Source organism: Pelophylax lessonae, assembly GCF_965119305.1.
Source record: "Pelophylax lessonae genome assembly, contig: HAP1_SCAFFOLD_570, whole genome shotgun sequence".
NCBI lineage: Eukaryota > Metazoa > Chordata > Amphibia > Anura > Ranidae > Pelophylax > Pelophylax lessonae.
The window spans coordinates 16269-83000 of NW_028119775.1; the positions used below are offsets into that span (position 1 = coordinate 16269).

A 66732-nucleotide genomic window follows, 5' to 3' on the forward strand; every position below is an offset into this window, starting at 1 on the left:
GTTGGCGAGACTCCAAGAGCAGGGTCTAAAAGTGAACTTGGCGAAATGCCAATTCATGGTACCTAAATTGGAGTTTTGTGGCCACCTTGTGGATGCAGAGGGTATACAAGCTGCAGCCCCAACCAACGTCCAACAGCTGCGATCATACCTGGACTTGCTGAACTATTACCACAAATTCCTGCCAGATCTAGCACACACTTTGTTCCTGTTGAACAAGCTTTTGGAGAAACACTCCAGATGGAACTGGTCGGCTGCATGCCAACGTGCTTTTGAAATTTCTAAGCGAAAGCTGTTGGCGTCACGCATGCTCGTGCACTATGACCTCCAAAGGCCTCTCACCTTGGCTTGTGATGCCTCACCCTATGGTCTAGGGACTGTGCTATCTCACTTTTTACCAGATGGGTCGGAGAAACCAGTGGCATTCGCCTCCAGGTCCTTGACAAAAGCAGAAAGCAACTACTCTCACATTGACAAAGAGGCTCTAGCGCTCATATGGGCAATTAAGAAGTTTAATCTTTACCTGTATGGTAGGGAATTCACCATACTGACTGATCATAAACCACTCCTTCAGATCTTTAGCCCTGACAAAGGCATCTCCCAGACGACTGCGGCCTGTCTTCAACGCTATGCCCTATTCTTGGGAGCATATAGCTACAAAATCCAGTATCGCAGCCATGATGCCAAAGCTAATGTGGACGCCATGTCCCGTCTGACAAGGACATTTTCTCCACCAGTCAAGAGTTGTCGTTACACCAGCCTGTCCTTTCTGTCTTCTGGGGAAGTAGCAGCCCATACAGCCAAGGATAATTTCCTTAAGACAATACTCTCCTGGGTACGGTACGGTTGGCCTGCAACTGTCACATAGGATCATGATAGAGATATATACTCCAATAGGTGTATATCCCTCGCGCCTATGGAGGTCCTAACTGGGGATGAGTGGGTTAAATAAATAAAAGTGGGTGAAGGGTGATGGTAGCAGCTGCTATATGATAAATAGTGAGTAAAAAATTGAAAACCCCAGAATAGTGAGATTAATATAGCGCTTGCTAGTATTATTCAGGGGTGAACAATTACTTGTTCATACCCTGGATAGTAAAATTGGCAATCAAGTGGTAAAAATTATTAAATATAAATAAATAAATTTTTGTGTCGATCACACAGCTATGTGGTAGTAGGCCAGTGATATTCACAATTGATATGCATAAATAAATCACAATAAACATCAACCTTAAATAAATAAATATGGAGCTCCATATTTGCCCCTAGATACACAAATGCCTTTTACAGAACCATTGATAGAAATTGTATCGTGACGACGGTAACCCACATCCAGGATTTCGATCAGTTGGGTACTATCTATAATCCCACAAGGACCTGGAGGATCGGTTTTATCCAAGGGAGCGATCCTGGACCACAGGGAACTATAAGGCCCAGCAGTTACCTCCCAGGCTCAGGAAGCCACAAGCTTTGAAGTCTTTTTATCGTAAGGTATTTAAGACCCACTACCTCTGGTGAGTGCATACCCCCACTATTCCAAGTCACGCCCAATTACCAGCAGTTGGACTACTGGAGGACCCAGCACTAAGCACTTGCACTTTCCCTTACCTGGCACTGAAAATTTTATCCATGCACTAAGTCACCTATGAACTGTTTATTTGGACATTTTTTGGCACCAATCTTGGCACTAATCCTGCACTTTATGTTAACCAAATTATTTATTTAAGGTTGATGTTTATTGTGATTTATTTATGCATATCAATTGTGAATATCACTGGCCTACTACCACATAGCTGTGTGATCGACACAAAAAACTATTTATTTATATTTAATAATTTTTACCACTTGATTGCCAATTTTACTATCCAAGGTATGAACAAGTAATTGTTCACCCCGGAATAATACTAGCAAGCGCTATATTAATCCCACTATTCTGGGGTTTTCAATTTTTTACACAGGATTATGAACCTTACTTCCGTAGGCGTCTGGAATTAACTACGGCTGGCAACTGTGTTTTATGGGGAGACCGAGTGATCGTTCCACAGACCCTCCGGAGACACATTCTGGACTTGCTACATACTGGTCATCCCGGGGGCACACGTATGAAATAAAAGGCCCGAGGCTATGTGTGGTGGCCGAACCTAGACTCAGATATCACGACATATGTGAATGCGTGTGCTGGATGTGCACAAACTGCAAGAGACCCTCCTCGAGGGTGTGTCCAGCCCTGGACTTGGCCCACGGTTCCCTGGTTTCGCCTACACTTGGACTTTGCAGGCCCGATCAGAGGACACACCTTTTTGATCATTCAAAGTGGCCTGAGGTCATTCCTGTTACCCAGCTGACGACTAAGGCGACAATTTCCATACTGTTACATTTCGCTGCTACGTTTGGATACCCCAGAGAAGTTGTCACAGACAACGGTGCACAATTCACAAGCCAGGAGTTTCAGAGTTTCCTGACTGCCCACAACATCAAACACAAGTTGACCGCACCTTACCACCCGGCTACAAATGGTCAAGCAGAAAGGTTTGTACAGACCTTCAAACGCTATTTCAAAGCTACTGTGGCTACAAGTAAACAACAGTCCCTGTCACCCCAGCAGCTGGACTCCTTCCTTTCTGCTTACAGAAAACACACCACATGTAACCACTGGGAAAACTCCAGCTGAACTTCTTTTGGGTCGGCAGCCATGGACTGTTTTGGACATGCTCTGCCCTCAAACGGTCCAGGAAGTTGTATGGCAGTCCCAAGACAAGAGGGTCGAACACAACGAGATTCCCCGGTTTACAGCCCAGCAAAAGGTATGGGCTCGATACTATGGCGCTTCCAACACTCGTTGGCTTCCTGCTATCGTCGCAGAGATTTTGGGTTCCAAAATGTATAGGGTCTGCCTTGAAGATGGTTCCATTTGCAGACGGCATGTGGACCAATTGCGTCCTCGTTCTCAGCTGCCCGAATCCCTGACATCGGCTGCACCTCCAGTGTCTCAAGGATCTGCTCCTACCGGATCAGGATGCATTGAGACTGATGCTTGGGGGGACTCTGAACTTTTGAACTCAGCTCCAACAGAGCCCTCCAGCCCTGGTCCAGAGGTCTGTTCACCCTCTGAGCTAGGGGATCCCCTCTTGGCCCCACCGGTGTCCATTCCGGCCAGCCCTGCTTCCTCCGGCCCGAGTCGCTGGGTGCCCGTCCTCAACGACACTGTCGCCCTCCTGACCGGTTTCAGCTGCAAGACCGGTTACGAGACTTTCGACCGGCCCGCCGAAAGTGATCCGCTGCCAAGTTCTCCCCGTAGCATCCCTGGAAGTTGTTCTCACATCTGGACGCGGAAGAAGCCATGTAAATCTCCTGAGTTGGAGGACTGTATGGGACAATTATTAGTTACTGTTTTATGCCTGTTCTCGTTTTGTTGCGTTTTTTTTTGTTGTTGTTTTTTTTTTTAGGGATGGATGGAAGGTGTTATACCTGAAGGGTTTCACATGTACTGTCACTTTAAGGCTGGCTCCACCCAGGAGTGATGACAAGGGTCAAGGGGCAGAGTGGCCATCTTAGAGACATGTAAGGGATGCATTGATATACCGAGCTGTCCTGTAATGCATGTTGGAGTGTACAGTGAGTCCTGAATAAACATCCGTTGTTCCAGATCAGAGTCCTGTGTCTCTCACAACACGGATAACATAACAGTGAGTACAAAGGATCTTTCCCAGGGGTCTGCCCAGGAAGGGGACCACTTCAGGAGTATAGTCAGTGGACGGGTGTCAGCAAGTGCATAGAAAGGGGGTACTGGGGGGAGTACCCTGAAGAGAAACACAAATAGGAACACCTACCTCAGCTTCAGTCAAGTGGCAGGATGAAGTAGCGGCCTTGCCGCATTCTCAAGCTAGAAGTCCTCTGAATTGTGAATAGTTCAACAGTTGGAGTATCCCACTCATCCCTTCTCCTATCCCAATATGAAATAAAACCACAAAAACAACTACCCCTAGACTGATCATTGACTAAACCAAGAACAAAGTGTTAAGATTTCTGCAAGCAGTTGCTACGGGTAAACCAGGGGAATCCTTAAAGTGTAAAAATCCAGCAGTCCTCTAGGGGGCAGTGCTACATTTGGGGGCTCGTCCGGGATATCGTCCTGAGTTATCGGAATGGTTGCTAATGGCAACAGCTGAAAATTTTTGCCTAAGAGCGTTATCCTTCCTCAAGAAATGTGCTGGAGTGCCAGAGAGGAGAGTGAGGCCTGCTCTACAGGAGTAAGGGAGAGTGGGATGAAGAGTCAAGTTCAAGGTGGTGGTTGCCAGCGGCAACGGATGGACTTTTGTTGGGACTGTAGTCTGTTCTCTCAAGAAATGTGCAGGAGAGTTAGAGAAGGAGAGTTGCATCACGCTGTACAAAAGGACTGTGTCTGCTTAACAGTGAATGGTGCAAGTGTAGTGTGGACGGAGAAAATGACGGCCCAGGGCACGTGGATCGGTGTGACGGGGGCCATGTTTGTGCCATTGCTATACAGAAAAATGTTGACCATGCAACTAATGACAGCGGGACACTTTTCCAAGATAGTGGCCAGGAGGATGCTGTAGAGAATTGTTGACTGTGCAGCTAAAGACAGCAGGACACTTTTCCAAGACAGTATGGCGAGAGTTGTCTGTACAAATGCTATGAAGAAGAATGTCGGCCATGCAATGTCTGACAGCGGGACAATTTTTCTAAATAGCAAAGGGGGTTAGTTGGCCTGGAGAGATGGAGGTGCAACTGAGGCCCAGGTACAGACAAGGTTGGCGGATGCATGCGGATTGAAGACCACGATCTGCTTCACAAAGACTTTCATCCTGGCTGAGCTGAGTTGGAGCGGCAATGAAAAGGTTACTGTACCACGCTGGAAAGCGTGCGCTGGAGAGATCTGCCTATCAGGAGGAGCCACCACCAAAGAATCAGCTAATTTGGAGTTGTAGACGGAGACACCGCCCACACGCAGCCAATCCGGAAAGAGGAAGGGAGCCTATAAATTACATCCGCTTTTGGGTGGGGCTGAGAGGGAGACACGTGTGTGGAGAAGCAAGATGGCGAGTGAGCTGGAGCGCGGAGGCTATCCCACGTGTTGGCGGAGATCCTGCGGAGCAGACCGGAATGCTGACATCGACCCTGTGGGACACTGGGGTGCGATTAGTGCCTGATGGAAGACTGGCGTTGTGTACCGGAGCAGGCGTGGAGCATTTGGACCTGGCATGTAGTCAATGCCTGAATGTTACCATGCGGATGCAAGTGTGGGGCCAGTGCAGGCACTGTGGCAATCTGCTGCAGCGGGCGGAGAAGAGTGAAGGTCAGCCCAGGAGACTGAATGTGACATGGGAGACCGGGGTCACTCGTGCTCTGTTGGCCTCTGAATCGGGACTCTTTGTGGGCAGAGGAAGAGGAGTGTTCAGGGTGCTGATGGAACTGGGCTCAGTAACATCTGCCATCGCTACAGAGTGCCACATGAGAGAAACCTGTACTTCCGAGGCTGTGTGCATGCAGGTAGTGAGGGCCGGGGAGGGGCCACCTGATGTACAGAAGACTGCAGTGGCAGACACCAGGTCAGCTCCAACAAAGGCAAAGGGGAGTAGTTGGCCTGCGGTGACCAGGGCTGTGAGTCTGAGCAGCGAGGAAGAGGCCGGGGTCATTTATGTGGGGTCTCCTAGTTTCCAGCATCACTATGGATCCTCGGAGGAGGGGGATCGATGTCTGGAAATCAGAGGAAGAAACCGAGTGGGACTGGGGGTTGAATGAACGGAGCAGTTCGGCCAATCCAAGTGTTCCCGATGAGGAGACTAGAAATTCTGTGATACGTGGACAGTGTGCTAAGAATCTGGGGTTCTGTGAGGCCTACTCTAACCGGGTCCCAGATCTATCCCTCCTCGGACCTATGCCCGGGCTTGGGAACAAAATGAGGCCTATGCGTCTCTCATCATTAAGGAGAAGACCCTGTATTCCCCACCTGGGAGAGGCAACAGACAAACCCTCCCCAGGTTCTCCAGACTACAACGGCTGATACAGAGGAAGGTGGCCTTAGAATATGGATATGATTATCCTTATGCTCCAAGGGAGATTGAGGCCAGGAGAGAGTCTTGGTGTGACGAGGCTGTGTGGGACTTCCTTTATATCCCAAAACCCTACCGCAACCAGTCAAAGCCGGAGTTATGGAAAACCTTCCAATCTGTAAAGGCTAATTGGAACTTCGGGCGGGCCATCAATATATACGGAGTGGAGGTCCACTGCCCAGATGGATCTGGCCAGGCATGGTCCATCTGTGTAAAAGACTCAGAGGGGAAAGTTGTGCGAATCCCACATCCTGAATACTATTGCTAAGGACACAGGATGCTGAGTTTAGTGAGGCTGGCTAGCCTGAGTTTGCTTACTTGCTTACAGAAGAAGAGGGACCTGAGAGCCCGAATGTAAAGTGTACAGTGATGTTTCAAGTTTCACCTTTGTTGCTAGGGCCCAAGCCCTATTTCCAATACCCCTTTCCCTTCTATCCTTGCAAAAGGGATTGGGAAATCTACAATTACCACTGCTGAGTGATTCCACCAAAGAGGGCCAACCCTCCAACTTTAAAGAAGAAAAGACCCTTACTAAAGGAGGACTCTAATTAAACTATAAATGTGCTAAAAAGGAGATCCTTTGGGCCATCGGGCCAGGATCATGTAACACCTCAAGATAAAAGGAGTAGTTAGGTCATCGGGCTGAAGAGGAGAATTCTTTGCAAAGAGACTCTTTTTACAAAGATGCCTTGTGAAGATTCTATTGGGCCAACGGGCCAGTAATGGAACTTTGTTGGGTTTCTACCTAGGGAGAATGGGTAGTGGCATGAGGTCTCTTCGGTGGGGGGTGCCCTAGTGCCAGGGGCCCCTGAAGAGACTGTTTACACCCACAAGTCGGACAGGTTGCTCAGGCTCCAGCAAATACCTTATCCTTAAGAAGACATGTAGCCTCGGTGCTACAGGTGTGAGGGACACTGTGACCATCAGTCGGATGGACTCCACATGTCTTGGAGAACTTGTGGGCGTGGCTGAAATGGAAGAAGAGTCAGTGCCCGGGTGCTAAAGGGACTGTGTCTGTTTCAGTCACTCATTGTGGCTAGAAGGTAGATAGTTAGCTTGACAGGGTTTGGTTGTCACCTGTACAGGAGTGGTGCTGAACGCCTAGTCAAGCCTACCGGAAGTGATATCTGCCAGGATGTGTAGCTAGGGATCTTGGGTGAGAAGGTCGCCTCTGAGGAGAGGGCATTCTCACTACATTAGGTAGAATGTTATTAATATGCAAATGTTGGAAGTGCTAACCTTTAATTCTTCCTTTGCAGGCTTGCACGGAATGTCCGGGTCTGGGAAGGCCCTCCATTTGTGAAAAGTGAATATTATAGTTAGCTAGTTAGTCAGGTTGACGTGTTACTCACTCAAGCAGAGTTTTGTTCGATGGGGGGTGCATTACGTTGTTTTGTGAATATTTGTACAGCATATCTATATTTTTCTACATAATCAATTATATGTACATTTGTTATTTCCCTTTTCCAGGTTTGTGGGATACTCCGTTTATTGTTGAAGGAAATTTTTGTAGGGGGCGGCTACCCCAGAGCCAGTGAGGACATGGCTCGTTTGGTGGGGGGTGGATTTAGCACCCTCCTAGTCAGGTGCTAGAGAGTGAGTATAGTTTTGGTTCTGTCTGCCTATCAGAGGAGCAGCAGGTAAATTCTATATTGCACTCTGCTTATCAGGGAGCAGGATCTGTGAGTTAGGTCTGCTCAGTGTGCCCAGTGTGTGATTCATCTGGTCTAAGGGAGTGTCCCCAGCTGATCCAATAGGGAGGCACATTGGATGCTGGAGGAAACCTGGCCAATAACACACAGGCTTTTGATACAGCCCCAAGGATTGGCACAGATAGGTTGTCTCTGTGAATTGTGCGGCAGGGTACAAAAAGCCAACGGCACATGAGGTAGAGGTCTTTTGGTGGGAAGCAAAGTCCCAGAAGGAGGGTGGTGGCTGCCTCCTCTTCTGCAGCAGTTGGTGATGGTCACAGACAGTTGGCCTGATGAACCAGTGGAGAGGAGCTGAACCCAGAGGTCCAGGAGAGCTGACTGGAGGAGTTGGGGCACTGCGAGAATCTGGAAAAACTGTATTGTGAGTACAGAGGATCTTGCCCAGGGGTCTGCCCAGGAAGGGGACCTCTCCAGAGTTTATAGTCAGTGGATGGGTGTCAGCTAGTACAGAGAAAGGGGGTACTGGGGGAGTACCCTGAAGAGAAACACAAATAGGAACACTTACCTCAGCTTCATTCAAGTGGCAGGATGAAGTAGTGGCCTTGCCGCATTCTCAAGCTAGAAGTCCACTGAATTGTGAATAGTTCAACAGTTGGGAGTATCCCACTCATTCCTTCTCCCATCCCAATATAAGATAAAACCACAAAAACAACTACCCCTAGACTGATCATTGACTGAGCCAAGAACATAAAGTGTTAAGATTTCTGCAAGTTCTGCAAGCAGTTGCTACGGGTAACCCAAGGGAATCCTTACAGTGTGAAAATTCAGCAGCCCTCTATGGAGCAGTGCTACACCTTATATACCTTTCATTTATTAAAGAAGGCTGCCAGGCCGGGGGGGGGGGGGGGGAAATCGGGGGCCCGTCCCTTGGCTCTTTCCAACCACAACCCCACATAGGCACACGCTCATTCATCCGGCTCCTTGCTGGTGAGTGTCTTAGCATTTTTTTGCTATCTCTTAGTAAATTGAGGCCTCTCTCTGTGGGATTTCCCCCTTCTCTTTCACTCTCTCATATTCTTTGCTTGCCTAACTTTCCTTTCTTCCTCTCTCATACCATCTTTGCCTCCCCTCCTTATCTCCATTCTATTCATACCCCCCCCCGCCCCCTACTACTTAGGGCAACACCATGCTAAATTGGATCTCTATTCTGCTATTCTGGATCTCTATTCTATCTATTCTGCCCCTGTCGCCCAGGTTAAGGTGACCGGTATCTTATCGGACTACTTCACAATTACGAGTGGGACAAGATAGGGGTGTCCCCTGTCACCCTTACTCTTCGTATTATCACTAGAAACCTTTTTATGTAGAATACGCCTTCACCTGGATATCTCAGGCATGACTGTTGGGGTGACCCTGCAGAAAATATCAGCGTATCCAGACGACATGTTATTTTCCCTCATAAATCCCATAATTTCTCTACCGAATCTTCTTCACGAGTTTGAGGCATGTGGCACTCTGTCCAATCTAAAAATCAACTTTACTAAATCTGAAGCTATGGGAGTAGGCTTATCAAACCCCCTCCTCCACCAACTGGGATTTAATTTTAGCCTAAAATGGACGAACTCAGCGCTGAAATACCTGGGCACTCTCATACCACCCAAATTTTCACCCATCTTCACGCTCAACTTTCTCCCCTCCTAAACAAAGTCCACATTCTATAAGATAAATTGAATTCTGGCCTCCATTCATGGTTTGGAAGATGAAACGTTATTAAAATGTGCATACTCCCTAAGTTCCTATACCTCTTTCAAGCACTTCCGATATTCATCCCTTCACAATACTTTAAACAAGATGACACTCTACTAGAGATGTCCCGAACTATTCGCCGGCGAACATCGCTTGTTCGCGTCCGCCGCTGCGGGCGAACATATGCGATGTTCGGTCCGCCCCCTATACTTCATCATTGAGGCAAACTTTGACCCTGAACATCACAGTCAGCAGACACATTCCAGCCAATCAGCATACCCTCCCTCCCACCTCCTATAAAAAAGAAAGGGCAGCATCCATCTTAGATCATTCTGAAGCAGTGTGTTAGTGAGAGCAGGGAGAGCTGCTGCTGTTAATAGGGACAGTTGTTAGATAGTGTTCTCGGTCCACTCCTGCTGTAAGGACAGCATCCTGACAGCACCCCAAAAAGCCCTTTTAAGGGCTGGTATTTCAGTCAATTTTTTTTTGAGATATATATAGATATAGATATCTATATATATCTATTGTGCAGTTGCCTGCCCGCCTTGTGTGAGAGGCCACAGACCCACCACAGACTGTACTGAGTGCACACCACACTCATATCGGGTGGCACAGTACCTTGCAGTTTAAAAAAAAATTTTTTTTTCCTCTGTCATAATTGCAGTTGCCTGCCGGGTGCCAGTGAGTGTCAGGTCCACAGAGTGTACTGTGCCCACTGCAGTGCCCACCACTCATATATATGGTGGCACAGCACCTTGCAAATTAAAAAAATATATATTTTTTATAGTTGCCTGCCAGTGAGTGTCAGGTCCACAGACTGTACTGTACCCACTGCAAATGGACTGTTTGCGGTTGTTTGCGGTGTGTTAAACGGGGAGTTTGGTCTGTCAGTGTTTGGTCTGTCACTGTGAAGCGGGCGTAACCCTTACACTACCTGATTGATACAGCATCATACCTGATCGTATACACACACACTGGATGTTTTAAAGCACGTTATTCCAAACAATTTAGGAATGTTAGGTGATTTATGCCCTTTATGGATTAAAACCCGACTCTGCGTCAACTACGTAATTTTCCATGGCAGTTTTGCCATGGATCCCCCTCCGGCATGCCACAGTCCAGGTGTTAGTCCCCTTGAAACAACTTTTCCATCACTATTGTGGCCAGAAAGAGTCCCTGTGGGTTTTAAAATTTGCCTGCCTATTGAAGTCTATGGCGGTTCGCCCGTTCGCAAACATTTCCGGAGGTTCGCGTTCGCCGTTCGCGAACGGCAAATTTTAGGTTTGTGACATCTCTACACCCTACTAGTGGATTTTATCTGGGCACATAAGCGACCTAGGCTATATAGGAGACTACTCCTTCCTAAACGACTAGGTGGACTGGCAGTGCCGGACTTATGCAAGTACTATCAGGCTACACAATTGGGGAGACTCAGACTGGTGTCATCATGGTGAAGCGAAGCTTTGGCCCAGACTAGAACAGGCCCAATGCGACATACCCCTCCATAGAGCTCCACCTTGCCACCATTCACTACCAGACTCCATAAGACGCCATCCCCTCATAGGTCACATGATAAGAACCTGCTCTAAATTATTCACACAACTTCCACTTTCACCAACGCACTCACCACTGACACCCATACTGGGGAATCCCCAGTTTACCCCGGGCTACCAAGATAAAACATTCAGGACCTCAATGGAGTCAGGCTATTTCCAAGCCTCCCATTTTTCAACATCATCTAGTTGGCCTGCACTCAAAGACCTCATGGACTCCTCGGGACCCTACTGTCTAGATTTCTGGAGGGCATCGCAACTCCATAATTTCTTAAACTCATTGCCACCTCCCAGTGAACGCAACACACAACTTACACCCTTCGAAGAACATTGCTCTCAAGACAGAATACTGACACAGGTATTATCCATGACCTATGCATTACTGATCACACCCCAGGGGACTTACCAACCCCCATTCTTAGCTAAGAGGCATAGGATTTAGACTGTAACTTTAATCCAGACCAACAAAAATCACATCATTCCATTTACATTTACATCATCCATCTGCATGTAAATACAACAAACCAACTTCAAACTCCATACAAGGTGGTACCGCACGCCGTCAAGGTTGAGCAGATTCTTCCCCACACTCACTGATCAGTGCTGGAGATGCCAGGAAGGGCCGGGGGACACTCCTACATGATTTTTGGTTGTGTCCTAAACTAGCGGAGTTCTGGAAGACAGTACATGAAATGTCTCAGAGGTTTATAAACCGACCGCTCCCCAATGACCCTGCTCTCTTCCTTCTCCATGCTTCTAACATCCCGGCCCAGACCTATAAAAATTCTGTAATTTGTCACCTTCTAAATGCTTCTAAAATGTGCATCCTTCTTAAATGGAAAAACACACAGGCCCTGACTGTTGGCATGTGGCTCAAATAAATAAATAGAATGGAAAACCTTGTTCTCTCGACACGTCCCCAACACGAACGATATACCAAAACCTGGGGTCAATGGAATATATTTGTCCTCTCTGATGAAGGCTGCTCTTTAATTAAGGGTGGCAATACTAAAGAGACCTCATGTTGAGTTTGGGGGAGCTCTAAAATATTGGTGGAAAGTATTGCTGATGTAGGGCCAGAGCTTTACCAATGCTAACCCTCCTACACCCCCCCCCCCTTCCACACCTCCTTACCCCTTCCCCCCTCATCCCACCTACTTATCCTCTTCTGCCTCTCTCTAGGTTTCTTTTACTTCCCTCTCTCTTTCCACTACTTATTCGCTTTACTTCTTCCTTCTTCTTCTATACGTTATGCGAAACTGGAACAAACAACTCCGGGTACTTTCTAGTCCTGCATAACTCCTCCCATTAGAGGAATTGTAGAACACCTCTTATTCTACGACCGATGTAGATCTCAACCTTATGACTGAATTGTCTTCAGTGTTGTAATACACTGTCTCAGCATATGTTCTATAAGGAATATTACTGTTTATTATGCCTGGAAGTTGTCTTTTATATAAATAAAAGAATTGAAAAAACAAAAGATCTGACATGGATCAATGATACAACCTTACCGAACCAAACATCACTAAGTAATAATGCTATTGAAATGATAACAATTTTATTGTTGGGAAAATGACGTTATATTGAGGATTGGAGATGGACCTTTCATATGGTGTACAGCATCTCCTCCTCATTTGTTTGGAACAAGACATTAGACTCAGGCATGGGGCAGAAGACCCAAAACTCATAACCTAGGTGCCTATATCATGCACATTTTTTTTACCAGCCGAATCCCACAATCTCCATAAATCCAGTCTAGAGACATAAATTGTGTCTACAGCACAGAGAAGGAAGATTATCTGAGAGAAATACAGGAATACAGGACGGGAAACACAGCTCAGGAAAGTGACCAGGGTATTACAGGCTGATATCACCCAGTCCCCGCCCTACTCTGGACCAATCAGTGAGCAGTATGGGTGGAGGAATGTATTTAGTGTTAATGACCCACCTGTGCTGATCTCTGTAGGAGTGTCCTCCTCTATAAATGTCCCCGTTATTCCATCCTCCTCCATAGACTGCTGATCATCCCTCACATACCTCTCTTCTTCTTCCGCTTTAACCTCAAATTCTATATCGATTGGATCTCCACTCTAAATCAAGAAAATGAAAGAATATCATCTGTAAAATATAAGCTTTATTATTGTGACATCACATAAAAATACACACATTGTCTCCATGAGTCGGTGTTTTATAATCTCTGTCTCACCAACCTTATAACAGTGAGGGACGGTGTGACCTTCCTGTGTGGAATCCTGGGAATACAGAGGACGGGGACATCTCTCTGGTGGGTTCCTGGTATTAGGTGGCTCCATCATATCCTTGTGTCCTTCTGAAAACTCCTCCATCACTCCATACTCCTCATCCTCCTCTTTATACTCTTCTTTAACATCAATATTATCATCCCCGAGGTTTCCACTCTGAATAAATAATAAAACATTTCTTGTAACAAATATACTGTATATAAATCAGAACTACCAATCATTGACAATCATCTACCTGATGATGGTGGGGGATGGTGTGACCTTCCTGTGTGGAATCCCGGGAATACAGAGGACGGGGACATCTCTCTGGTGGGTTTCTGTAGCTGGATGACTCCACCATGGTGTCCTGGTACAGATCTTTGTCTTCCTTTAGAAACTCTGACTCCTCCATCACCCCCTCCTCATCATCCTCCTCTTTTATCTCTTCTTTAACCTCAACTTTAGAATCTCTCAGGTTTCCACTCTGAATATATAATAAAAATGACATCAATGGTAACAATGCAGATAATGTACAGATCCTAATGATACTATCAGTGATTGTTCCTCATCTACCTGATGATGGTGAGGGATGGTGTGACCTTCCTGTGTGGAATCCCGGGAATACAGAGGACGGGGACATCTCTCTGGTGGGTTCCCATTACTGGATCCATCTGTAGGAAACACACACACTGACTGAATACATTGTTTCTATGTGTTTATCAGATGATGGGGGATCTAGGTGGAGCCTCCGTACTGCTCTCTCCTTTACAATAAAGTCTCCTCTTACCCGGTGATGTGAGGGGCGGCTGATTCTCCATCATGACGTCCTTGTAGAGATCCTTGTGTCCTTCTAAATACTCCCACTCCTCCATGGAGAAATAGACAGTGACATCCTGACACCTTATAGGAACCTGACACACACAATGATACAGTCACCATCCAGACACATCCCTTGTCTGTTACTGGATAATGTCCCAGAATTCCCAGCACCGCTCACCTCTCCTCAATGATCTCTCTGGTGACTTCTAGAATCTTCTTTGTATTTCTCTATTCTATCAGGGAGGGAGGTGGAGGCAATGTGATGGTCATATGATCTCCAGACTTCACAGGAGGAAAACTCTAGATCTGAACACAAATAGTAAAATCAGATTAAATTCCCAGAATCCTCCTCACCTCACCATTCAGGTTTCCATTTGATTAAAGCCCCACCTCAGACTGAGGTATAATTTACCCACACAGGACCCCCACACTGTGCAGGGTAAAAGCTTGTTGCAGGCATTCTGACATCATTACATACAACACAGGACCAATAGACCCACTTTGCTTGTGAGGATGGAAAGGGTCCGCCCACATCCTAAGAGCATGAGAAAAAAAAAAGCCACATGGAGGGAAATTGAACAGGGGGGGGGGGGATGTGACATCAGAGTAATATCATCGGACATATATACTCTAGATGGATGGACATTTGGATGGGAATATTTGAGGGGCCCTCTATACGAGGATCCTGTACAAACCAAATCATTGTACCTGGGTGCCTCCCACTTCTCCTAAACTGAAGAGTGAACTTTGACCTTTACCATACAGAAATCTGTCAGGAATGTGTGAAAGTAATCTCTCATGTGATCAGGTGACGTGCGGAGGAACGGAGTGTAAATAGCAGACAATTTTCTCCGGAGCTCCTAATGGTGGGGATGGATTTTGCTGCATGCTATTCACCCCCCAGTGTGGAGAAAAGCTGTGTAAGAGGATATGGAGGAGAGATGAGGAGGAGATCCAGGAATCAGGATAAAGTTTAGGGAAAGCAACAGACGAGCGCATCCAAGAGATGAGGCCGGGGTCACTACACAGAAAATCAATCCAAGGAAACAACAGGCAGGACGAGGAATAGCAAGAAGGAGCTCAGAGACAAATGAGAATATTGCTCAGCCAATGGGAGATTATCTCAGCATGACTTACATAATGAAGGAGATGAGGGGGAGGGGAGGTGACCATAGATACATGGAAATTCAGCTGGTTCAGCAGGGATCGGTCACATTTCCATCCATGTATGGTCACTGCCAGATAAAAGTCACTCCATCAGCGACTGCAGCCAATAGCTTCATCACTGATCTGTGTATTCTGAGAGCGGAGGAGCGCCCCCCATTGTCAGAATACAATAGTGCAGTGGGGAGGATTCCCCCATCCCCCTCCAATGTGTGGATTGGGGAATTGCCTGTTTTTTTCCTCTTAGTCCGTTGGCTGAACGATAAACTGAACCATGTATGGTCAGCTTTATGTAGCAAGATATAGGAATCATTAACTGATCCCCCTAAAGGGGTTAATCTACGTACCTCCTCTGCCGCCAGATCCTGCTTTGTCTTCTCTCTACGTCTACTAAATGGAACGTCCTGCCTGTACTTGACATCACTTCCTGTCTGTATTCCATAGAGACTTCCTGTCTGGGTAGAAGTGAGATCACCACCTTGTGGAGCTCAGAGGAACTGCAGCCCTGAGAACCGTCTGGTAGTGTGAACACGGCCTTGTGCTGTGTGTGTATGTACTGTATATCCTTCCCCTTTCTCTCCTCCCTGAGTGTGTATGAAGAGGCGGAGCTCCTGCTGGAACAGCGGTCGGAGGAGGAAGCCGAGTCTAGGAGGGAGACTGACAGAAAGCGCAGCAGACTTGCAGGAGTGAGCGAGGAGGATCCAGTTCCTTTGCCATCGGAGGTGAGGAGAGTGTGAAGGATGTTTGTGACTCTGGTAGCTGAAAAGCTGGGAGTCATATTGCTCTGGTGAGTGGGGAAGCACTACTAAGGGGGCGCCCTCACCATCACGTGTGTAAGAGGTGGAAGAAGGTGTGGCTACACTACAGCTGGCACAGTTTGGAGCACGGAGAACTTTCACACCTTATCAACTTTTCATTCATTTGTGGACATTTATTTTGAGCAACAGAATTTAATTGAAGTAGATGCAAAGTGTAAGCAGTGGACTTGCAGAGAACACTATATTGAGCAAAAAATATTGTATGATTACATGAATTTTCACAGGTTTTTACTTTATTTATTATAGCAACAAATATTATAAGATTAATGAAATAGGTGCAAAGTGGAAGCAGTGGATCTGCAGGGAACAGCATCTTGAGCACAAAGCACTTTATGTTGTATATGAATTTGCACATGGATCAGTTGACAACATTCATTGATCAACACCATAAGATAAATGAAGTAGGTGTAAAGTGGAAGCCGTAGATCTGCAGAGAATATTATTTTGAGCCCCTAGCACTTTATATATGAATGTATCCACATATTTTAGTGTATTTGTGATAATTTATGTGCACACACAATAGGACAGCGCTGTGACACATAATGCTCTTCTAGTTGATAAAGGGAATACTTACCTTTGTTACAGCAGCAGTCCGGTAGAAGTTATTTTTGTAGGTATTTGAGTTGTTACACATAGCGCGGGTTTTTTCCATTTATATTGGTGACATAATTGCCCAAATCTGGGGATCAGAAGCCATTTCCACCCTTTACTCTCGGCTGGGGTTCTTTGTATCCATATAACAGATGTTCTACATGACTAAATCTGCAATCAATTTTACTGCAAAATCAAAGGTGCCAAAATGTCTCCCCCCGAGAAGTAATATTGTAAATTTCTCTCCCCCCTGGTGGGAGTGGAGATGACCCATCTATAAGGATATACAGTACATACACACACAGCACAAGGCCGTGTTCACACTACCAGACGTTTCTCAGGGCTGCAGTTCCTCTGAGCTCCACAAGGTGGTCACCTCACATCTGCCTATACAGGAAGTCTCTATGGAAGACAGGAAGTGATGTCAGATACAGACAGGAAGTTCCGGGTGAGAGGTGACTCGGGAGGAAGGAGAGAGAAGACGTTGCTGGAAGTGGCAACAGAGGAGGTAATAAGATCTTATTTTCTATTTACATCCAGTAACCCCCCCTCATGTCCGTCCTCTTCCTCCATAGTCACTGTGACGTCTTTTATCTCCAGCAGATGATGATAGACACATATATAGTGTGGAAATGTAGAATAATCCGTATATTACAATGAGGGAATTTATGGTCTGTACCACGAGGGGAGTTATTGGGGTCAGTAAATGCCGGTTCCAGACATTGTATGTGGGGGGAATGAAATGATAAAGGTTGGGATTAGGGAAGATTTCTGTAAGATTTTACACGGGAATGATCAGCGCCCCCTCCAGAGACACTATGACCAGTCTCACAATAGGAGTCTGAAAGGGACTGGATTTTGGGGGGATGGGATGGTGATCCCGGATTGAGGGGCAATTTTATCAAAGAGATGTCCAGATGGGAATCAAAATAGATTTTTCAGCTTGACCAACAGTTACCACACTAAAGCCCCGTACACACGTACCGATGGTCGGCTTACAAATGTTCCTCTTTTCTCCCCGGGATGTCGGTGTCTGCTGAAAAGTGCAAAGACAGCACAAGGACAGCACAAGAATTTTGTCCGCCGACTGCAGAAGTGATGTCATGTAATGGTTAACTTTCCCTGTGTTTTCTATTTTCTGAGCATGCCCAGTCTTGCAAATCTGCGGTCTGTCGGCCGAATTGTGTACTGACAGGCGAACAATCGTCCGTTCTGGTGTCGGCATACAAATATTTTCATGTTTGCACGAAAGACTTTTGTCCGCGGATTGTGCGCAGACATCTGTCGGAGGCACCATACTAACACGCGTACAATCGGCAGATCCTTCGTCCACCGACGTTTGTATGCCGACGATCGGTACGTGTGTACGGGCCTTAAAAACAAGTACAACATATCAATATCAGATATAAACCTATGAGAGATAGTCCATATAAAGTCTTCATTTACACTGAGGGCTGCTCTGACGACAAGTAAGAAGAACCTTGAAGGCAGCTGGAAAAGGAACACAGGCACCACTCGAAGTGTAATAAGAAGGTTTAATATGAATAAAAATCTCATACACCAGAATACTCACAAACGAGCGTATGTAAAAAGCATGTGGTATAAATCATAGTTGTCCGTCTGTCCGGTAGAGCAGTTCAGGATGAGATTTTTATTCATATTAAACCTTCTCATTACACTTAGAGTGGTGCCTGTGTTCCTTTTACATACAGTAGTAACCCTACTTATTCACCAGAAAATAAGTTACATTTAGTAAAATCACACACAGCCAGTTTTTGACAAGTCCTTTATTCAACCCCCTTCCCATCCAAAAAAAAAATAAAATGTCTTCCTGAAGTAGATCCAACCTCAATCACGAAAATGCGGAAAATCCGCCCCAAAAAAAAAAAAACCTGACTCACACTGACACTTGAAGGAAATCATTGGGTGACCCGGCCCTTTTATGACATCACTGACAAGCATGCCACAGTCAAGAGGGCTTAGAATGGATTGGGGACCCTGTGCTGTTTTCTTTCCTAATTTTTAAATGCTGGCAATTCTTTTGTTTATAATTTGCTCTCAGTGGGGAATCCCACTGACAGCAGACGATTCATAGTTGTTAAAAATATGGCAGCCACCCAATCATTAACAACCTTGACAGTTACTGGTTGTTAAAGCGGAGTTCCACCCTGGATTTTTTATTATTTTTTTAAATACCCCCGGGACAGTCAGGGCTAGTGCATTCCACAATGGCTAGCCTCTGATCTGTCCCGGGTTGCACTTACCTGTTAGGACAAATACTTACCATGAAAACGTCTTGTCCAGCGCTGCCATCTCAGATGTGGGCAGCTTGAAGCCAGCGAGATCCCCTTCGGCGTCTTCTTCCGCCTTCTTCGGTCCCACGACGCCCTGCGCTGGCCCCGCCGTCACTTCCGGTGCGCGCGCGTCATCCCTCCACAGCTTCTGGGCATGCCCAGAAGCTGTTTAGAAGGGGATGACGCGCGCGACCCGGAACTGACGTCGGGGCCGGTGCAGGCGCAATGATTCCTGGGAGCGATGACGTTCAGCTCCCAGGAATCATTGCAGAGCCAGGAAGTGACGACGGGCCGTGGCCGAGGAAGAAGGAAGTAAGGTAAGTATATTTTCTTCGCTACGAGGTAAGTGAAAAAAAAAAAAAATATGCGATTATCCATTTCTTTTTCAGGTGACCCGGAGCGAGAAGATGGAGGTAAGTATTAAATTAGGGTGGAACTCCACTTTAAGGACGCCGATGGCTGCCCACTCATTAACAACAAGTGCTTTACTGCTTGTTAAGGACGCTGGCTATCACCAGCGTTAAAGTACCACAAGCTGTAACTACTAAATTACTTCATCACCTAATAAAATAGCTCATGCTGTATTTTAGTTGCATTTTTTTAGTGAATTGCAAAATAAAATGAAAAACGCTAAGCGGTATTTTATACCGCTTAGTGAAATGAGCCCAATGTCTGGTATATAATCAGTTCAGACAGTGAAAAAGTCTCATACATGTGGTATCGCCATACTCAGAAGGAGTAGCAGAATGTGTTTTGGGGTGTAATTCTCAGTATGCCCATGCTGTGTGTAAGAAATATCTCATATAACTGACAAGTTTGTGTAAAAAAAATACATTTTCATTTTCTTTTCTGCATTTTCCAAAACCTTCTGGCAAAAAAAATGAATTTTTTTAAAAACTCACTATGCCTTTCAGAAAATATCTGGGGGTGTTTACTTTCCAAAGTGAGGTCATTTTGTTGGTGTTTCCATTGTCCTGTTGCTCCAGGGCCTCAAAAATGTGATGGGTAGTCAGGAAATTCGATAGATAAATTGTGCTCCTTGAATGCCCAAAGGTGCTCCTTGGATTTTGGGACCCTCTATGCATCTAGGCATATATGTGGTGCCCTCATATTTGGGAGGCATAGCAGAATGTGTTTTAGGGTGTAATTCTAAGTATGCCCATGCTGTGTGTGAGAAATAACGTGTTAAATAGAAACCTTTTGAAAAAATAAATAATTTCTTCATTTAAAAAAAAAAAATTGTGACAAAAAATTACAGCTTCAAAAAACTCATCATACCTCATGTTAACAAACTTGGACTGTCTACTTTCCAAAAAGGGGTAATTTTCGGAGGTATTTGTACTGCTCTGGCATTTCACTTTCCAGAATCAACATTTTCTATGGGACATTATACTGCAAAATACTCCCACAAATGCGGTCCATTGATTGCAACCAAGATTTGTTAATTTGCACACAAAAAAAGTATTTTTCCTAACATATTCATTCAAGACCATGTTGCAAAAATGAATACACCCCAATGAAAGTCTTATGGGCCATACACACTATAAGATTTTCTGAAGACTTTTTCCTTTAGATTTACCAAAACCAGATAATATGAGGTCAAACCTAAACACTTTCAATTTGTATGCAATCTGGCCGGCCCTTGCACTACATAGAAAAGGTAAATCTGAAGGAAAAAGTCTTCAGAAAATCATATATTGTGTATGGCCCTTTAAGAGCAAAGCTAAATTGTACACAATAAAATCCTAATTAAGAAGAATTCACCTATAGGTGAGTGTAATTGTATATTAAACAGGTGTCCAGCCGACAGTTGATTATAAAAGGGCGTATACAAAGAAAACCCCTCCCATTTCATGGTGTCAGCAATGGCACCACATGGAAGAGAAATGTCAGAAGACCTGAGAAAGAAAATCATTTCTTTACACAAGAAAGGTGAAGGCTACAAGAAGATCATCAAAGCTTTACTTATCAGTCAGAATTATGTAGCAAAAGCGATACAAAAATGGAACTGCAACCATCTCACAGAGACATCCAGGCTGTCCATGGAAGTTATCACCTCCAAAGGAGCGTCTTCTGATGAGTAGGGTTGGAGAAAATGGCCATGCAAGTTCATTGCAGTTAGATAAAGAAGTAGAAACCAAACTGGGGTGATTGTTTCCCATGACACAATACAGCATACTCTGCAGAGGAATGGCATGAATGGGTGTCGCCCATGAAGGAAGCATGGGCTTTAGCCCACCTTAAAATTTTCCAGGGTGAAAAATAAGAAGACTACCGGGACTGTGTACTCCGGAGTGATGAGACCAAGATAAATGTTTTTGGAACTGATGGCTTCAAAACTGTATGGCGTTCCAAAGGTGAGGAGTACAAAGAAAAATGCATGGTGTCTAGAGTGAAACATGGTGGTGGCAGTGTCCTTCTGTGAGGCTGCATGAGTGCTGCTGGTGTCGGGGAGCTGCATTTCATTAATAGTGTCACGAACATGAATTCATAGATGTACTGCTCTATATTGAAAGAGAAGATGCTACCATCACTCCGTGCCCTTGGTTGTCACACACTTTTCCAACACGACAATGATCCAAAACACACATCTAAGGTCATTGTTGCATTTCTGAAGAAGAACCGGGAGAAAGTGATTCAGTGGCCAAGTAAGTCTCCTGATCTGAACCCAATCGGGGAACACCTATGGGGAATTCAAGAGAGATGAACATCGCTCTCCATCCAGCATCCAGGCTCTAAAACAGGTCGTTCTTGAAGAATGGAAAAAGATTGATGTTGAAATATGTGGCCATTCATTCCATGCCTAGAAGACTTGGTGCTGTCTTTACAAATCATGGAGGTCATACAAAATACTAGATGGGGGGGTTTTTGTTGTGGGGTGTGTTCATTTTTGCATCAACTAATTTGAGCAAAACTAAATATATTGTGTAATCTAAGTTATATTATTACTTTCATGTAATGGGCCAAACAAATGTTCTATAGAACTCAGTTTTATCACAATGTTGGAAATTGTTCTTGTGTTCATTGAGATATTGATTCAAAAAGGGTGTACTCATTTATGCTGAGCACTGTATATCCCATGGTTTGTGGACTCTAATTTTCCTACAGACTAAATATAAATGGATTTGGGTTATTTTTACCTAAGAAGTGGAGCAGAATACAGTTTTTCCCTAAAATTTATGAAGAAGATTTTTTATTTGCAACATTTTATAACAGACAAAAAATTTTTTTTTAAATAAAAAACGATACAAATTACATTTGGGTACAGTGTTGCATGACTAAGTAACTGTCATTCGAGAGCGCTGAAAGCTGAAAATTGGTCTGGGCAGGAAGGGGGTTAAAGTGTCCGGTATTGAGGTGGTTAAATGTACAGCAATCCTCCTATTACCCCCCCCCCCCCCCCCCACATTTCCACACCATCTACATCCTATTATTGTGTGACCAATACCATCCAAATAATTCTTACTTTCATTTCCCAAAGTTATCCGTCTACAAGGAGACCTGTATAGATCAAATGATGGCACCAATGAGGATGGAGGAGGTCCGGAGTCACATGACTGAGAAGATACTAAACCTCACCCTGGAGATCATCTACCTGCTGACCGGAGAGGTGAGGAGGATTCTGGGAGGTCACATGACATCACTCTTATCTCTATTAATAAAACACAGAGCTGACGGGAGAGGTGAGGAGGATTCTGGGAGGTCACATGACATCACTCTTATCTCTATTAATAAAACACAGACCTGACCGGAGAGGTGAGGAGGAATCTGGGAGGTCACATGACATCACTCTTATCTCTATTAATAAAACACGGACCTGACCAGAGAGGTGAGGAGGATTCTGGGAGCTCACATGACATCACTCTTATCTCTATTAATAAAACACAGACCTGACCGGAGAGGTGAGGAGGATTCTGGGATTCTAACATGATATTCCTATTGGTTCCTCAATACAGAGATTTCCTCTTCTGAAGTCAGGTGATCGAATGACCATCACAGTGCCTCCATGTGACTCCCTAAAACCTGAGAGACACAACATGCAGAAGATTCTAGAAGTCACCAAGAAGATGATGGAGCTGCTAACAGGAGAGGTGAGCGGTGCCGGGAATTCTGGGACATTATCCAGTAACACACAAGGGATGTGTCTAGAACATGGGACTCATGGAGGCAGTGAGTGGATTTTTTTATTTTTTACAATATCTGATATCACAAGATTAACCCTTTTCACAAATTATCTTTTGTATAATTTCCTTGGTTTAGGGTGAAGATCTGATAGCTATAAAAGTTGAGGTTAAAGCAGAAGAAGAAGAGAGGTATGTGAGGGATGATCAGCAGTCTATGGAGGAGGATGGAATAACGGGGACATTTATAGAGGAGGACACTCCTACAGAGATCAGCACAGGTGGGTCATTAACACTAAATACATTCCTCCACCCATACTGCTCACTGATTGGTCCAGAGTAGGGCGGGGACTGGGTGATATCAGCCTGTAATACCCTGGTCACTTTCCTGAGCTGTGTTCCCCGTCCTGTATTCCTGTATTTCTCTCGGATAATCTTCCTTCTCTGTGCTGCAGACACAATTTATGTCTCTAGACTGGATTTATGGAGATTCTGGGGTTCAGCTGGCAGCAAAATGTTCATTTTCACCATAGACGTTACTAGACCTAGGCACCTGAGGTATGTGCATTGGGTCTTCTGCCTCATACTCGGGTCTAGTAAGGTCTCTGCCAAAACAATTCTCCCGGGGTTACTTGCTCTATTATCTGCTGGGTGTGCCGGGTGGAGGGATATGTCTGTATAGTCTCAGACCCAAGTCACTGAGTGCAGTCTCAGGAGATGGGAGGCAGTGGTGTGGGACCTCTGCAACTTGTCTCATGTAAACATTTAGGCTTCCACTGATTATGGGTCTCTTCCCGACAACCCTAGGCTGTGGTTGTCAGGGTCTGCAGGTGGGGGCTTATTGTCACTTGGTGGCTCTACCACCTGACGTCACTAACTGGTGTATGCTGGCCATGTGATGTCAGAAGGGGCGATGTCACTGGATGACAAAGCCATATGACCCCGCCTCTTGCCTTTAAAAGGAATGTCAAAGCAGGCAGATGGCGGGAGGCCTCCCAGGAGGCAAGAACATTTTTCATTTTCGGGTCCAGCGAGCATCATGATTGACGATGGATTTACATCGAGGGAAACTATTTATTTTTTTGATTTTTAATAAAGAATGGGTCAAAAACTGTCTCTTGTGTTTATTACTTTTTTTGACACTATTATGGTGAATGGGTAGTACTATGTACCTGATACCCATTTACATAGGGGGGCCAGGATCTGGAGGCCCCCTTGTTAAAGGGGGCATCCAAATTACGATAAGCCCCCCGCCTGCAGACCCTGACAACCACAGCCCAGGGTTGTTGGAAAGAGGCCCTTGTTTCTATCAACATGGGGACAAAGTGCTTTGTTTGGCTCCCATGGACTTCAGTGGGGTTTTCAGTTTGGGTTAGAACATTTCCCCTGTTCAGGAGTTCTGCTGTGAACTAAACAGGGGTGTTTGGCCCATTCCTAGTCCTGACTCCTACATTATATACTCTGTGTTGTACATTACATGGTTCTGATACTGTACAGATATAACTGTTGTATCTTATACTGTATAATAAGTTGTACATTACATAGGCCTTATTTCTTTTGCTCCTATTTTCTACCAGCTGGACATTTTATATCTGATGATTTGATTGGAGGACAGACTTTTACATGTTAATAATAATGTGATAACATCCTCAAACTTTGGAACCTTAAACAGAAAGTGATAATGAGGGAGGAGTCAAAAACTGAATGATGACTGTCTTCAAGAGGAAGTAAACCCTCCTCTGTAACTTGTACCTATAGGTGATCCTATGATAAGGCTTACCTATATGTACTGTAAATATCTCCTAAACATGTACCGTTTAGGAGATATTTACCCTACATGCAGCCAGTGATGTCACTGGTGCATGCGCTATGAAGGAACGGCCGCTCGTGCCGTTCCTTCAGAGCTCCGTGCCATGACCGTCGGCTCCCGCGCATGTGCGCGGGAGTGATGTCACCGCGGCTCCGGCCAATCAGATGGCTGGATGCCGCGATCCTGGAAGACGAGCGACTGGAAATGTCGTCATACAGGTAAGCAGGCAGCATGGCGGGGGCTCGTTCTGAGGTAAGTATTTCATAATGAGCTAGTATGCGATGCATACTAGCTCATTATGTGTTTGTCTTGCAGGTTGCAAAAAGAAAAAGAAACATTTTGGGGGGTTTACAACCTCTTTAAGGATCAGTCCGGTCTTCATCTTGGTTGTTCTCCCCCCATTCTCACTCTCTGACCTCTGGTGGGGCTCAGCCCCGCTGTTATTCCTGACTACATCATGGACTAAATAAGGAAGTGCGGGACTTCTTGTGTTGGGAAGATGGCAATGAGTGATAGAGGGGGTGGGGACACTCGTCCCCTCATCACTGTCACTCCTATAAAAGACAGTTCTCGTTGTTTCCTCACTCTCTCACTAAGGTCCATGAATAAAGAAATTAACTGGTAGGAGATCAGAGGACCCATTTACTAGTTATATTGAGGGGGAATAGTAAGATCCTCAGAGACAAAGCTGCCTGATGTGGGCGGAGTCCTGGTTTAGGGGAACCAATCTGCTGATGTCTAGTAATACTCTTTTTATCTCTATTTTAGTACATGGACGTGAGATGAGGAAAACCTCAGAGGATTGTCTCACTTTGTCTCCAGAATGTAAAGTAGAAGATGAGGACATCAAACAGTATAGTCCAGGAGAAAACCCGGCTACCTCAAATGTCCATCCGGCACCACACAGTGTCGATGGACCATCGTATTCCTCTTATCCTGAGGAACCTCAGACTGTGAGGGACGGTGCCGGACCATCGTATTCCTCTTATCCTGAGGAACCTCAGACTGTGAGGGACAGTGCCGGACCATCGTATTCCTCTTATCCTGAGGAATCTCAGACTGTGAGGGACGGTGCCGGACCATCGTATTCCTCTTATCCTGAGGAACCTCAGACTCTGAGGGATGATGCCGTCCTTCTAACAGATAAGAGGTTTTCCTGTACCGAGTGCGAGAAGTGTTTTTTAGAAAAATCAGAACTTGTAAAACATAAACAATCTCACACAAAAGAAAAACCATATTCCTGTTCTGAATGCGGGAAATGTTTTTCACAAAAAGCCAATCTTTACACACATCAGAAATCTCACACGGGGGAGAAGCCGTATTCCTGTCCTGAGTGTGGGAAGTGTTTCCATTTTAAATGTGAACTTAATGTCCATAAAAGATCTCACACAGGTGAGAAGCCGTATTCTTGTCCAGAGTGCAGGAAATGTTTTTCATTGAAGTCCAATCTTCACAGACATCAGAGGTTTCACAGAGGAGAGAAGCCATATTCCTGTCCTGAGTGTGGGAAGTGTTTTTCAGAGAAGTCCAGGCTTTACAGTCATCAGATGTTTCACACAGGGGAAAAGCTGAATTCCTGTCCTGAGTGCGGGAAATGTTTTTCACAGAAGTCTGATCTTTACACACATCAGAGATCTCACACGGGGGAGAAGCCCTATTCCTATTACATCACTTGGGGAAGGCACGTGTGCAGGGGGGGCACGTTTGCTCTCGGGGGGCTCTCTTCTCGAAGTAGGGGCGATTTCGCTAAGTGGGACACACTTCTGAATCTGCATAGATCATCTCAATGTGTCATCTGAAAACCTTCTTCTGTCTCTTCACAGGTATGTCCATCTAGGATTGCAACCCAAACTGAATATTCCTGTACCCTGCGTTTTCTATACAGTTTATGTGGTATGTCCATCTAGGATTGCAACCCAAACTGAATATTCCTGTACCCTGAGTTTTCTATACAGTTTATGTGGTATGTCCATCTAGGATTGCAACCCAAACTGAATATTCCTGTACCCTGCGTTTTCTATACAGTTTATGTGGTATGTCCATCTAGGATTGCAACCCAAACTGAATATTCCTGTACCCTGCGTTTTCTATACAGTTTATGTGGTATGTCCATCTAGGATTGCAACCCAAACTGAATATTCCTGTACCCTGCGTTTTCTATACAGTTTATGTGGTATGTCCATCTAGGATTGCAACCCAAACTGAATATTCCTGTACCCTGCGTTTTCTATACAGTTTATGTGGTATGCTTACTTGCTTATCCATCCGTAGCCTATCCCTCCTATGTTTTCTTACCTTAAATTTACAACCATTATAGCCTTTAACCTTTAGGGGTATCTGCCAGTTATCTTTAAATCTTTGTGAAGTGAAACTGCAGTATATGTCCAGCCCTAATTTATCAATTCCTGATTACTAATTGGATAAGCCCCCACCCCAGGTCTAATAGTATAAAATCAGCACATCACTTGGGGAAGGCACGTGTGCAGGGGGGGCACGTTTGCTCTCGGGGGGCTCTCTTCTCGAAGTAGGGGCGATTTCGCTAAGTGGGACACACTTCTGAATCTGCATAGATCATCTCAATGTGTCATCTGAAAACCTTCTTCTGTCTCTTCACAGGTATGTCCATCTAGGATTGCAACCCAAACTGAATATTCCTGTACCCTGCGTTTTCTATACAGTTTATGTGGTATGTCCATCTAGGATTGCAACCCAAACTGAATATTCCTGTACCCTGCGTTTTCTATACAGTTTATGTGGTATGCTTACTTGCTTATCCATCCGTAGCCTATCCCTCCTATGTTTTCTTACCTTAAATTTACAACCATTATAGCCTTTAACCTTTAGGGGTATCTGCCAGTTATCTTTAAATCTTTGTGAAGTGAAACTGCAGTATATGTCCAGCCCTAATTTATCAATTCCTGATTACTAATTGGATAAGCCCCCACCCCAGGTCTAATAGTATAAAATCAGCACATCACTTGGGGAAGGCACGTGTGCAGGGGGGGCACGTTTGCTCTCGGGGGGCTCTCTTCTCGAAGTAGGGGCGATTTCGCTAAGTGGGACACACTTCTGAATCTGCACTTCAGAGAATGCACAAAGTGAGGTAACACAGGAAAGGCTGAGATATACACCACATATACTGCAGGTGATCTCCTCCTTCTTTTTTTTTTTTTTTTTTTTTATAAACCTCTTCAGCTCTATCCTGGTAAAATGCACTCTCTGGCACTTTTTCTGACTGCCCTATCCTCCATCCTTAAATTCTCTCTACTTCCCCCCCTCTTCTCCACCCCACATCTTGTATATATCACCCTCACTTCTGTCCTCACCTTATTACTGCACTCATCATCTCCTGCTATTTCTAAATCCACATGCACACAAATCTTCAAGGACACTGAGGCATGTCCCCTCATATAAATCACACTCTCATATTACTACCCTCACCTTTCTGCTTCTCCTGGCCTCTGGAGACATATCCCCAAACCCTGGGCCTCCATCTACCCATGCTCAATACACCACATACCCTACACCCTCTGGCTGCAGCCGCACTCAGCACAATCTAGTTCCTATCTCTCTTCTTCCCAAGACTGGACTCCCTTTCTCTTGTGCCCTTTGGAACGCCCGCTCCGTCTGTAATAAACTCACCTCTCTTCATGACCTTTTCATCGCTAACTCATTTAATCTACTCGCCATCACCGAAACCTGGCTGCACGAATCCGACACTGCGTCTTCTGCTGCCCTATCCCAAGGTGGTCTTCTATGGACTCACTCCCCTAGACCCAACGGACGCAAGGGAGGGGGTGTCGGGATCCTTCTAGCCCCACATAGCTCCTTTCAGGTACTTCAGCCGCCTCCCTCTCTGTCACTCTCCTCATTTGAGGTACACTGCATTCGTCTTTTCTCCCCTGTCTCTCTAAGGATAGCTGTGATCTACCGCCCCCCTGGACCAGTATCAACCTTTCTTGATGACTTCTCCGCCTGGCTACCCTACTTTCTCTCTTCTGAAATCCCCACAATCATTCTCGGCGACTTCAACATCCCTGTTAATACTAACACTCCTACCACTTCCAAACTTCTCAATCTAACCTCCTCCTTTGACCTGAAGCAATGGATACACGCTTCTACTCACTCTGAAGGCAAAATCCTTGACCTTGTTTTCTCCCACCTATGCACCCCGCACAACCTTTCCAACAATCCTTTCCCTCTCTCTGATCACTACCTTATTAGTTTCACTCTCTCCCTCTACTCCACCTCCTCTCCCTCCAGCTACCGTACAGTTACCCGCAGAAACCTACGCCATCTCAACCCTTCTCTTCTCTACTCTGCTACCGACCACCTCTATGACAATATTGCACCCCTGTCCTGCACCAACCTAGCCACTTCTGTCTACAACACTTCACTCTTAGCCTCCCTGGACACATTGGCCCCCCTCACCACACACCGAATCAGGCCCCGACCCCTTCAACCTTGGCAAACCGATAACACTAGAAGTCTGAAAAAGCATAGCCGTGCTCTTGAGCGCCTATGGCGTAAGACTCGGTCTCAGAAGGATTTCAACCAATATAAATCTGCCCTCCAAAAATACAATTCCAGTCTCCACACTGCCAAACAGACCTATTTTATCACTCTCATTAACAGCCTGTCATCACGCCCCCGGCAACTCTTCGCTACCTTTAACTCTCTACTCCGTCCTCCACTACCCCCTCCCACTGACTCACTTACTGCCCAGGAGATTGCCAACCACTTCAAACAGAAGATTGACACAATTCGTAAGGAAATTGTTGCTGTTCAGATACCTTCCTCCATGCCTTATGCTTCACGCCCACAAGTGCGATCATTACTTCCCTCATTCAACCCCGCCACTACAGCCGAGGTTGCTAAACTACTTGCTAACGTCCACTTAACAACCTGCCCTCTGGATCCTGTTCCCTCGCAAATGCTACGTTCACCTTCTGGCCCTATTCTACACTCTCTAACCCACATCTTCAATCTCTCCCTCTCTTCTGGCATCTTCCCCAACTCTCTAAAACATGCACTAGTCAGCCCCATACTTAAAAAGCCCTCACTGGACCCAACCGATCTGAACAACCTACGCCCTATTTCCTTGCTCCCCTTTTCATCCAAACTCCTCGAACGTCTAGTCTACAACCGACTGTGCGACCACCTTGCCGAGAATAGCCTCCTTGATCCTCTTCAGTCTGGATTTCGGCCTCAACACTCCACTGAAACTGCACTCCTAAAGCTGACAAACGATCTGCTAACAGCCAAAACCAATGGACACTATTCTGTACTCCTACTTCTGGACCTTTCTGCTGCCTTTGATACGGTTGACCATCCCCTCCTCCTCAAAAAACTCCATGCCTTTGGTCTCCATGACTGTACTCTTCACTGGTTATCTTCTTACTTATCCAACCGCACCTTTAGCGTTTCTTACAATTCTACTTCCTCCTCTCCTCTTCCCTTCTCTGTTGGAGTCCCCCAAGGCTCTGTTCTTGGACCCCTCCTATTTTCAATCTACACCTCCTCTCTAGGTCAGTTGATAGCCTCCCACGGCTTCCAATACCACCTCTACGCTGACGATACCCAAATCTACCTATCCACTCCTCAGCTCTCTCCCTCAGTCTCCTCACGCATCACTAATTTACTATCAGATATATCAGTCTGGATGTCTCACCACTTCCTCAAACTAAATCCATCCAAAACCGAACTTATAATTTTTCCTCCACCGCGTGCCCCTTCCCCTGATTTCTCCGTCAATATCAATGGCATTACCATCAGCCCATCCCCACATGCCAAGGTCTTAGGTGTTGTCCTGGACTCTGAAATCTCCTTCAAACCCCACATCCAATCGCTGTCCAAATCTTGCCGCCTCAGCCTCTGCAACATCTCCAAAATACGCCCCTTTCTAACCAAAGACACAACAAAACTCCTAGTTCACTCCCTGGTCATCTCGCGCCTCGACTACTGCAATTCCCTTCTCATTGGCTTACCTCTACACAGGCTATCCCCCCTTCAATCCATCATGAATGCTGCCGCCAGACTCGTCCACCTCACCAATCGCTCAGTGTCCGCCGCTCCTCTCTGTCAAGCCCTCCACTGGCTTCCGCTCACCCAACGAATTAAATTCAAAATACTTACAACATCTTACAAAGCAATCCACAGCCTAGCCCCCAGCTACATCACCAGCCTCGTCTCAAAATACCAACCTAATCGCTCTCTTCGTTCTTCTCAAAACCTCCTGCTCTCTAGCTCACTCATCACCTCCTCCCATGCTCGCCTCCAGGACTTTTCCAGAGCCTCTCCAATCCTATGGAACTCCTTACCCTTATCTGTCCGATTATCCCCCACTCTATTAGCTTTTAGGCGATCTCTGAAAACCCTCCTCTTCAGAGAAGCCTATCCTACCAACCCTTAACAAATGTACCTCCTTTTCTCCATCAACCCATCCCCCACAGTTATTGCCTTTTGTTTCACTTGACCCTCCCTTCTAGATTGTAAGCTCTAACGAGCAGGGCCCTCTAGCTCCTCCTGTTTTGAACTGTATTGTAACTGTATTGTCTTCCTTCACATTGTAATGCGCTGCGCAAACTGTTGGCGCTATATAAATCCTGTATAATAATAATAATAATAATTCCTGTCCTGATTGTGGGAAATGTTTTTCACAGAAGTCTGTTCTTTACAAACATCAGAGATCTCACACAGGTGAGAAGCCCTACTCCTGTCCTGAGTGTGGGAAATGTTTTCCACAGAAGTCCAGTCTTAACAGACATCAGAGATCTCACACGAGAGAGAAGCCATATTCCTGTCCTGAGTGCGGGAAATGTTTTTCAGATAAGTCCAATCTTTACAGACATCAGAGATGTCACGCAGCAGAGAAGCCACATTCCTGTCCTGAGTGAGGGAATTGTTCCTCACTGAAGTCCTGTCTTCCTGTACTCAGTGCCTGAGTGCAGAAAATTACTTCTATATGAATGTTGCTGGACATCACAGCTCTCATGTGTGGAAGAAGCACACCCTGATATACACCTCAGATATACTCCATGGCTGATCTTCATAATGTAAGAAACACTTCATAAGAAGATCAGAGATCACCAAAGACATGGATGAAGTGTTGTCCCGTGTTGGCCTTTGATAGCAGTAGAAAAATAAAAATGGAGTCCTTACCTTTCATTGACTGAGTACATTTTGTGGTGTAAGATTTTACACTTCGAGGTCTGTTTAGTTGAATGAATGTGACCGGCATGCTCCCAGCCATGATGAATATTGGATGTATTTTATTTCATACACTGATTTCCTTGGCTCTATCTAGTGGCCATAATGCGGTATTGCGCTATGAGGGACATTCAAGTCAAACCAGGACTTTTCATTTTACAGGTATAGAAAGGGGTGGTAGCATGGCAGTCCTACATGCAGTAGTAAGTGGTAAGTGTGTCCTATTACTAATGGGGGGCGCACATATGGCGGGCAGTCCAGGGAGCATTATTCAGGATGGCAGATAACAGTGTTAGTGCCTGCGTGGAACAGTGTGTGGTGATGGAGGTTCTTGTGAAGGAAGGTGTAAAACCCGCAGATATCTACAGAAGACTTCAAGCACAGTACAGTGATGAGACGCTCAGCCGCAGGAAGAGATTTGATTGGTGTAAACGTCAGTCAGTGAGGATCCCGGCCGTGGCGGTTCCCAGCCCCCCGCAGTGATTCCTGTGATCATTCAGCACGTGGAAGGCCTGAGCCTAGATAACCGACACATAACCTGACGTGACATTGTACAAGAGACCAATCTTTCTGTGGGAATGGGGAACACATTCATCCTAGGCTGTCCTAGGAGGGTTCAGGCGTCCTGATAAATCTTTACATGACCAAATTTTCCAGGCATTAGTTACCCACTTATCCTCCTGGAAGATTTACCCCCCTTCATGATCAGGCCATTTTTTTGCGATTCGGCACTGCATTACTATAACAGACAATTGTGCGGTCGTGCGACGCTGTACCCAAATAGAAATTGATGTCCTTTTCCCCACAAATAGAGCTTTATTTTGGTGGTATTTGATCACCTCTGCGGTTTTTATTTTTTTTTTGCGCTATAAACAAAAAAAGACAATTTTGAAAAAAAAAAAAAAAAAAGAATATTTTTTACTTTCTTACATAAAACATCCAATAAAAAGAAATGTAAAAAATCAAAATTTCTTCATCAATTTATTACAATTTGTATTCTGCTACATATTTTTGGTAATTAATGTATATTAATTGGTTTGTGTAAAAGTTATATCATCTACAAACTATGGGATATATATTTTTTCTAGTGATGGCGGTGATCAGCGCCATATAGCAGGACTGCGATATTGCAGCGGACTGTCAGACATGGGGGGGGGGGGGGAGTAATTCACTAAGCTGAAAGAATTGCACTGCTCCAGTTCTATTTTTTCTCGCCGCGTTAAATTAGTTAAAATAATGCCCAGGCGAATTTGTAATCGTTAAATTCAATAGTGAATTCCGATTAGAGCGGCATTAGATGGCCCTGATAGGATATTCTCTATCCTTGACTTTCACAATCCTCTATGTCAAACTCCACTTCAACCTTCCTGTCATATCTAGCTAAAATACACTGGATCTTCCACAAACTTACATTTGCACATATACACATCACCCTAGCACACACATTTCATGTGAGAATCCCATTGAATGTACTTACAGTGTGCCTGAAGGGAGCCTGCCTCCTCTCCTCCATGGGCCTCCTTCTCCTCCCCACGGGGTGACCACATGGCAGATACTAGAAACATAAAGAAAAAATACAATCATTTAAGAACAGCAATTTGGAAAAGGGACACAGAAAGTAGGCCAACCCATTGAAAGTAGTTACAGTGGGCTGGGGGGGGGGGGGGGCAGCCTCCCCTCTTCCCCTGTCCTTCCCAACTTTATAGATGTCTGCTGCTACATCAACCAAAACCAAGAAAAACAAACATTGCAGCCCTTCCAGTTTAAACAGGGACCCAGAGAAGACACAAACACATGGAGGGTACTTACATTAAGCTTGAGGGAAGGTGTCCTCCTCGCCCCCTCTCTTCAGCTATCTCCTCCTCCCTCTCCTCCTCCCCCGCCTCCTCCATCTCCTCCTCCTTTCTCACCCTCCTCCTCCTCACCCATCGCTGAAACTACATAAACCACAAAAGAGAAAACATACAATAAAAAATGCAGCCCTCCAACTTAGAACAAAGACACAGAACACATTCACAGTCAAAGTACTTACAGTGGGTCTGAGGTAGATGAGCCTCCTGCTGCTCCTCCTCATCATCGCTGGTCTCTACAGATAAAAACAGCACAAGTTACACACAATTTTAGGACACAAATATCCAGCTACTTCTCCACATGGTAGCAATATACTCAATGCCCCTACAATTTTTAAGACAAAGCTAGGAATGCATTAGGGAATGTCCATTGGACATTTACTTAGGGCAGGCGGTACATACAGGAGCAATGCCATCAATGAGATTCATTGGGCATTTTTATAAACAGGAGGTCACTGTCCATCCACTATGGTGCGCCTCTTTATGTCACTCCAAGAGCGCTGAAGGTCCTGCACTGATGTGCAGTGGTGGAATCTCTGCCACAGCTTCAAATGCAGGTGCCGCATAATGGTCGGCTTGGTAAAGTTTTTTATGGAGGAGTCATACCGAAGGGAGGAGGAGGATCTGTGGAAACAAAAAGTTATGTTTTACTAACGTTCCAAAAAATTGTGTTAGCAAAACTCAAAACATACATAAAAAAAAACAATAGAGATTTGGGACCAATGATTACTGTTTCTGGTGATTAGGGATGAGCTTCAAGTTTGAGTAGAAGGTAAGTTCAACTCAAACATCGGCCGTTTGATCGTTCGTCGAATGTCGAACAAATATGCTTCTTCGCAGGAAATTCAAGCGCCCATAATGCACTGCATGCGCATGGTGCATTATGTGATTGGCCAAAGCATGCACCCTTAGTAAATGTAAATAAAATCCGCGCTAAACCACAATAAAACAGTGTAAAAAATGGCAATGGCAGCATACATTCAGTGCTTCCACATAACACAAATATAGGTATAAAATAAAATTAATGTAGCGCCAAAGTAATACTGCAAATAAATCAATAAATAACAAAAGATGGTGACTATGCACAGTGAGATAAAAGTGAAAGTGTTACCATATGTTTAAACCATATAATAATGTGATTCTGTTTCCATAATCACTATCAGAAAGTGTCACAGTGGATATAAAGTGCTAGTGCTATCAAAAATCTTGTGACAGTGATAAAATAACCATATAAATATTCCAAAATTATATCAAATGGTGGCCAATAAATAAATATATTGAAATGCATAAAGTGCCAAGTTCATAAAAAATCAAAGGTATCTTCAGTGATGTGCAAAATTGCAATAAAGGTGCTGGTGCTCCAATCTTATACGTGTAGCCCTGCCCTCTGGGGAGTGCTGTAGTTGCAGTGAGTGCCCTACTGCAGAGGTAGTCCGCTGAGTGACTCCAATCCACTGTCTAGCTGTTGCCTAGCTTTTTTTTCTAGCAGTTTTGCACTGACTGCTGTAGTTGCAGTGAGTACCCTACTGCAGAGGTAGTCCACTGAGTGACTCCAATCAATCCACTGTCCAGCTGTTGCCTAGCTTTTTTCTAGCAGTTTTGCACTGACTGCAGTAGTTGCATTGAGTGCCATAATGCAGACAGAGGTAGTCCTCCTCCACTGACTCCAGCCCAGTCCAATCCACTGTGACATGTGTAGCTGTTGTCTTGCTCTTTTGCTAGCAGTTTTGCACTGACTGCACTGCATTAGTTGCAGTCAGTGCCTTACTGCAGAGGTGGTCTTCCACTGACTCCAGTCCATCCAATCCACTGTGAATGTGTATTTTTTGTGTAGCTGTTGTTGCCTAGCTTTTTTTCGAACAGTTTTGCACTGACTGCACTGCAGTAACATATTGCAGTGAGTGAGTCCACTACTGCAGCACTTTATTATGCATAATGCACAATCAGATGTTGTGAAATGCAAAGCAAATGTCCCTGCAACTGAAGATTTCCAATCAGTTTTTATGCAGTTATGTGAAGAACAAGCACTTTATGTTAAAAATGTAAATAAATAAAGATTCACATGTTTATTAAGAGATTTGTGTCGAATTTCGTGTTTTTTGGGCAAAATTTTACATGTTTGAAAATATCGGCCGATACCCATATGCGATCGGCAAAATATCAGTATCGGCAACGAAAAACCGATATCGGTCGAGCACTAATACATACACACAGCACAAGCCTGTGTTCACACTGCAAGACGTTTCTCAGGGCTGCAGTTCCTCTGAGCTCCACAAGGTGGTAATATCGCTTCTACCCAGACAGGAAGTCTCTATGGAATACAGACAGGAAGTGATGTCAGGTACAGACAGGAAGTTCCGGGTGAGTGGGGAGGAAGTAGAGAGGAGACATTGCTGGAAGTTGCAGCAGATGAGGTAATAAGATCTTATTTTCTATTTACACCCAGTAACCCCCCGTCATGTCCGTCCTCTACCTCCATAGTCACTGTGACCTCTTTTATCCCCAGCAGATGATGATACACACATATATAGTGTGGAAACCTATATTAACCCCTTCAGGGTCAAATCATTTCCCCACTTTTGGGGGCCGAACCATTCTCTTCATTTTGGAGATAAATTCTAGTAATATGTTCCTCTAAACAAACAGCACTGACAATAAATAGACAAGACAATGACCATCCTGGCTAGAGATGGGCTCGGACGCATTCAAGTTCACACATTCCCGATCCCACCAGGAAGCCAACATTGCGCTCTGCTAATGACAGACAGTGAGACATTTCCCAATCAGCAGCTGCACAGATCAGTAAATGTCTCACTGCCTGTGATTAGTGGACTGCAGTGTCGGCTTCCTGGCAGGATCGGGGATGTGCGAACTCGCCCGAGTAAATCTCTAATCCTGACCATACATGGCCTACAAAGGGCAATTATTACACAACACAGGCAGCCAATGGGCAATCATTACAATATGCAGCCAACACAATGAACGAGTGCAGGGGTCAGAGGTATGGAGCATAGAGCCCCTTACGTGGCTGGTCAGGAGGAAAAAAAACATTCCCCAGCCAGCCATGAAGGATATGTACCATTATTGGTGTCAGAGGGAGGAAAATACTGAGGGAAGTATAGGAGCTGAGGGGATGTGAGGGTTTAGTGCAGCTGGAAGACTTTAGGGGCCTCTGAAGGACTCTGAGAACCTTGAGGGGGTAGTCAGGCTTCTGGACTCTGAGGGAATAGGGGGCTGGAGGGCTCAGGGGACTCTGAGGGACAGAGGGGGGGTCTATGTTTGTCCTCCCACCCCACCTGCACTTATTTTTCAGCCCTTACAGAACTGGCAATCTTAACCATCTTATTGTCCCACTGGTCATGTGATTTGTTCTGGAATATTATGTAAGATGAAGAAGGGAATTCCTTCATTCGTTGGTGAGCACTTGTTCTTAGAGGAGATCTGTTTTAGCTGCAAACCAGCTCAGAAACCAAACAAACCCAACAGAGAAAAGGGAAATTCTGATCTGGCAGGCTCCAAGAGGGTCCAAGGTCCTCCAAGATGTAACAAATCCAAAACAGTCCAGATTAAATGTATTCTCATGGGGAGATTAGTTCTTAAATGTACAACAACTCTCCTATTACCACCCTCAAATCCCCATCCTATTATTGTGACCAATACCATCCAAATAATTCTTACTTTCATTTCCCAAATTATCCGTCTACAAGGAGACCTCTATAGATCAAATGATGGCACCAATGAGGATGGAGGAGGACCGGAGTCACATGACTGAGAAGATACTAAACCTCACCCTGGAGATCATCTACCTGCTGACCAGAGAGGTGAGGAGGATTCTGGGAGGTCACATGACATCACTCTTATCTCTATTAATAAAACACAGACCTGACCGGAGAGGTGAGGAGGATTCTGAGATTCTAACATCATATTCCTATTGGTTCCTCAATACAGAGATTTCCTCTTCTGAAGTCAGGTGATCATATGACCATCACAGTGCCTCCATGTGACTTCCTAAAACCTGAGAGACATAACATGCAGAAGATTCTAGAAGTCACCAAGAAGATGATGGAGCTGCTGACAGGAGAGGTGAGCGGTGCTGGGAATTCTGGGACATTATCCAGTAACAGACAAGGGATGTGTCTGGATGGTGACTGTATCATTGTGTGTGTCAGGTTCCTATAAGGTGTCAGGATGTCACTGTCTATTTCTCCATGGAGGAGTGGGAGTATTTAGAAGGACACAAGGATCTCTACAGGGACGTCATGATGGAGAATCAGCCGCCCTTCACATCACCGGGTAAGAGGAGACTTTATTGTAAAGGAGAGAGCAGTACGGAGGATCCACCTAGATCCCCCATCATCTGATAAACACATAGAAACAATGTATTCAGTCAGTGTGTGTGTTTCCTACAGATGGATCCAGTAATGGGAACCCACCAGGAGGAAACCTGAAAGATTCTAAAGTTGAAGTTAAAGAAGAGATAAAAGAGGAGGATGATGAGGATGGGGTGATGGAGGAGTCAGAGATTCTAAAAGAACACAAAGATCTGTACCAGGACACCATGGAGGAGTCATCCAGCTACAGAAACCCACCAGAGAGATGTCCCCGTCCTCTGTATTCCCAGGATTCCACACAGGAAGGTCACACCATACCTCACCATCATCAGGTAGATGAGGAACAATCACTGATAGTTATGATTTATATACAGTATATTTGTTACAAACATTATTTTATTATATATTCAGAGTGGAAACCTCGGGGATGATAATATTGATGTTAAAGAAGAATATAAAGAGGAGGATGAGGAGTATGGAGTGATGGAGGAGTTTTCAGAAGGACACAAGGATATGATGGAGCCACCTAATACCAGGAACCCACCAGAGAGATGTCCCCGTCCTCTGTATTCCCGGGATTCCACACAGGAAGGTCACACCATCCCTCACTGTTACAAGGTTGGTGAGACAGAGATTATAAAACACAGACTCATGGAGACAATGTGTGGATTTTTATGTGATGTCACAATAATAAATCTTATATTTTACAGATGATATTCTTTCATTTTCTTGGTTTAGAGTGGAGATCCAATCGATATAGAATTTGAGGTTAAAGCAGAAGAAGAAGAGAGGTATGTGAGAGATGATCAGCAGTCTATGGAGGAGGATGGAATAACGGGGACATTTATAGAGGAGGACACTCCTACAGAGATCAGCACAGGTGGGTCATTAACACTAAATACCTTCCTCCACCCATACTGCTCACTGATTGGTCCAGAGTAGGGCGGGGACTGGGTGATATTAGCCTGTAATACCCTGGTCACTTTCCTGAGCTGTGTTCCCCGTCCTGTATTCCTGTATTTCTCTCGGATAATCTTCCTTCTCTGTGCTGCAGACACAATTTATGTCTCTAGACTGGATTTATGGAGATTCTGGGGTTCAGCTGGCAGCAAAATGTTCATTTTCACCATAGGAGTTACCAGACCTAGGCACCTGGGGTATGTTCTTCAGGTCTTCTGCCCCATACCTGGGACTACCAAGATCTCTGATAGAACAATTCTCCCGGGGGTTACTTGCTCTGTTATCTGCTGGCTGTGCCGGGTGGAGGGATATGTCTGTATAGTCTCACACCCAAGTCACTGAGTGCAGTCTCAGGAGATGGGAGGCAGCGGTGTGGGACCTCTGCAACTTGTCTCATGTGAACATTTAGAGTGGATGTAAACCCTCCATATACCCAGTGAAGTGATTGGCCTCAGGTGATACACAGAGAATAAACAAATCCTCCTACATAAGTTCAAACTTTATAATCAGTTACAGCAAACTGTTTTTTCCCTTTTAGGATAAAGGTTTTACAAGAATAAATAAAAGCTGATTATTGTAAGCACCCCTGTCAGTGGTAAATGGTCTTCCCCATCCCAGTAACTGATACATTCTGCTTTAGAGTTGGAGCTTTTATAGAACAGATTTACTGGCCAGATCACCAGATGAACATATAAGAAATCCTAAAAAGGAAAACTAACATCAGATCTAAGAATCCATAAGCTGCAATATAATAAATATTTTCATTGGGTTTAATGTCTTACATTAAGAATATTTATATTTCTGTCAGCCAATCCAGTAGGAGGTTTATGTCACTGGTGCATGCTGGGGGAGGAAATAAATATTTGGGACAGGCCATGTGCTCACTCTCTTCCCCTGGGATGAGATGTAGGGAGGGGCTGCTGGATGGAGCTCTGCTGTTAGGTCCATTAGCCTGTTTTGGAGCCTAACATGTGCTGAAGTGGTTGTGAAGCTGTCCTGCCTGGTCTGGAGGAAGCTGTGCCAAGGAGGAGACCCAGGGGAGGCCCCTTGCTGGAAGGAGTCATGAAGAAGGCCGGTCTCTAAGGAGGGCCTGGTGACTCACTTGGAGGACGCACTGCAATTTGGGAATGTGCTTACAGTGTTACTCAGTCGGCTTATATCAGTGATGGTGAACCTTGGCACCCAGATGTTTTGGAACTACATTTCCCATGATGCTCAACTACACTGCAGAGTACATGAGCATCATGGGAAATGTAGTTCCAAAACATCTGGGGTGCCAAGGTTCACCATCACTGGCTTATAGGGTCTGACACTGTGAGAGTAGACATTGATCTGCAGAGTCTGTAAGTGATCTGCCAAGGTATCTGAGACCCCCATCCCCCCCAACCCCTCACCTCCAACCCCTCACCTCCTGAACCACTCTGCAATAGGACTATAAAAAGAGAAAAGTGACTGGCACCCAATATCCCTTCTTGGTCCCGGTATTTATGCCATGGATTCAGCCCTGGGTGAAATGCTAGCCATCCTCTGGCTTTTGGAGGAGTTATCCTGCCTTTTGGATGTGAGAGGGATTCTACATTCATATTACACATTACATACTCCTGACCCCTGCACTATATACTCTGTTGTGCATTACATACTCCTGACTTCTGCACTATATACTCTATGTTGTACATTACATAATCCTGACCCCTGCACTATATACTCTATGTTGTACATTACGTACTCCTGACCCCTGCACTATATACTCTATGTTGTACATTACATACTACTGCATTATATACTCCTGACCCCTGTATACATTACACACTCCTGACCCCTGCACTATATCCTCTATGTTGTACATTACATACACCTGACCCTGCACTATATACTCTATGTTGTACATTACATAGTCCTGACCCCTGCACTATATACTCTATGTTGTACATTACATACTCCTGTCCCCTGCACTATACACTCTATGTTGTACATGACATCATTCTGATACTATATAGTCCTATCTGTTGTATCTTCTATAATATTTTGTACATTACATACTCCTGACTTCTGCTCTCTCCCCTCTACTCATTGCTATAATATGGATTCTCTTTTGTTATGCCCATTTCCTACCAGCCGGACATTTTATATCGGTAGATAGTGAGTAGATGTCTCGCACATCAAGGCGTGGCCTGGCTTAGGTCCAGACTGAGACTGCCATTTACTATCATACAGCAGGTCTTGACTTGATGAGTGGCTCCTGGGACACCTAGTCACCCTCTACCATTTACTAGTTACCTTGAGGGGGGAATTGTAAGATCCTCAGAGACAAAGCTGCCTGATGTGGGCGGAGTCCTGGTTTAGGGGAACCAATCTGCTGATGTCTAGTAATAATCTTGGTATTTCTATTTTAGTAGATGGACGGGAGATGAGGAAAACCTCAGAGGATTGTCTCACTTTGTCTCCAGACTGTAAATTAGAAGATGAGGACATCACACAGTATAGTCCAGGAGAAAACCCGGCTACCTCAAATGTCCATCCGGCACCACACAGTGTAGATGGACCATCGTATTCCTCTTATCCTGAGGAACCTCAGACTGTGAGGGACGGTGCCGGACCATCGTATTCCTCTTATCCTGAGGAACCCCAGACTGTGAGGGACGGTGCCGGGCCATCGTATTCCTCTTATCCTGAGGAACCCCAGACTGTGAGGGATGGTGCCGGGCCATCGTATTCCTCTTATGCTGAGGAACCCCAGACTGTGAGGGATGGTGCCGGACCATCGTATTCCTCTTATCCTGAGGAACCCCAGACTGTGAGGGACGGTGCCGGAGCATCGTATTCCTCCTATCCTGAGGAACCTCAGACTGTGAGGGACGGTGCCGGAGCATCGTATTCCTCCTATCCTGAGGAACCTCAGACTGTGAGGGACGGTGCTGTCCTTCCAACAGATAAGAGGTTTTCCTGTACTGAGTGCAGGAAGTGTTTTTCAAAAAAATCAGAACTTGCAAGACATCAAAGATCTCACACGAGGAAGAAGCCATATTCCTGTCCTGAGTGCGGGAAATGTTTTCCAGGCAAGTCAAATCTTAACACACATCAGAGATCTCACACGGGGGAGAAGCCGCATTCCTGTCCTGAGTGCAGGAAATGTTTCTCACTAAAGTCTAATCTTTACAGACATCAGAGATTTCACACAGGGGAGAAGTCACATTCCTGTCCTGAGTGCGGGAAATGTTTTTCACAGATGTCCCATCTTTACACACATCAGAGATCTCACACGGGGGAAAAGCCGTATTCTTGTCCTGAGTGCGGGAAATGTTTTTCACGGAAGTCCACTCTTTACACACATCAGAGATCTCACACGGGGGAGAAGCCATATTCTTGTTCTGAGTGCAGGAAATGTTTTTCACAGAAGTCCACTCTTTACACACATCAGAGATCTCACACGGGGGAGAAGCTGTATTCTTGTCCTGAGTGCGGGAAATGTTTTTCAAGGAAGTCCAATCTTTACACACATCAGAGATCTCACACGGGGGAGAAGCTGTATTCTTGTCCTGAGTGCGGGAAATGTTTTTCACAGAAGTCCACTCTTTACACACATCAGAGATCTCACACGGGGGAGAAGCTGTATTCTTGTCTTGAGTGCGGGAAATGTTTTTCAAGGAAGTCCAATCTTTACACACATCAGAGATCTCACACGGGGGAGAAGCTGTATTCTTGTCCTGAGCGCGGGAAATGTTTTTCACAGAAGTCCACTCTTTACACACATCAGAGATCTCACACGGGGGAAAAGCCGTATTCCTGTCCTGAGTGCAGAAAATGTTTTTCACAGAAGTCCGATCTACACAGACATCAGAGATCTCACACGGGGGAAAAGCCGTATTCTTGTCCTGAGTGTGGGAAATCTTTTTCAAAGAAGTCCACTCTTTACACACATCAGACATCTCACACGGGGGGAGAAGCTGTATTCCTGTCCTGAGTACGGGAAATGTTTTTCAGACAAGTCAAGTTTTAACACACATCAGAGATCTCACACAGGAAAGAAGTGACTTTCCTGTCCTAAATAAGGGAATTGTTCCTCACTGAAGTTCTGTCTTCCTGTACATCAGAGATCCCACACAACCCTCGAGGTGTATTAGTGCCTTGAGTGTGGGAAATGTCTTCTATATGAATGTTGCTGGACATGTGGGGAAGAAGCACACCCTGATATACACCTCAGATATACTCCATGGCTGATCTTCATCATGTAAGAAACAGTTGATAAGAAGATGAGAGATGACCAGAGACATGGATGAAGTGTTGTCCCGTGTTGGCTTTTCATTGGCTGAGTAAATTTTGGGGTGTAGAGTGGTAAGTAGAGCAGTGAAATGAAGGAATCACCTTCAGAATGTCTTGCTTGTCTGTGTGACGGTTACTGATAATGATATAGCGGGTTACAGAGCTAGAAGCTGTGAGATCCCATATATATTTATCAGTAAACTTTACACAGACAAGACAGAGATTCTGAAGTTGATGTCCTTCATTTCAAGGCTCTACTTACCAGTGGTGACCCCGAAGCGTGTCTCTCTGTCTTCAGTCCATCCTTCTCCCATCCCCCAACATTAGGGAAGGAGAACTCGGAGATAAACTAGGTGAGAACTTCTTTCCTTTGCTCCTGTGTGGGTTTGGGTGGCTTGGCGGAGTGCGGCACGAGAGGTAACACCGCTTGTCTTTATATTTCTACATATCTTGTCTGGGTGGAGGTTATTGGTTGGAAAATTTTTATACTGTTTGATTTTCTGTAAATAATTTCTGTTTTCCCTTTGAAGGGAGATATTATGTGTGGTTTGATGAAGTGATTGGCTCAATAGTTACCACTTCACTTACATGTTTAGTTTTTATAAAATAGATGAACAAATATGACAAATGTTGGTCTTATTTTATTTCATTCAGTGATTTCCTCTGATCATTGGGTCCATCTAGTGGCCATAATGTGGTATTAAACTAATTTTCCTGATTGAGGTATTTTGGAACTAATACCTCATTATGGCCACTAGTTGGAGCTGACGATTATAGAAAATCACTGTGTTTATTAGAATACGGCCAGAATTTGTCATGGCTGGACACATGCTTGTTATACTCACCCAACATATTCTTTGCATAGACCCCTTAGTTTCCTATGTCAGGGAGGGGGGGTCATACAAATCCCTGAGATCATACCCATGTATTTATGAGTACAGTACACATTGAAGGACATAAAAACCAGACAGAGTTGTTTTTTAATTCTTTTTGCACCCATGGTAAAATGCAGATTTTGGGCCTGAAGATTAGATAAAACCCCCAAACATATATTTTCAGAAAGCAGAGGCCCTGGAGAATAAAATGGTGGTAAATGTTAAGGTGTTCCTTGTACACAAATGTCACCATCATATCCGGGTTTATTTTCTCCTTTCCCCCATTTTCTATGGTGTGATCTTTTCTACAATACTTTGTTATAATAATGTAACACGTTGTGTATTGTATTGTACACAAATTATTACTGACTCCGCCTCCACATTCCAGACAATTCATTTTCCTGACCAATTGGATTTCTTCCTTTACCATTTTATTCATTTTTTTTTTTTTTGCACTCTTGTTAAAATTAAAGTTAGAATAAAAAATATATTGAAAGAAAAAAATTGTGTGTGTTGTGCAATGATAATAAGCTTGGGTATCCAGAAACGGCTGGTAGGTGACACTTCCATATACAGCCCAAGGAAGTGACAAGGAGCCCCTAGGAACCTTTGGAGGAACCCTGGCTGAGAGAGGCTGGACTTGGCAGTCATATATTATTATTATACAGGATTTATAAAGTGCCAACAGTTTGAGCAGGCTCTACAATGTTAGGGCAAACAGTACAATTACAATAAAATTTAATACAGGAGGAATCGGAGGGTCCTGCTCTTTAGAGCTTACAATCTAGGAGGGAGGGTCAAGTGATACAAAAGGTAATAACTGTGGGGGATGGGCGGATGGAGAAAATAAAAGTGCAGTTGTTAGGTGGGGGCAGAATAGGCTTCTCTGAAGAGATGAGTTTTCAAGCAACGCCTAAAGGTGGATAGAGTAGGAGATAGACAGATTGGAGTAGAGAGTTCCACAGGATAGGAGAGACTCGGGAGAAGTCCTGGAGGTGGGAGGAGGTGTCAAAGGAACAAGAAAGCAGAAGATATTGGGAGGATCAAAGAGGATGATTTGGTTGGCATATTGAGACCATTTTAGTGGTATTGCTGGGGGCCGAGTTGTGAATGACTTTGTAAGTTACCGTTAGTATTTTTTATTTAAATTTGTTGGGTGAGTGGCAGCCAATGAAGGGATTGGCAGAGAGGGGTAGCAGATACTAAGTGGTTTGTAAGGTGGAGGAGTCTGGCAGCAAAATTCATGAGGGACTGAAGGGGGGATAGCCTATGTAAAGGTAAGACAATGAGGAGGGAGTTGCAGTGGTCAAGGTGAGAGATAACCAGGTAATAGGGATGGGCAAATGGTTTGGGATGGTCATAAGTTTGGCTTGAACATCGTCTGTTTGGGTGTTCGCCCAACACCAGAAATTTCTGTGTGCGTGTTTTTCTTTGTTTTTTTCTTTTTTTTCATGTTTGATACTATCAATGCAATTATTATTTTTTTAATTATTTATTTATTTTTTTACAAAATTTCGTTTTCATAGGAGCAGTGATTTTAATTAATGCTTACAATGAAAAGAAAAAGAAAAATTCCTTTAAATATAGTGCCTGGGGAGTCCCCTTATTCTGCCTGTAAAGTGGTGTATCTGTACTGTGTTTAGAACCTGCTGCAGCAAAACTGACATTTATAAAGAAAACAAAATATGACATTTAAATTGATTTTCCCAGCCATTGTCGGCAATGGAAATAAAAAATAAAAATAAAAACAGTGTGGGGGTTCCCCCCGGTCCATACCAGGCCCTTTGAAATCCCCACAATCATTCTCGGTGACTTCAACATCCCAGTTACTACAAACGCTTCTGTTACTTCTACATTTTTTAGTCTAATCTCCTCATTTGGCCTGAAGCAATGGATACACAATGGATAGAGGCTTCTACTCACTCTGGTGGCAACACCCTCAGCCTTGTATTCTCTCACCTATGCACTCCATGCAACCTCTCCAACAATCCTCTCCCTCTCTCTAAACACCACTAGGGATGGGCGAGCGGTTTGGACTGAGCATAACTTCAGCCTGAAATGGCCCCTTCAGATGTTTGCCAAAACACCCAAATTTTCTGTGTGCTCTGCGTTTCTTCTATTTATTTTACTATTTATATCCTGCCGAGCGCACAGTCAATAGGTTGTTAAGAAGCGAGGCTGGGAAACCGGCCAGGGCGTCCTTAACAACAAATGAGTCCTCAGCTGTCAGCGGGCTCTCCCGCAGACAGCTGAATGTAAAAAAATTATTGTTGGCATAGAAAATAAAAAATGGGGAAAAAAATGGCGTGGGGTCCCCACCGTCTACACCAGGTCCCATCCATACAAGGCCCAAAAAAGGCTGCATGCTTGGATAAGGGTCTGGTAAAAATAAAGACATGAGGCAGTTTTTGATAGTTCCTTTATTAAAAAAAATAAAATAAAAAAACAATGTCCCCTGATGCAGATCCATCATCAATCACAACGACCGCTGCACCGCCGACCCAAAAAAAGAAAAAAAAAAAAAAAAACCTCTGCCCACAAAGAAGGCTGACTGTCGAATGTCTGCTCTGCTGGGTGAAAGTTTTTAAATAGGTAATGGACAGAGCCACCTGGTGATGTCACCTGGTGGCCCTGCCCCTTATGATGTCACCGATCCAGCATGCACCAGTTAGTTACATCACAAGGGGGGCAGGCCACTAGATGATGTCACCAGGTGGCCCTGCTCCTTACCTTTTTAAGAACTGTTAGACTGTAATTCCTTGAGGGTGGAGTGTTTTCTTTTTTGGGGTCCAGAGGTGAAGTGGGTGTCATGACTGACGACGGATCTCCATTGGAGGACATTGTTTTTTTGATTTTTCTAGTAGAAAGAATTGTGAAAAATGGTCTCATAGCCTCATTTATTCTTACAATGTACCCCAAACTCATTCACACAGGGGGACGGGATCTGGGGGCCCCCTTGTTAAAGGGGGCTTCATGATTCTGATAAGCCCCCTGCATGCAGGCCCCTGCACCCACAGGCCAAGGTTTTGGGGAAGAGGCCCTTGTCCCTATCAACATAGGACAAGGTGCTTTGGGGCACATCCCCCATGTTGAGGGTATGTAGCCTGGTATGATTCAGGAGGGGCACTCGTCCGCCCCCCCCCCCCCTTTCCTGGCCTGCCAGGCTGCATGCTCGGATAAGGGTCAGGTATAGATTTTGGGGGACCTCATGCCATTTGTTTTTTAAATTTTGGCATGGAGTTCCCCTTAAAATTCATGCCAGACCCAAAGGGCCTGGTATGGATTTTGGGGGACCCCACACCGATTTTTCCCCGATTTTCTTCTTGCCGGCAATTTTTTTTTCTACATTCTGCTGTCATCTGGGAAGCCCACTGACAGCTCATGACTCATTCCTTGTTAAGGACGCAGTGGCCGGCTTCCCGGTTTCGCTTCCTAACAACCTATTGACTGTGCGCTCGGCGGGATGTAAATAGTAAAAAAAATGAAAACACAGAGCACACAGAAAATTCGGGTGATTGGTGAAGTTATCCTCGGCCCAAACCGCTCGCCCATCCCTAGTGGTGTTTAGAGGGAGGGAGAGGATTGTTGAGAGGATACATGGAGGGCATCGGTGGGGGAATACAAGGGTGAGGGTGTTGCCACCAGAGTGAGTAGAAGCCTCAACCCATTGTGTATCCATTTCTTCAGGCCCAATTAGGAGGTTAGACTGAGAAGTTTGGAAGTTTGGAAGTGTTCATAGTAACAGGGATGTTGAAGTCTCTGAGAATGATTGTGGGGATTTCAGAAGAGAGAAAGTAGGGCAGCCAGGCAGAGAAGTCATCAAGGAAAGTTAATACCAATCCAGCTTCAAATGATGAGAGGGAGGAGAGTGGAGAACCTGGAAGGTGATCTGTGAGGATAGGAGGATTCCCACTCCACCTCCCTTGTGTTCCCCAGGTCTAGATTTACACCTACTTCATTCATCTTATGGTGTTTATCAACAAATGAAGTAAACTGATCCATGTGCAAATTCATATACAACATAAAGTGTTTGTGCTCAAGATACTGTTCCCTGCAGATCTACTGCTTCCACTTTGCACCTACTTCATTAATCTTATAATATTTTCTATAAAGTAAAAATCTGTGCAAATTCATGTAATCATACAATATTGTGTACTCAATATTGTGTTCTCGCAAGTCCACTGCTTCCTCTTTGCATCCATTTCAATTATTTTATTTTGCTCAATAAAACTCCACAAATTAATGAAAAGTTGATAAGGTGTGAAAGTTCTCTGTGCTCCAAACTGTGCCAGCTGTAGTGTAGCCACGCCTTCTTCCACCTCTTACACACGTGATGGTGAGGGCGCCCCCTTAGTAGTGCTTCCCCACTCACCAGAGCAATATGACTCCCAGCTTTTCAGCAACCAGAGTCACAAACATCCTTCACACTCTCCTCACCTCCGATGGCAAAGGAACTGGATCCTCCTCGCTCACTCCTGCAAGTCTGCTGCGCTTTCTGTCAGTCTCCCTCCTAGACTCGGCTTCCTCCTCCGACCGCTGTTCCAGCAGGAGCTCCGCCTCTTCACACTCAGGGAGGAGAGAAAGGGGAAGGATATACAGTACACACACACAGCACAAGGCCGTGTTCACACTACCAGACGGTTCTCAGGGCTGCAGTTCCTCTGAGCTCCACAAGGTGGTGATCTCACCTCTACCCAGACAGGAAGTCTCTATGGAATACAGACAGGAAGTCTATGGAATACAGACAGGAAGTGATGTTAGGTAAAGAGGACATTCCATAGAACGTAGAGGGAAGACACTGCAGGATCTGGCAGCAGAGGAGGTAATAAGTAGATTAACCCCTTCAAGGGGATCAGTTGATGATTAATATATCTTGCTTCCAAAGCTGACCACACATGGATGGACATGTGACCGATCCCTGCTAAACCAGCTGAATTTCCATGTATCTATGGTCACCTCCCCTCCCCCTTATCTCCTTCATTATGTAAGTCATGCTGAGATAATCTCCCATTGGCTGAGCAATATTCTCATTTGTCTCTGAGCTCCTTCTTGCTATTCCTCGTCCTGCCTGTTGTTTCCTTGGATTGATTTTCTGTGTAGTGACCCCGGCTTCATCTCTTGGATGCGCTCGTCTGTTGCTTGTCCTGACCTTTATCCTGATTCCTGGATCTCCTCCTCATCTCTCCTCCATATCCTCTTACACAGCTTTTCTCCACACCTGCAGTGACCCTGGGGGTGGAAACTTGGCACCAGCATGCAGCAAAATCCATCCCCACCATTAGGAGCTCTGGAGAAAATTGTCTGCTATTTACACTCCGTTCCTCCACACGTCACCTGCTCACATGAGAGATTACTTTCACACATTCCTGACAGATCTCTGTATGGTAAAGGTCAAAGTTCACTCTTCATTTTAGAAGAAGTGGGAGGCACCCGGGAACAATGATTTGGTTTGCACAGGATCCTCATATAGAGAACCCCTCAAATCTCCCCATCTAAATGTCCCTCCATCCAGAGTCTATATGTCCTATGACATCACACTGACCTCACAGCTCCTCCCCCCAATGTCCCTCCATCTGGCTTTTTTTTTCTCATGCTCTGAGGATGTGGGCGGACCCTTGGCATCCTCACTAGCAAAGTGGGACTGTTGGTCCTGCGTTGTATGTAATGATGTCAGAATGCCTGCAACAAGCTTTTACCCTGCGTAGTGTGGGGGTCCTGTGTTGGTAAATTATACCTCAGTCTGAGGTGGGGCTTTAATCAAATGGAAACCCGAATGGTGAGGTGAGGAGGATTCTGGGAATTTCATTTGATTTTACTATTTGTGTTCAGATCTAGAGTTTTCCTCCTGTGAAGTCTGGAGATCATATGACCATCACATTGCCTCCACCTCCCTCCCTAATAGAATAGGGAAATACAAAGAAGATTCTAGAAGTCACCAGAGAGATCATCGAGGAGAGGTGAGGGGTGCTGGGAATTCTGGGACATTATCCAGTAACAGACAAGGGATGTGTCTGGATGGTGACTGTATCATTGTGTGTGTCAGGTTCCTATAAGGTGTCAGGATGTCACTGTCTATTTCTCCATGGAGGAGTGGGAGTATTTAGAAGGACACAAGGATCTCTACAAGGACGTCATGATGGAGAATCAGCCGCACCTCACATCACCGGGTAAGAGGAGACTTTATTGTAAAGGAGAGAGCAGTACGGAGGATCCACCTAGATCCCCCATCATCTGATAAACACATAGAAACAATGTATTCAGTCAGTGTGTGTGTTTCCTACAGATGGATCCAGTAATGGGAACCCACCAGAGAGATGTCCCCGTCCTCTGTATTCCCGGGATTCCACACAGGAAGGTCACACCATCCCTCACCATCATCAGGTAGATGAGGAACAATCACTGATAGTATCATTAGGATCTGTACATTATCTGCATTGTTACCATTGATGTCATTTTTATTATATATTCAGAGTGGAAACCTGAGAGATTCTAAAGTTGAGGTTAAAGAAGAGATAAAAGAGGAGGATGATGAGGATGGGGTGATGGAGGAGTCAGAGATTCTAAAAGAACACAAAGATCTGTACCAGGACACCATGGTGGAGTCATCCAGCTACAGAAACCCACCAGAGAGATGTCCCCGTCCTCTGTATTCCCGGGATTCCACACAGGAAGGTCAAACCAACCCCCACCATCATCAGGTAGATGAGTGACAATTATTGGTAGTTCTGATTTATATACAGTATATTTGTTACAATGAATGTTTTATTTTATATTCAGAGTGGAAACCTCAGGGATGATAATATTGATGTTAAAGAAGAGTATAAAGAGGAGGATGAGGAGTATGGAGTGATGGAGGAGTTTTCAGAAGGACACAAGGATATGATGGAGCCACCTAATACCAGGAACCCACCAGAGAGATGTCCCCGTCCTCTGTATTCCCGGGATTCCACACAGGAAGGTCACACCATCCCTCACTGTTACAAGGTCAGTGAGACAGAGATTATAAAACACAGACTCATGGAGACAATGTGTGGATTTTTATGTGATGTCACAATAATAAATCTTATAACCTACAGATGATATTCTCTCTCATTTTCTTGGTTTAGAGTGGAGATCCAATCGATATAAAATTTGAGATTAAAGCAGAAGAAGAAGAGAAGTATGTGTGGGATGATCAGCAGTCTATGGAGGAGGATGGAATAACGGGGACATTTATAGAGGAGGACACTCCTACAGAGATCAGCACAGGTGGGTCATTAACACTAAATACATTCCTCCACCCATACTGCTCACTGATTGGTCCAGAGTTTATGTCACTGGTGCATGCTGGGGGAGGAAATAAATATCTGGGACAGGTCATGTGCTCGCTCTCTTCCCCTGGGATGAGGTGTAGGGAGGGGCTGCTGGATGGAGCTCTGCTGTTAGGTCCATTAGCCTGTTTTGGGGCCTAACATGTGCTGAAGTGGTTGTGAAGTTGTCCTGCCTGGTCTGGAGGAAGCTGTGCCAAGGAGGAGACCCAGGGGAGGCCCCTTGCTGGAGAGATCCATGAAGAAGGCCGGTCTCTAAGGAGGGCCTGGGGACTCACTTGGAGGACGCACTGAAATTTGGGAATGTGCTTACAGTGTTGCTTAGTCGGCTTATAGGTTCTGACACTGTGAGAGTAGACATTGATCTGCAGAGTCTGTAAGTGATCTGCCATGGTATCTGAAACCCCCATCCCCCCAACCCTCACCTCCTGAACCATTCTGCAATAACACTTTAAAAAGACAAAAGTGAGTGGCGCCCAATAACCTTTCATGGTCCCGGTATTTATGCCATGGATTCAGCCCTGGGGTGAACGGCTAGCCTGCCCCTGGCTTTTGCAGGAGTTATCCTGTCTTTTGAATGTCAGAGGGATTCTACATTCATATTACACATTACATCCTCCTGACCCCTGCACTATATACTCTATGTTGTACATTACATAGCAGATTTCTGTTATCTCCCCTCTATCCACTGCTATATATACACATAATATGGATTCTCTTTTGATACACCCATTTCCTACCAGCTGGACATGTTATATCTGATGATTTGATTGGAGGACAGACTTTTACATGGTGATAATAATGTGATAACATCCTCCAACTTTGGAGCCTTAAACAGAAAGTGATAATGAGGGAGGAGTCAGTAACCCAATGATGGTGGTCTTCATCTTGGTTGCTCTCCCCCCATCCTCACTCTCTGACCTCTGGTGGGGCTCAGCCCCGCTGTTATTCATGACTAAATCATGGACTAAATAAGGAAGTGCGGGACTTCTTGTGTTGGGAAGATGGCAATGAGTGATAGAGGGGGAGGGGACACTCGTCCTATAATCCCCTCATCACTGTCACTCCTATAAAAGACAGTTCTCGTTGTTTCCTCACTCTCTGACTAAGGTCCATGAATAAAGAAATGAACTGGTAGGAGATCAGAGGACCCATTTACTAGTTACAGGCAATGGTAGATAGTGAGTAGGTGTCCCACACATAAAGCCGTGGCCTGGCGTAAGTCCAGACTGAGACTGCCATTTACTATCATACAACAGGTCTTCACTTGATGTGTGGCTCCTGGGACACCTAGTGACCCTCTACCATTTACTAGTTACCTTGAGGGGGGAATTGTAAGATCCTCAGAGACAAAGCTGCCTGATGTGGGCGGAGTCCTGGTTTAGGGGAACCAATCTGCTGATGTCCAGTAATAATCTTTTTATTTCTATTTTAGTACATGGACGGGAGATGAGGAAAACCTCAGAGGATTGGCTCACTTTGTCTCCAGACTGTAAAGTAGAAGATGAGGACATCACACAGTATAGTCCAGTAGAAAATCTGGCTTCCTCAAATGTCCATCCGGCACCACACAGTGTAGATGGACCATCGTATTCCTCTTATCCTGAGGAACCTCAGACTGTGAGGGAGGGTGCCGGACCATCGTACTCCTCTTATCCTGAGGAACCTCAGACTGTGAGGGACAGTGCCGGACCATCGTATTCCTCTTATCCTGAGTTGCCTCAGACTGTGAGGGACAGTGCCGGACCATCGTATTCCTATTATCCTGAGGAACCTCAGACTGCTAGGGACGGTGTTGTCCTTACAACAGATAAGAGGTTCTCCTGTACTGAGTGCGGGAAGTGTTTCCGTTTAAAATGCCAACTTAATGTGCATAAAAGATCTCACACTGGTGAGAAGCCATATTCCTGTCCTGAGTGCGGGAAATGTTTTGCAGACAAGTCCAATTTTTCCAGACATCAGAGATCGCACAATGGTGATAAGCCGTATTCCTGTCCTGAGTGCGGGAAATGCTTTTCATTGCAGTCCCATCTTTCCACACATCAGAGATGGCACATTGGTGAGAAGCCATATTCCTGTCCTGAGTGCGGGAAATGTTTTGCACAGAAGTCCGTTCTTTCCAAACATCAGAGATTGCACACTGGTGAGAAACTGTATTCCTGTCCTGAGTGCTGGAAATGTTTTACACAGAAGTCCACTCTTTCCATGCATCAGAGATTGCACACTGGTGAGAAGCCGTATTCCTGTCCTGAGTGCGGGAAATGTTTTGCACAGACGTCCGCTCTTTCCAAACATCAGAGATCGCACACTGGTGAGAAGCCGTATTCCTGTCCTGAGTGCGGGAAATGTTTTGCACAGAAGTCCACTCTTTCCTCACATCAGAGATCGCACACTGGTGAGAAGCCGTATTCCTGTCCTGAGTGTGGGAAATGTTTTTCAGAGAAGTCCACTCTTTCCTCACATCAGAGATTGCACACTGGTGAGAAGCCGTATTCCTGTCCTGAGTGCGGGAAATGTTTTTCAGTGAAGTCCAAGCTTTCCATACATCAGAGATTGCACACTGGTGAGAAGCCGTATTCCTGTCCTGAGTGCGGGAAATGCTTTTCAGATAAGTCCAATTTTTCCAAACATCAGAGATTCCACAAGGGTGAGAAGCCGTATTCCTGTCCCGAGTGCGGGAAATGTTTTTCACAGAAGTCCAATCTTTACACACATCAGAGAGCTCACACGGGGGAGAAGCCACTTTCTTGTCCTGAGTGAGGGAAATGTTTTTCACAGAATTCCCATCTTTCCAAACATAAAATATCTCACACAGGGCAGAAGCCATATTCCTGTCCTGAGTGAGGGAATTGTTCCTTACTGAAGTCCTGTCTTCCTGTACAGATTATTTTTATTAGGATTTTTTTAAAATTACAAACAGTCGAAAATGCAAACACGTTGTGTAACTGTACTAAAGTCAAGGTTACAAAAAAAAAAATCAAACCAAGATACATAACATAGGGTAATGGCAGTCAACATTAGAACATAGTGTCACGCAATTGAGTGTGGAGATTAGGAATCCTACAGGCCTGTGGGGAGATAGATACCTGCTCTGGAGCGGGGCGGAATCGGGAGGGGTTCACATGAAATGGGAAAGAAGTAGAGATGCGGAGATCGATAAGGAGGGGGGTTTACACCCAGGACACCCCCCAAGGGGAACTCACTGTGTCCTAAGGGCACGCCTCCCTCCCCCCCTCAACCCCCGGTCTCCCCTTCCGATTCCTCTCCCTCCATCAATGTGTTAGACAGTAATCATTAAGTTATACATTTACCCAGATTGGCCATTCTCTTTCACATTTGGAGATAGACAGATCAGCCAGTGTTAATAGTCTCTCATAAGAGTGGTTGTCGTGCACCAGGGACACCAAGTCAGCAAAAGTTGGGGTATGAACAGATTTCCAGTGTCGCAGGAGAATTTGGCGGGTGGCTAAAAGAATATGGGAGACCACAGTCCTGTGCCACAGGGGGAATTTGTTGATATCTAGATGTAGGATGGCTAGAGAAGGGTCCGGTTTAGTTATGATCCCCGTAATTGTGGAAATGAGTGCAAACACCTGATCCCAAAGTTTGCTCAGTTTTGGACACAACCAGAGGGAGTGAAAAGGGGTGCCCACCTGTCTGCATCCCCTCCAGCAGTTGGGCGAGTGTGCGGGTGACATTTTGGATAGACGATAGGGAGTATAGTACCAGCAGTTTTCTATTTTGATCGCAAGCTCCCAGTGTGTGGAGCAACGCGAGCTCACGACAACTGTTCGCAAGACATTTTTCCAGTCAGCAAGATCGAAAGTCCGGCCTAGGTCAGAGTCCCATTTCACCATGGGGGGATTTGTTGGTTGTAAGGTTAAGTTGTAGAAGGTTATACAGCCGTGAGATATGACCTTTTTTTGGGGAGGAAGGTGGGAGCATGAGATCTTTCAGTTCCTCATGCACCGTGAAATGTGGTAGGGAATGTGATGTAAGGAAATGCAGGATGCTAAGACAAGAGAAGCGGGCCAGAGGCATGAGGAGATGGCTGTCCAATAGTTCCGCTAGTGATTTGACACGGCCATCGGATAGCAAATCGGTTACATATGAGATGCCTGAGGAGCATAGGATACAGGTGTTCAGGTTAGGGAGAAGATGGAGAAATATGTCTATGTCAATTTTGTGTGTTAAAGAGGTACCCCCTCTTTAACACACAAGGCATTAGGGTATTGAATTTCCTCCATGCTAAAAGTGATGCTGTTATGGTGGGGGGTCTGTGTTTCAGTGTCAGAGGTGTCCACTGGTCTGCTAAGAGTAGTAGAGGTAAATTTTTCCCAGGGGTCAGGGAGGTTTCCAGGTCTACCCAGCCAGGTATGTTGGTGGTGGAGAACCAGTGTCTAGATTGTTCCATCACTGCCGCCCAGTAATAATTGTGGCGATCTGGCAATCCAGCACCTCCCAACGAACTGTGGAGGGAGAGGATTCGATGGGCACATATGGCTGATCTTCATAGTGTAAGAAACAGTTGATAAGGAGATCAGAGATGATCAGAGACATGATACCAGAAAAACTATCAGCGCAAACCAAAATATAACACAAAACTAATGTGTGTGAATATAGTGTGGAAAAATATATCCTCAAGTGTGTAAATGCTAATCCGGCAGCAAACACCAATCGTGTTCACAAATCACAAACCATACAAATAATACAAAAATGTGCTGCGCCAGAAATCACACAAATAAAACAGTGATATTATGTGATAATAATAGATGAAAAACAGTTCATAAGGCACATAATCGTGCTAGTGCTCCAATCTCCAAAAGTCCCAGTGTTCAACTGAAATGTGATCCAATCGTGATAAACAACGAATATTGTGAACACCGTTTAGTAAATCCCTCCACCAGACAGATAAGCCTCTCACCTTCCCATCAGACCCAAATGGGCCAGCAATCACATAACATGGATAATGGATTTCCAGGAAAGGGCCTCTCTACTGTGTAGCTCCAGGGATTCCAAGATATATGTGGGGATAAGAATGGGACAAAATCTAGTGCTCTCCGTATATATATATATATATATATAAATCGGCTTTATTGAAGAGAATAAACAAACTCACATTTGCAGGGCACTCAGCCGTGCCTGCTTTGCTGACATGTAGTGTAGATAGTGCTCCGGAGAAACGATCTGCGTCGGCCACGCACGCTCCGCCCCCCCTATACGCGTTACGTCGAGCGTGATGCTCCTTTGACTTAACCCCTACCGAGGAAGTCAAAGGAGCATCACGCTCGACGAATGTGAGTTTGTTTATTCTCTTCAATAAAGCTGATTTATATATATATATATATATATATATATATATATATATATACGGAGAGCACTAGATTTTGTCCCATTCTTATCCCCACATATATCTTGGAATCCCTGGAGCTACACAGTAGAGAGGCCCTTTCCTGGAAATCCATTATCCATGTTATGTGATTGCTAGCCCATTTGGGTCTGATGGGAAGGTGAGAGGCTTATCTGTCTGGTGGAGGGATTCACTAAACGGTGTTCACAATATTCGTTGTTTATCACGATTGGATCACATTTCAGTTGAACACTGGGACTTTTGGAGATTGGAGCACTAGCACGATTATGTGCCTTATGAACTGTTTTTCATCTATTATTATCACATATGATCAGAGACATGGATGAAGTGTTGTACCGTGTTGGCTTTTCATTGGCTGAGTAAATTTTGGGGTGTAGAGTGGTAAGTAGAGCCGTGAAATTAAGGAATCACCTTCAGAATGTCTTGCTTGTCTGTGTGACGGTTACTGATAATGATATAGCGGGTTACAGAGCTAGAAGCTGTGAGATCCCATATATCTTTATCAGTAAACTTTACACAGACAAGACAGAAATTCTGAAGTTGATGTCCTTCATTTCAAGGCTCTACTTACCAGTGGTGACCCGGAAGCGTGTCTCTCTGTCTTCAGTCCATCCTTCTCCCATCCCCCAACAGGAGGGAAGGAGAACTCAGAGATAAACTAGGTGAGAACTTCTTTCCTTTGCTCCTGTGTGGGTTTGGGTGGCTTGGCGGAGTGCGGCACGAGAGGTAACACCGCTTGTCTTTATATTTCTACATATCTTGTCTGGGTGGAGGTTATTGGTTGGAAAATATTTATACTGTTTGATTTTCTGTTTTCCCTTTGAAGGGAGATATTATGTGTGGTTTGATGAAGTGATTGGCTCAATAGTTACCACTTCACTTACATGTTTAGTTTTTATAAAATAGATGAACAAATATGACAAGCATTCATTCATCTATGACAAATGTTGTTTTAATTTGATTTCATTCAGTGATTTCCTATGATCATTGGGTCCATCTAGTGGTCATAATGCGGTATTGAACTATTTTTCCTGATTGAGGTATTTTGGAACTAATACCTCATTATGGCCACTAGTTGGAGCTGACGATTATAGGAAATCACTGTGTTTATTAGAATACAGCCAGAATTCGTCACGGCTGGACACATGCTTGTCACACTCACCCAACATATTCTTTGCATAGAGCCCTTAGTTTCCTATGTCGGGGGGGGGGGGGGAGGGGGGTCATACAAATACCTGAGATCACACCCATGTATTTATGAGTACTGTACACATTGAAGGACATAAATACCAGAGCTGTGTTTGCATTATTTTTGCACACATGGTAAAATGCAGCTTTTGGGCCTGAAGATTAGATAAAACCCCCAAACATATATTTTCTGAAAGCAGAGGCCCTGGAGAATAAAATGGTGGTAATTGTTAAGGTGTTCCTCGTACACAAATGTCACCTTCATATCCAGTTTTATTTTTTCCTTTCCCCCATTTTCTATGGTGTGATCTTTTCTACAATACTTTGTTATAATAATGTAACACGTTGTGTATTGTATTGTACACAAATTATTACCGATTCCGCCTCCACATTCCAGACAAGTCATTTTCCTGACCAATTGGATTTCTTTCTTTACTGTTTTATTCATTTTTTTGCACTCTTGTTAAAATTAAAATTAGAATAAAAAATATATTGAACAAAAAAAATTGTGTGTCGGTGCAATGATGACAAGCTTCAGTATCCAGAAACGGCTGGTAGGTGACACTTCCATATACAGCCCAAGGAAGTGACAAGAAGCCCCTAGGAACCTTTGGAGGAACCCTGGCTGAGAGAGGCTGGACTAGGCAGTCATATATTATTATTATACAGGATTTATAAAGCGCCAACAGTTTGCACATGCTCTACAATGTTAGGGCAAACAGTACAATTACAATAAAATTCAATACAGGAGGAATTGGAGGGTCCTGCTCTTTAGAGCTTACAATCTAGGAGGGAGGGTCAAGTGATACAAAAAGTAATAACTGTGGGGGATGGGCTGATGGAGAAAATAAAGTACAGTTGTTAAGTGGGGGGCAGAATAGGCATTTCTGAAGAGATGAATTTTCAGGGGTAGAGAGTTCCACAGGATCGGAGAGACTCGGGAGAAGTCCTGGAGGTGGGAGGAGGTGACAAGGGAACTAGAAAGCAGAAGATATTGGGAGGATCAAAGAGGATGATTTAGTTGGCATACTGAGACCAGGTTAGTGGTGTAGCTTGGGCCGAGTTGTGGATGGCTTTGTAAGTTAACGTTCGTATTTTTAATTTAAATTTGTTGGGTGAGTGGCAGCCAATGGAAGGATTGGCAGAGAGGGGTAGCAGATGCTGAGTGGTTTGTAAGGTGGAGGAGTCTGGCAGGAGCATTCATGAGGGACTGGAGGCGGGATAGCCAATGTAAAGGTAAGCCAATGAGGAGGGATTTGCAGTAGTCAAGGCGAGAGATAACAGGGAGTAGGGAATGGCAAATGATTTGGGACGGGCATAAGTTCGGCTTGAACTCCGTCTGTTTGGGTGTACACCCAACACCAGAAATTTCTGTGTGCGTGTTTTTCTTTTTTATTATTTTTTCATGTTTGCAATTTTTTTTTGTACAAAATATCATTTTTAACGAAGCAGTGATTTTAATTAATGCTTAAAATGAAAAAAAAAAATCCTTTAATTATAGTGCCTGGGGGTCCCCTTAGTCTGCCTGTAAAGTGGTGTATCTGTACTGTGTATAGAACCTGCTGCAGCAAAACTGACATTTATAAATAAAAAAAAAATATGACATTTAAATTGATTTTCCCAGCCATTGTTGGCAATAGAAATAAAAAATAAAAATAATAACAGTGTGGGGGTCCCCCTCAGTCCATACCAGGCCCTTTGAAATCCCCACAATCATTCTTGGTGACTTCAACATCCCAGTTACTACAAACACTTCTGTTACTTCTACATTTTTTAGTCTAATCTCCTCATTTGGCCTGAAGCAATGGATACACAATGGATAGAGGCTTCTACTCACTCTGGTGACAACACCCTCAGAGTTGTATTCCCCCACCTATGCACTCCATGCATCCTCTCCAACAATCCTCTCCCTCCCTCTAAACACCACTAGGGATGGCGAATGGTTTGGACCGAGCATAACTTCAGCCTGAAATGGCCCCTTCGGGTGTTCGCCAAACACCCAAATTTTCTGTGTGCTCTGCGTTTCTTCTATTTATTTTACTATTTACATCCATTTACCAACAAATGAGTCCTCAGCTCTCAGCGGGCTTCCCCGCAAACAGCTGAATGTAAAAAAAATAATTGTTGGCCAAGAAAATAAAAAATGGGGAAAAAAATGGCGTGGGGTCCCCACCGTCTATACCACGCCCCATCCATACCAGGCCCAAAAAAGGCTGCATGCTTGGATAAGGGTCTGGTATAGATTTTGATTCGAAACCACAGGTCAATTTTCTTTTAAAAAATGGCATATCTTCCCCCCAAAATCCATACCAGACCCTTATACAAGCACACAGCCTGGCAGGCCAGGACAGGGGTGAGGAAAAGCGAGTGCCCCCCAAACCATACCAGGCCACATGCCCTCAACATGGGGGTGTGCTTTGGGTTAGGAGGTATCTGCAGGGGGCTTATCGGAATCTGGAAGCCCCCTTGAAAAAGGGGGCCCCCAGATCCTGGCCCTCATTTACCAAAAAAATGTCAAAAATAAAGACATGATCCAATTTTTGACAGTTCCTTTATAAAAAAAATAAAATAAAAAAACAACGTCCCCTGATGTAGATCCATCGTCAATCACAATGACCGCTGCACCGCCGAGCCAAAAAGAGAAACAAATACCCTCCGCCCACGAGGAAGGCTGACTCTCGAATGCTTGCTCCGCTGGGTGACAGTTTTTAAATAGGTAAGGGGCAGGTGATATCACCTGGTGGCCCTGCCCCATGATGTCATCAATCCAGCATGCACCAGTTAGTTACATCACAAGGGGGGGTCACCAGGTGATGTCACCAGGTGGCCCTGCTCCTTACCTGTTTAAGAACTGTCAGACTGTCATTCCTTATTAACCACTTGCCGACTGCCTAACGACTATCTACGCCGGCAGTCAGCCCCTCACAGGCAAAGTGTGAGCGATGTCCGCTGGTCACTCGCGATCGTCCGTTACACCGGGAGAAAGGCAGGCGGCTAATGTAAACAAAGCCGCCTGTCAATCTCCCTTGTGTAACAGCAGAGATCATACGGTCCTGCTATGTAGGACCGTAGATCTCTGCTGTTACATGAAAAACCACATCCAATCACAGTTAGAAGCACGCCCCTAGGGACACACTTAACCCCTCCTTCTCAAATAAAGTTAACCCCTTCCCTGCCAGTGTCATTTTTACAGTAACAGTGCATATGTATTGCACTGATTACTGTAGTAATGTCAATGGTACCCCCAAAAATGTGAGTCAAGGGTCCGATCTGCAATGTCGCAGTTCCACAAAAAAATCGCAGATCGCCGCCATTTCTCGTTAAAAAAAAAAAAAACAACAAAAATGACAAAAATCTTTCCCTTAGTTAATAAACGCAATAACTTTTGCGCAAACCAATCAAAATACGCTTTTTGCGATTTTTTTTTTTTTACCAAACATTTGTAGCAGAAAACAAATTGGACTAAAATTTTAAAAAATTTTGATTTTTACTTTTTTTTTTGGGGAATTTCATATAAAAAAATGTGAAAAATATTGTTATTTTTGCAAAATTGTCACATTTTTTTGTTTATAGCGCATGATCAAAAAATCGCACAGGTGATCAAATACCACCAAAAGAAAGCTCCGTTTGTGGGAAAAAAGGACGTCAATTTCATTTGGGTAGAGCGTCGCACGACCGCACAATTGTCCGTTAAAGTCACGCAGTGCCGAATCGCAAAATAGGCCCTGGTCAGGAAGGGGGTAAAATCTTCCGGGGCTTAAGTGGTTAAGGGTGGAGTGTTTTTTTTTTGGGGTCCAGAGGTGCAGTGGGCATCGTGAATGACGATGGGTCTACATGGGGGGACATTGTTTTTTTATTTTTTTCTATAAAAGGAATTGTGAAAAATGGGCTCATAGCCTCATTTACATTGTACCCCAAAATCATTCACATAGGGGGGGCGGGATCTGGGGGCCCCCTTGTTAAAAGTGGTTTCATTATTCTTGTAAGCCCCCTGCCTGCAGATCCCCACAACCACAGGCCAAGGTTGTGGGGAAGAGGCCCTTGTCCCCATCAACATAGGGACAAGGTGCTTTGGGGTGCACCCCCCCCCCCCATATTGAGGGCATGTAGCCTGGTATGATTCAGGGGGGGGGGGCACTCGCTTGTCCCCCCCTTTCCTGGCCTGCCAGGCTGCATGCTCAGATAAGGGTCAGGTATAAATTCTAGGGGGACCTGATGCCATTTGTTTTTTAAATTTTGGCATGGTTTTCCTCTTAAAATTGATGCCAGACCCAAAGGGCCTGGTATGGATTTTGGGGGACCCCATGCCGATTTTTCCCATTTTTTTTCTTGCCGGCAATTTTTTTTTTTTTTTTTACATTCTGCTGTCAGCGGGGATGCCCACTGACAGCTCATGACTCATTTGTTGTTAAGGACGTAGTGACCGGCTTTCTGGTCTCGCTTCCTAACAACCTATTGACTGTGCACTCGGCGGGATGTAAATAGTGGTGTTTAGAGGGAGAGGATTGTTGGAGAGGATGCATGGAGGGCATCGGTGGGAGAATACAAGGCTGAGGGTGTTGACACCAGAGTGAGTAGAAGCCTCTATCCATTGTTTGCTAAAGACAACAACATTATCAGCAGTAATCAGCACGGGTTTACAAATGGGCGTTCTTGTCAAACCAATCTCTTTCTACGAGGAGGTGAGCTGTGAGCTAGATAGGGGCAGACCAGTGGATGTGGTGTACCTAGATAGGGGGGGACCAGTGGATGTGGGGTACTTGGATTTCGCTAAGGCATTTGATACAGTTCCCCACAAGTGCTTAATTTATAAAATAAGGTCTGCAGGCATTGACCGCAAAGTCTGCTCTTGGATACGGAACTGGCTAAAAGGGCGTGTCCAAAGGGTGGTAATAAACAGCGCATACTCAGACTGGTCTGAGGTGGTAAGCGGGGTCCCCCAAGGCTCAGTCCTGGGACCAACCTTGTTCAATTTATTCATAAATAGTATTGAAGACGGGATCAGTAGCTCTATATCAGTTTCTGCAGATGACACAAAATTGGGCAGGGCAATAACTGCACAGCGTGAAGCAGATATTCTACAGAATGACCTGGACAAAATACCGGAGTGGGCAACGACATGGCAAATGAGGTTTAACGTGGAGAAGTGTAAGGTTTTGCACTTGGGGACTAAAAGCATAAAAACACAATACACGTTAGGGGGGGAACCTTTGGGGGTATCAAAAATGGAGAAAGATCTGGGAGTCCTGGTAGAGGATAGACTAAGCAATAGCATGCAATGCCAAAGCAGGCAGAATATTAGCATGGATAAAGAAAGGGATGTATTCCAGAGATAAGACTATAATCCTTCCACTTTATAAAACTCTGGACCGACCGCATCTGGAGTATTCTGTCCAGTTCTGGTCGCCAGTCCTCAGGAGGGATGTGTTGGAGCTGGAGACGGTCCAGAGAAGGGCAATTAAACTAATTAGGGGATTGGAGGACCTTAATTATGAAGAGTGTCTGCAATCGCTTGATTTATTCTCCCTGGAGAAGAAACGCCTGAGAGGGGACATGATAGCAATTTGTAAATATCTCAATGGTGATCTCAGCATAGAACAAAAGCTATTCAGTCGGAAGGATTGCATGAGGACTCGAAGGGCATACAATGTGTCTGGAGGAGAAGCGTTTTTATAGTTAGTGAGGTTGAAAAAAAGACACCAGTCCATCCAGTTCAACCTAGGATGTGTGTGTGTTTGCTGTTAACCATACATTGTATACCCCTGTATGTTGTACATTGTATACCCCTGTATGTTGTACATTGTATACCCCTGTATGTTGTGGTCTTTAAGGTGCCCATCTAATAGTTTTTTGAAACTATCAATGCTCCCAGCTGATACGACTGTTTGCAGAAGAGAATTCCACATCCTTACTGCTCTCACAGTGAAGAACCCCCTGCGTATTTTAAGGTTAAACGTTTTTTCCTCTAGTTTTAGTGAGTGGTCACGTGTCTTATTGTATTCCCTTTCTCTGAATAGTTTGTTCTTTATGCTCGGGTCGCCAGTACAGTATTTGTACATTGATATCATATCTCCCCTCAATCGTCTCTTCTCCAGAGAGAATAAGTTCAGTGCTTGTAGTCTTTCCTCATAGCTGATGTCCTCCATTCCCCTAATTATTTTTGTTGCCCTTCTCTGGACTTTCTCCAGTTCCAGCACATCCTTCTTGAGGACCGGTGCCCAGAACTGGACAGCATACTCCAGATGTGGCCGGACCAGAGTCTTGTAGAGCGGGAGAATAATCTCTTTATTTCTGGAGTGAATCCCCTTTTTTATACATCCCAGTATTCTGTTGGCTTTGCTTGCAGCGGCTTGGCATTGCATGCCACTGCCAAGCCTGTTGTCTACCAGTACCCCCAGGTCCCTTTCCATCCTAGACTCACCCAGAGGTTCCCCCCCTAGTGAGTAGCTTGCTTTCTGGTTTCTGGCCCCCAAGTGCATTACTTTACATTTTTCAACATTAAACCTCATCTGCCATGTAGTTGCCAACCCCATAATTTTGTTCAGGTCCGCTTGTAAGGTTTCCACATCCTGCATAGAAGATATTGGCATGCTTAGTTAAGTATCATCCGCAAATACTGAGATTTTACTCGATATCCCCTCCTCTAGATCATTTATGAATAAATTAAACAGGATTTGCCGCAGGACAGAACCCTGGGGGACCCCACTTTCCACACCCGCCCGATCTGAGTACCAGTGGCGGCTGGTGACGTTTTAGGATGGGGGGGTGCAAGACCCCGCCCTTCTATTTTGACCCCTCCCATTTCTCAGAAGCCCCACCCCTTATAGACGCCACCCATTTTGTCCCCTGTATTTTGCTTGCGTGAACAAATTCTCCCAATATATCACATATTAAGGGGTCCATCAGTACTAGTATATCCCATAATAGGGAGCAGGGGCCCTATTATGGGATATACTGTGAGAGACACCCTATTATGGGATACACTGACTGAGAGTGGCACAAACCCCACAGTACAGGCCCCCCTAGCACAAACCCCACAGTACAGACCCCCTAGCACAAACCCCACAGTACAGACCCCCTAGCAAAATCCCCACAGTACAGCCCCCTAGCACAAACCCCACAGTACAGACCCCCTAGCACAAACCCCACAGTATAGACCCCCTAGCACAAACCCCACAGTACAGACCCCCTAGCACAAACCCCACAGTACAGGCCCCCTAGCACAAACCCCACAGTACAGGCCCCCTAGCACAAACCCCACAGTACAGACCCCCTAGCACAAACCCTACAGTACAGACCCCCTAGCACAAACCCCACAGTACAGACCTCCTAGCACTAATCCTACAATACAGACCCCCTAGCACTAATCCCACAATACAGACCCCCTAGCACAAACCCCACAGTACAGGCCCCCAAGCACTAATCCCACAGTACAGGCCTCCTTTCAATGCAGTAACCAGCGTACATGCCCTTTCAATGTAGTGACCAGTATACAGGCCCTCTTTCAATGCAGTGACAAGCGTACGTGACGTCACCGGCCACTTCTAAAGTATCTCCTAAATGCTGTATGTTTTGGCGATATTTACTGTACCTATAGGTAAGCCTTATTCTAGGCTTACCTATAGGAATGAATCAACAAAGGGAGTTTACTCCCACTTTAAATGTGGTGGCTGCATTCATTTTCTTTTTAGGCTTTTTTCCTTTATTTTCACCTGGTAATCGGGCCAATAACTAAGGTGCTGTCTTAGGGTGTCTCCACTCTGGATAGAGAGGCAAGGGAGACACCTTTGGGCATGATCATGGTCAGTGTAGGGATCACCCAGCGCCCAGTGTTCATATTACTGCATGGGGAGTTGTCACTGTACTCATAACTGAGCAAGCCACGTGAGCAGTGGCGTAGCGTGGGTTGTCGGCGCCCAGGGCATGTTAAATGATATGCGCCCCCTAACCCATGGACCTTTAGCTCTGGTCACGTGATCCCCTTGTGTCAGTTAGTGGTGGCTGCAGGGGAGAGGAGAGAGCGCTTGACAAAGGCCAGTAAAGTCTGGAGCGGGGACATCATCCATAGGTTCCCATGTCCCATCTGTTGTTGGCGGTTGTATGGTCACATACCTCAGAACTCCTAAACCTTGGGTGTTCCATTATGCAAATCTTTACCAGCAACTGTTGTAGAATGCCCGTCCTCTCCACCCTTTATGTAAGGGAAGTCATCCATTAAAGTTATGAACCAATAACTACCATTGGACCCTGACCACTTCCTCTGGCTGGACTAGATCGGTATATGATAGAGCTCTTGGGGGGAATTTTTCACCAGGTACATAACTGGAATGCAGCACCTACAGAGCCTCTTTTTATGCCCTGAGATAGTTTGGAAGGCTTAAAAAGTTCACAGTTTTTTCACTTTATGCTATACATGACAATGGAACAGAAAGGAGGGGGGGGGCAGAGGAAGGGGAGTCGAGAGGATGGGGGAAGTGGAAAGAGTGGAGGGAGGAGAGA

The 66732-nt window shown here is 45.0% G+C and overlaps 4 protein-coding genes across 4 annotated transcripts; 3 read left to right on the forward strand and 1 right to left on the reverse strand.

Moving 5' to 3' along the window:
- Positions 1–12973: 12973 nt before the first annotated feature.
- On the reverse strand, positions 12974–15683 carry LOC309543981 (uncharacterized protein; the record flags this gene model as incomplete). The annotated part of the gene is made up of 6 exons (XM_082276384.1): positions 15596–15683; positions 14053–14176; positions 13839–13936; positions 13522–13749; positions 13236–13442; positions 12974–13115 (listed from the first exon to the last, which is right to left on the reverse strand). Coding segments are annotated over exons 2-6 (760 nt in total), but the record flags the coding sequence as incomplete, so codon positions are not given.
- Positions 15664–54434, forward strand: LOC309543982 (uncharacterized protein; the record flags this gene model as incomplete). Its single annotated transcript, XM_082276385.1, has 10 exons — positions 15664–15970; positions 22433–22561; positions 22908–23042; positions 38111–38234; positions 50651–50748; positions 50838–51065; positions 51145–51351; positions 51474–51615; positions 53110–53249; positions 53781–54434. Exons 1-10 carry the CDS (start codon positions 15800–15802, stop codon positions 54432–54434), a joined length of 2028 nt encoding a protein of 675 aa, XP_082132511.1. The 5' UTR covers positions 15664–15799.
- Positions 23104–32574, forward strand: LOC309543983 (uncharacterized protein; the record flags this gene model as incomplete). Its single annotated transcript, XM_082276386.1, has 4 exons — positions 23104–23121; positions 23212–23353; positions 25651–25943; positions 32404–32574. 4 exons carry the CDS (start codon positions 23104–23106, stop codon positions 32572–32574), a joined length of 624 nt encoding a protein of 207 aa, XP_082132512.1.
- Positions 26265–43193, forward strand: LOC309543980 (uncharacterized protein; the record flags this gene model as incomplete). The annotated part of the gene is made up of 2 exons (XM_082276383.1): positions 26265–26274; positions 42412–43193. The coding sequence occupies exon 2, from the start codon at positions 42459–42461 to the stop codon at positions 43191–43193; it is 735 nt and encodes a 244-aa protein (XP_082132509.1). The 5' UTR covers positions 26265–26274; positions 42412–42458.
- Positions 54435–66732: the final 12298 nt, after the last annotated feature.